Here is a 70780-nt window from a genome sequence, read left to right on the forward strand (position 1 = left end):
TATGTCCCACAATGCACCAGGTTGGTGATGTTAATTAATGAAAATATTGCGTGTTCCTAATATTCAGTATTAGCAAATGGACCGTTCACACTAACATATTGTTTCAGCAAGTAGTGCTCTCCTAGCAAGCCGAGTGATAAGACGATAATATGATGATGATGATAAGACGCACTCGTTTGCACTGCCATGTTGCTGAAACCTTCATCTCTGCTCTTTGGTGGAGCCTTATATTCAGAGTGTCTCATAAGGGGAATTCCTAACCCTGCAGGGTCAATGCTCAGATAGTTTTGCCTCTGTAATGCACTCATATTTCTGTTTAAGCACAGTAATGGGGCCGATGGCACAGGGAGAGCACAGATTTCCTGGCAGTCGATGTTGGTGTTGTTCAAAATAGATTCAAGCTGTGTGTGAGATGCTGTGTCATTTCTGGAGAGAAAGTTGTCGCACAAGGGGAACATTTCCCTTTTTCCCCTCGACATTGTGCCGTTGTTTGCTGGCTTATTTTGAATGTGCGCCTGCTAACTAGACCACTTAGGTTACAGACCCGGTTGGCTTTGCCTCGCAATGCGTGCGCACCGTGTATGCAAATCATTACAAACAAGCAGCAGCAAAAAAAAATCCATTTTATTGATTTATTCATTTGAATTGAGTTTTCTTATCCTTTTTTTCTACACGTTTATCCCTCTTCGCTCCTCTTGTTCGTACGCCATATCTCATTCGTGTTTTGTCTCATTTGTCTTCCATCAGCAGTTGCCCTCCACCCCGGGCTTTGTGGGATACAATCCTTACAGCCATCTGGCCTACAACAACCTCCGCCTGGGCGGGAGCTCGGCGGGCTCCAGCAGGGTAATGCACTGACCTGGACGCACTTATGGGGGCTGGGGTGGGCAGGTGGGCAGTGGGTGGGGAGGAAGTGGATGAGGAGGAGATAGTGGGTGGGGGTAGTGCTGGGACACTTTAGATAGGTGGCCCAATACCAGTGATTTTTATTTTATTTTATTTTTTGAAGGGTGAGTGGATTTGAATAACGCAATAAGAATCCACACAACTTAAACAAAAGGTTAACTTAAAACAAAACGGAATGGAGACCAGACATATAAACCAATGGAGACCAAACATAGAAGGTTGGTTTTATACGGGTGGGGGACGTTTGAATAGGAGTAAACAAATGGAGTTGTTTCTCCAAGGACAACACAACTTCTGCTTTACGGGAGCAAAACAAAGGGCTATCGGGCCTCCCCGCTAATGTTGTCATTTGGGTCTCCATACCCCCCCCCCACCCCCCCCCCCCCCCCCCCCCCCCCCCTTCGGCCCCCCCCCCCCCCCCCCCCCCCCCCCCCCCCCCCCCCCCCCCCACTGCCCGAGTCATGCTCAGCCCTTCATGCCACAGCTTGTTGTGCTCTGTGCATGATTGCATTATTGATATCATTTTGTTTATGATCACCTGCTGGTTGTGCTCCTTGTTGGTTGACTTCAGTAGCACCGCCGTGCCCCTGTTATCTCTTCTGACTTTTGTGTTCTCCCCCCTCTCTTCTTTTACCTGTTTAGGAGATCACACCAGTGAAGGTTATGAACTCAATTTGTCCTTTCTAGATATTTTTAGTCAGCCACTGGCCACTTCACTATTAATTTATTAAAACCACACGCCACTTGAATGGGGTTTGCTTATTGTACTTGAACATAACTCATCCCATAGATTGTATAGTCAGACGGCATTTAACCCAAAACACATAATCTGAGCTGGACCCTATTATTAAGTGTATTTTGAACACGCCAGGTGCTTTCTGATCCCCATTTATTGATTCGTAGACGTAAGCCAGCATCTCCACCCTGTTCACCAAGAGAGCCTGTAGTGTTGGCACCATGTGACTTAAATTCGATGCTTACTCACATCCTCTCTCCCTTCTCCCTTTAACTCCCCGTACTCTGGCGACCAAAACAACCCCTTGTTCACACCCTCCCCCCTCTCCTTCCCCTCTCTCTCTCTCTCCACAGAACTCCACGGGCATCACCGTGCCCAAGCCCCCTAAGCCGCCAGACAAGCCCCTGATGCCTTACATGCGGTACAGCCGGAAGGTAAGCAGGAAGGTAAGACACCCATCCACGGTGTCTGCTTTTACTGCTTGTCGGGTCTCCCCACTCCTCTCTCCTCCCCCGTCCCTCCCACCGTCGCCGCCCTCCTCGCCACACCTACAACATCATCCGCCCTCACCCAACCACCACCACCACCACCACCTCCTCCTCCTCCCGACCTCCCAGCACCCGAATGGAACATTGGGGTGGGGTGGGGGAAGGGGCACACTTGGTTGTGTCTCCCTCTCTTGGGGGGGGGGGGGGGGGGAGCCGGGGGTGGCAGAGGTGACGGGTGAGGGAGAGGCCCACAGCGACCCGACGACGAGGCCAGCTGTCATCAACACTGGCGTCGCGTTGCCGACACACTGGGGGCACGCCCCCCCCCCCCCCCCAATTCACCCATCCCATCATCTTGCTCCCTCGTCATGCTCGCTGGCGTCCATGGGTGCTAGTTTTGAAGAGCAACGGTCTTGTCGACATGTCTTGCCTGTTTGTGTGCTCTTCAACACACACACGTGTGTGTGTGTGTCATCCGTGATGCTGCTGTCCTTCCGTTCTCTCTGGTCGACCTCCCATCTTCTCCAGTGCTGTCTTTTAATTGGCTTAATGGGTTTCATGCCATGTAGCCATTTGTCGATAACACTAACACATTAATTATAGCTTGAATCTGCGTGCTCATAAGTAGTATGTTATGATGCTAATTATGTCAAAACTAAGTATTGCAAGTGTGTTTGCATAACTCTGGCTATGGCATGAGACCTTTAAGTGTATGTGCTGAGCCACGACGGGGGTTTACAGTGTGTGTGTGTGTGTGTGCGTGTGCGCGTGTCAGGTCTGGGACCAGGTGAAGGCGTCCAACCCCGACCTGAAGCTGTGGGAGATCGGTAAGATCATCGGGGGGATGTGGCGAGACCTGACGGACGAGGAGAAGCAGGACTACCTCAACGAGTACGAGGCAGAGAAGGTGGGTTTGATATAAAAAATAAAAGCGCATAAAATGACTTTATTGGGCCTTGAGGTAAAAGGATTCAGCAGTGACCAATGCTGCTTTGGTATTTGATGGCCCAAATAGCAACGTTTCAAATGTCAGAAAGCGTGGACTGATTTGAGGGTGTTCCCTGGTCCAGATCGAGTACAACGACTCCCTGAAGGCCTACCATAACTCCCCGGCCTACCTAGCTTACGTCAACGCCAAGAACCGCGCCGAGGCGGCCATGGAGGAGGAGAGCCGCCAGAGGCAGACCCGCATGGACAAGGGGGAGCCCTACATGAGCATCCAGCCCGCCGAGGACCCAGACGGTAAGAGACAACGGCACCACCACCTCCCGGTGTGACCCATCCTAATAGCTGGTGGTAGGGGTAGGAGTCCTACTACCACCACCACCACCACTTCCTCCCGGTGTGACCCATGAAGGAATGGATGTTGGGGTGGGAGTCCTACTACCACCACTGCCGTCACTCCCCCATGGTTCATACCGGGATCCGGCTACTAGGCTTAGCACTAGGCTATGTAGATGCCAGACCATGTGCACCACACTATATACACATAGTGTATTTACCAATACAAAGGTAATATTCAATTTTCAACCAAGTGAAGGTTAGTCATTAATGCCATGCAGATAATCTACCCTGATGACATTTAATGGTGTACACCTCAAGGGTTTCCGTTTGGTTAAAGTAAGAGAATGGTTAAGAACATGCTCTGTCTCTCCCCCGGACTCTCCCATCAGACTACGACGACGGCTTCTCGGTGAAGCACACAGCGGCCGCCCGCTTCCAGAGGAACCACCGCCTCATCAGTGACATCCTGAGCGAGGTGGTGGTGCCCGACGTGCGCTCGGTGGTCACCACCGCCCGCATGCAAGTGCTGAAGAGGCAGGTGCAGTCGCTCATGGTGCACCAGGTAGGAGCTCGCACCACACCGTCCTCCGTCACCACTCCTGTCACCGACTCTGCCCTTCTGTGGTTCACTCAATTCTTCCCACCATTTTTCGTAATCGATTAATCTGTCTATTTTGTCGATATTTGGTGACCAGTTTTCGTTCGAAGAATACCATTGAGCATTTCTCTAAGGTCTTTATTTTATTTGGATGACAAAGGCCATTATGTAATGCAACACAAAACATTTGGACAAAGGCCTACTTATTTAATTGCAAAAAAAAAAAAATTGCTTTAAAACTGACAAAGCAACTTATTTTAATTGTTTTATAAACAAATGTACAGTTTTTACATTAATGATCCATTTGTAAAAAATTGAAGTGAGGCCATTTAAATAATTACATTTTGAATATTCCACGTCAGCATAATTGATTGGGTGTCAGGCCAGGATTTGTTGTCAGGTAATTGTTATTGTGCCATTAGCGTAGCTCGGTGCTCTGCTAGTCTCACTCCCCTCACTCTCCCCCTCCCCCCCCGCAGAGGAAGCTGGAGGCGGAGCTGCTGCAGATCGAGGACCGCCACCAGGACAAGAAGAGGCGCTTCCTGGAGACCACCGACTCCTTCAACACCGAGCTGAAGAGGGTGAGTGAGGAGACCCAGGAGACCCCTAGCTCAGGACCCCCGTAGTGGTAGGCACAGGGACTGAGACCACCTAGCTGAGGGCACAGGGACTGAGACCACCTAGCTGAGGGCACAGGGACTGAGACCACCTAGCTGAGGGCACAGGGACTGAGACCACCTAGCTGAGGGCACAGGGACTGAGACCACCTAGCTATGGTCCACATCTGGACCAGCCTGCGGTATCCTCAACCCCTCCTGTCTCCTTCCCTCCAGCTGTGCAGTCAGAAGGTGGAGGTGGACATGGACAAGCTGGCAGCAGAGATGGCGGCGGCGGAGGAGGCGGCACGTCGCCGGGCGGAGGAGCGGGAGCGCGAGGCGGCGGAGCAGGCGGAAAAGGCGGCGCAGCAGGCCCAGGAGAGGCAGCAGCAGCAGGAGGCCGCGAGCAAGGCTGCCGCCGCCGCCGCCACAGCGGCAGCCAGCGCCGTCGAGCAGAGAGACACCGCCTCCGCCGGGCCCGGGGACGACACGCCCATGCCCATGGAGACAGGTGAGCTCAGGGGGAGGGAGAGGGAAGGAGGAGGAGGAGGAGGTACACCGGGAGGGAGAGAGCGACAGGTGAACACAGAGGGAGAGAGAGGCTTGTTTTGAGTGGGTGAGGCAGAGGCTGTTCTGCTGATCTGCTTGTGTGACTAATCATCACACCTCCCCACACAAAATAAACTCACTGCCTTCTTTGTGGTGATAAACAAGCACGCACGTGTAGGAACTTCTCCCCTCTCGTGCCTTTTACAATGAATTATAAATTCATTATATAATGTTCAAGTCAAAACAAAAAATAAAATATCGATGTCACAATCAAGGTCATCTCTGAACCTGTTGAAACCACACTAATGACGTCTCGTTCCCCTGTGTGTCCCCCCCCAGACGAGGCCCCGTCCTCCGCAGCGGAGGCCTCTCCCAGCCCCCAGTCTGCCGACCTCCCCCCCGCCGCCCCCACGGACAAGACCAGCCCCGCGTCCGCCGAGCCCCCCCGTGAGAGTGCTCCGCCCCTGGCCAACACCGCCGCCATCACCACAACGGCCGCCACCAACAGCGAGGAGAGCAGCAGCAGCATGAGCAGCGGGCCCCCCGCCTCCCCCGAGCGCTCCTCCGTCACGCCCGGCGCCGCCGGTGGCTCCGAGGGGCCCCGCACGCCACGGGAGCCCAGCCCGGGTGCCGCCTCCAACCCGCCGCAGTCCCCTCCGTCAGCCACACCCCCTGCCCAGGCCACACCTCCAGCTGCCGCCTCCGCCTCCTCCTCCTCCACCACCACTACCACTACTACTGCTACTTCAGCTGCTGCTGCTGCTGCAGAGGAACCGGCCCCCAGTCCGCGCCCCCCTTCTCTTCCACCACAGCCCGCGCCGGCCGGCAACCAGACGGGCCAGTAGAGCCCGGGCCAGCCTGGAAGGGTACTGCAGGGTCGAGTAGAGCCCGGGCCGGCCTGTCAGGGTACTGCAGGGTCTAGTAGAGCCCGGGCCGGCCTGTCAGGGTACTGCAGGGTCTACGAGTGGTCCTGTTTTTTTCTTGTATTTTTTTTTTTTATTATTCCTTCTCTGGCCGCATTTTGATGGATGAAAGTCGTCTTTCTTGTGAGACGCCACCACATAGTCACCTCCCCACACGAGGGCTCCAGGCAGTGCTTGCTTTTGGTTCCAATCCAAGGACTCTCCTGCGATCACTCGCCACACCAACACTTGTCTGACCGATCTGGCACGAGGCTGGCTGGCTGACCGACCGCCTCACTCGGTTGTTGACATCCTCGTCCCAGATTCCCCAGTATGTCCTGCATATACACATCTTGTCACCGTCGGCAACTACTCTTGCTTGTGTTCAGTGTGTGTGTGTCTGATCCTCACGGGTCAGTCCAGTGTGAACAGACCTCAATAGAAGCCAATATCCCTCTAGTTATGTTTTGCTTTTATATGATTATTTCTGTTCTCCCTTGGTTGATGATTGAGGAGGTGGAACAAGCTTTCTTTGAAAACCAACCAACGCAATCGTTGAATCAGGATAACGGAAAGCGTTTTGTAGAATCGTTTCTTGTTTGTTGACTTTGTTGTAGGCAGACATAAATGGTGTGTAGCGTTTGTCCAAATAAATCTGGGTCTGACTCCTGCCTGTTTTTAAGATTTAATGTCAACGTTTTTGTATTTCGGGTCTGATTCGCACAATGCTCCGAATAGACTCCCAATAGACTGCTAGTCTGATAATATATTCAAATTTGGTTTGTGAGTATTGGACTCTTGTTTGAAAGGTAAGCTTTTCACTCTGCTGATCTGGATTCAATTACAATTTTTTAAGATTTGGAATAGTCGTCTATTGAATATTATATTCAATAGATATTTTTTGGTATTATTACATTTTTTAGATCTAGCTATTCCATTCCCTCACAACATGACCTCGACAAACTACAGGACTCATTCCAATATCGACCTCTTTAGCATCAAAATGTAATTTTCCTTACTTGAATGGGGATGTTTAGTATTAAGGCTCTGAATTTTTTTATTCTTTATTTTGTACATTGTTATCTTATGCCTAATAAACGATGACCTCTTTCTTTTAGTGGTGTGTGGTTTTATTAAATGAATCATCTTACTCATTAATGCAGTTGTGTTGTCAAATAGAAAATAAATAAAAAACCGAACTTCGGTTGCTCATTAGACCTTTAATAATACTGTAGCTGGTGAGGTCATATCGGACTCGCAAATGATAGGTGGAAGTTTATTTTATTTAAAAATGCAACTGTTATTGTCCTATACGGCCATTTTCCATGATTGAGCCATATTGGGTTCGGCCACAGGAAGAGTCCCCAGAGGCGGCTATGTGCGCATCTTCGTCACCAGCCACACACGCCTGTGGAGGAAAGGCGCACTGATCCTCCGCGTATTGCACATACTTATCACAGTAGTAGACTTATAGTAATATAGTTATAACTTCTAGTCATAATAATGAGCTCCAGGAATTGCGCACAGTGCTTCACTGTCATGCTACTTTTCCAGAGTCTGCAGATCAGAGTCGCGGCGGAGTATTCTTCTTCCAAAAGCGACTCGGACTACGAGTTCGGGGACTACCGGGGGAAGTGGTGCATCGACGACCACGGCTACGTGTACGCCATCGGAGAAGTTTACTACCCGAGCCCGACGGCGTGCCCGTGCACCTGCACCGTGGACGGCCCCGTGTGCGTGCGTCCCAAGTGTCCCCGCGTGCACCCCCGGTGCACCCGCATCAGGTACAAGGCGTGCTGCCCCGTGTGCGAGGCGGTGGCCAAGGTGTGCGTGTACGGGGGCAAGACGTACCGGCTCCTGGAGGAGTTCAGGGTGAATATGAGCCGCTACCGCACTCATCTTCCCGGGGCAGGAAAACAACATGACTCGTATAGCCTAAGTTATACAATATGACATAAAACATTTTTTTTTTTACGATAATACATTTTTATTATTATATTATAGCCTTTTCCTGAAATATGTCCTGTTCTACAAGCAGGCCACGGTTGAATGTCTCCCCACTCACCCGATAGCCTTTGATGGAACAATACCAATGAGCCATTTGATGTGCGCACTTCAGTCGCGCGTTTATTTACGTGTTATTATTACGTGTCATTATATTACTTTAATGATCTATTATCTTACTTATCAATAAGTTATTAATTATTGGATTATGCCAAGTTAGAGTTATACAAAGGGAATTACCATATGCACGTTCATTAGTCCGTCATAGTGAGAGAGGTCGATTATTGATTAGATATGATGTAACCGATGATGTGTTGTTGACATGATAATAGGTAATCGATAATAGGCAACACAACGACCAACACTGGCATGCGTTGGGGACTCCGGGTCAGCAGATAGATGTGTGTGTGTATATGTGTGTCCCACAATAAGGGTTTTCCAGTTAAGTGCACGCAGGTGTTATAGGTGTAAATTGCGCTTCCAACAGCATATAGTCTATGAAAAAGTGTCATTATATACGGCTTCATTGCCCACGTGAGGAGGCATGTGCATTAATGCATGTGGACTGATCCGTATTTAAAAAAAAACTTTTAACAAATCTTTAATTGTATATTGGTATAGGGAAGTATACATGTTGATCCACCACAGTAAAATTGATTGAAAGTCCAAATTGAAGCCATACAGAAGGAGCCTAATTAATCGATCCATAGGCCCACATCGAGATGGCCCTTAATTGACTACGTGTGTGTTTCCGTCCCTCGTGCGCCAGTTGTCCCGCTGCGAGCGGTGTCGCTGCGAGGCCAACAGAGAGGTGTACTGCTCCATCTCCGACTGCCCCGCCCCCCACTGCGTCGACCCATCCTTCGAACCCAATCAATGCTGTCCGGTCTGCAAGTCCGGTAAATACCACTTCATGCCTTTAGCTTAGAGTTGTATTTCATGGATTGAACACGTTAGTGGTCATATAGGCTGTGTGTTGCTGTCACACATAATGCATGAACGAACGTTCGCACACACACACACACACGCAATATTTCCATTGGACCCCCCGTTGATCTGATGTCTAAAATTAGTCCCTTCTCAGTGGGATGTGTTTTAACTGGGCGGTGGTGGTGGTTACGTCACCTCATCCAGCGCTGTGGGACTGGCCCCATTATACTCACATGTGGACAGAGGAGGAGACATGATGAGGAGCACAGAAGATAAGATAAATAGACTACACGGCCGTCGTATTATTCCGTTATGTAAAATAATATATTTTAAATTGAACAAAATCTTAGTGTTATATTGGCAATTACTCACCATTTTATTTAAAAAAAATCATATTTAATATTTGTTTTAATATTAATGTTTTCAGTTTGGCTCATTTGGAGAAAGTTTTGGTAATCGATGCTTCGCATTGTTGGTCATCTTTCTCCGTTGAGTCTACATGGTTCTCGTGACTAGTGCAGGTGTGCTACATTTACTGTCCAGTAGACAGCGCTACTTCACCTCAAACTTTTTTAAACCCCTCAGACAACATCGATCATATCACATTTAAAAACATGTTTACTTTGAGGATTCAATGTCAAAATATGTTCAAATGAGAGTGCTCGACAAAACAGCCAATGCTTCCTGTTTGGGAATTGAGGATGAAATAAAGGGGCAGACTAACCATAAAGGTGAACGGTTGAAGCTGGCACTGGACAGACCCCCCACCGCCAGCAGCCTGTCTGTTTTCAAGAGACCTGGCATTGCGTGCGTCACCTCAGCTACATGGCAGGCATATGGTCAACATGGAACCATCACAATGCATTTCATGTATGAAATTCCCATCCTCATTACATTGAGAGATCTGTATGTTTGAGATGAACACCAACATTTGGCTTAACTAAAACCCTTACCATCCAAAAAGGTCCTAACTGTTACGCTGGGAGCCAGATAATCCCTGCAGGCGAGCGGGTGGACATGGACGACAGAACCGTGTGCTACTGCACCTACCGGGAAGGCTCCTGGCACATCCACCCCCAGGCCACCTGCGAGCACCAGCCCCAGGACAGCCCTCCTCCAGCCACTGAACAAGAGATCCCCAGGAGCAATGACGAGGAGTACAGAGGATTCAGCCCCAAATGGGACACGATACCGTGACCCACTGGTGACAGCCTCTTGCACCAATTACATAGGATTAGAAGTCACTTCCTTAATAAAGAGCCTCCCCACCTCAGTGTAGAATCGTTTCACTGAACAGTTAATCACTGCACTCCTTATATTATTTCTTGCCCATCAACATAATTTGATGAAGGCATCCTCTTTTTATTAGAGTTTAAATCACCACTTTATCCCAAACCACTGTACAGAACATTACTACTTTGAACCTGCCAAATGCCATTACCAACAATGTAATTATTTATGTGTACGTAATTAAGTCTGCAATAAAATCCCCCAAATACATTTTCCTCTGACTGCAAGAGACAAATCACACCATGAGACCGGGCCGACTTTACAACAGTTTTTATTGAAAACAAGACGTGTCGGGTCAACTCAGGCTATGCTTCCAGCGTTGGATGCGATCCTTGGCCACAGATCTGCACATTCCTTGGCCACAGGGCCTGTGATGGCAGAACCTGAAGAGAAATGAGAAGTCATTGTGAGGAGAGTGACACATTGGTCATATACTTTAACCACTTCAGAACTGCATGAAGGAAGTTCAACGTTTTATCTCACAGCAGTACACACAAATCTATAAACTATTTTAGGATGCATTTTGGAGAGCATCTATCCAAAATCTTCCATCTGGATATGAGGTCAAACCCTTTAAAGTTGCAATGTGCAACTATTACACTAGCTCAAAGCTTTAAATAACCTGAATGGTGGTTTCAATGTTATAAAAATCATTCTAGAACTGATATTCTCCAAATTAGAAATGCTGATCAGCCTTCATCTATTTGTTAACAAGAATGGTACCCTTAACACTCCCAAAAGTCCTTTCCCACTCATGAGCCAGCAGAGCTACACTAGGTATTGTCACACAGCTAGTTCAGTTGATTGAATGCTTTAAATACTGAAAGGCTCCTGCATACTAACTCAGAGTGGCTCAATGTACACATTCTGACTTTAAGGGCCGTTTTAAATAGCCATGCGAGCTAAATACCCAGCAACTTTTCATGATTGGTTAAAATGGAGATTGGAGGTTTGCTTTGTACCAACACTGATTGAGATTGGTCAGTCATGGAAATGCACCGCCATCTCACCCACAGTGAAGGGTTTAATATTCCCTTCTAACGACAACTCACCCAGCCACTAGAAAGACCAGGCAAGCGCTTTTTGGAAGGGGTGGGCATGCAAATACTGCATTACAGTTGAAACCAGTAGGGCAGAAAGCTCACCTTTCATTTCTCCTTTAACGTTTACTATGACCCCCGCATTGTCTTCAAAGTAGAGGAAAACGCCGTCTTTTCGTCGATACGACTTCCGCTGCCGTATCACCACCGCAGGATGCACTGTGGAGAGATCGGGATGTTTTGGTCAAAGCGTCAAAAGTCAAGATCCCCATGTTTTCTTCCTCCCAGCCTGATTTACACAACAAATGTTTTCGAGATAGGCAAAACAGACCTGGTCAAAGAGTGAAATTAGGTAAGGAAATGTTAGCCCCTGCACAATGATAATAGGAAGGGTTTGTCCCAACACTGATTGAGATTGGTCAGTCATGTTATCCACCGCCATCTCACCCACAGTGAAGGGTTTAATATTCCCTTCTAACGACAACTCACCCAGCCACTAGGCAGACCAGGCAAGCGCTTTTTGGAAGGGGTGGGCATACACAAGTTAGTCTTTACTAAAGGAGCTTTATTCTTTGTCAATAATGTCAATAATAATAGTCTTGCACCACAAAACATTTAAAGCACTTGTGGGCATTATCCCATTGAAAAAAGTATTTTATCATAGGAAAGTCATTCATGAGGACTGTAAACCACAGTGCATGTAAACACTAAAGTAAAAACTAAGGAGCTCCATTTTGGCACTTACCCTTTTTTCTGAGTTCTGGCTTGCCTTTCTTCACTGTTGCCATCACCATGTCACCCACTCCAGCAGCGGGCAGCCGGTTCAGACGACCCTTGATGCCCTTCACAGAGATGATGTACAGGTTTTTGGCCCCTTCAAGGAAAGGTGGAGGAGACAGAGCACAAGACCTGATGAAATCAACAGCAGAGCCCACACAAGAGAGTGATCATAGGAGCCTGCAAGCCACCCAGCTGACGGGTGCCCAGCTAAATTTAATACGTTAAACCACCAAGATAAACATGAAAAATGGGTTGCTACACAAAACATAACTCACAAGGCATTGAATTTAAGTGGAAACTACTCTTAACATATAGTTATGGTTTGTCCCGACACTGATTGAGATTAGTCAGTCACGACAATACACCGCCATCTCACCCACAGTGACAGACTTGATATTCCCTTCTTACGACAACTCACCCAGACACTGGACAGACCAGGCAAGCGCTTTTTGGAAGGGGTGGGGATACGAGAGCCCACCAGTGAACTATTCCAGTCAAGTTTCTTAAAAGTCAGAAGCCTCTCCTGGAGCTTGCACATGGGTTTAACCGTGCAATGCCACGCAAAGTCTGCCCTTACCTGTGTTGTCAGCGCAGTTAATAACCGCACCCACTGGGAGACCCAGTGAGATGCGGAACTTTGCTCCAGATGACCCACCACGTCCTGTTGAACAGAACAAAAACATACATGTCATTAACTTGCATTGTTTTCCATTGAGAGAAGCCTACCTGCAACAGCTAAGTCGATATAAATTGAAATGTCTTGCGTGTGCCAACTGAACCATTTGATGAGAGCTTTCAATGTATACAAATTGGAGGCCTTTCCACCAAGATTACAGCTGCTAGGATTTATACCAACACTGATTGAGATTGGTCAGTCATTGAAATACACCGCCATCTCACCCACAGTGAAGGGTTTAATATTCCCTTCTAACGACAACTCACCCAGCCACTAGACAGACCAGGCAAGCGCTTTTTGGAAGGGGTGGGGATACGAGACCCACCGGCAAACATGTAACCACAATGTACCAGAAGACTACGTCTTTGCACGTTCACAAATTCTTAGATAAACCATTTTTTTCAAAGCATGGTTATGACTTTTAGTATAGTAGTATCAAGTATAAATATACAAAAAGCTGGACGACATAAGAGAAGCAATAAACACTAGCCTCCATGCTTCACGGTTGTAATTCAAGTCAATTGAACAGGTTAGCATTAGCTTCAGTTGATGCACTTAAAGGCAGCATTAAGTTAGTTTGTCCATACCTTTCTCATATTAAAGTAAACAAAACGTATCAAAAAGCCTCATCCACGTCGTCCGAGGGCAAAGAACCAACATCCGAACCCATTTTCGCCTTATCGTTTAAAGGCTAGCTAGCTACATGGGCTTCTGTCGCTAGCCAACACTAATACATGTCATAACTATTAAATTGTTTTCTCAAATGAAACAATACACATATAGCTGTCAGCGCAGGATACATTACAAAAACAAGTATGATTTTCAGCTCGGATGAAGAAGTCTTATTGTCAGATGGATGTAGATATTGGAAGGCAATCTCACCGTACCTCTCTTAGACATTGCGGCCGAAGGGAAAGAGGACGACGGAAAAAGGAATTGTGGGATATAACGATGCACAGATCACCATCCGGGTCGCAGTTAAACCAGCTCGGGGAGCTTACAGCGCCATCCAGTGGCGACTGTGAGAACTAGCAGCACGTGTGTTGATTCGGAGAGGGTTGTTTCACGTGTTGCCCATGGGATCCACGATAATCAGTGATCAGTGCACGCAGTCGCGTAGGTTTCGTTAGAACATAGGGTTTTTGAACCAATATGTGCCTTTTCTGCATCAATTTATGATGGAAATGTCTTCATTTATTAAACTAATTGTTGTTTGTATTATTATTATTTATTTTTTTACAAAACACTTGGTTTTATTTATTATAATTTGTATGTATTGTATTGCACTGTATTGTTCAGTGAGTGTTATTAAAGAAGCGTTTTGGTTAAAAAGATAATTTGATCTTTAATATTTAAGGTATTTCAAGAGAATGTAAAACTAAAGGGGGCTGTCTCCTTCCCTGGTCGTATTACCGTTGTCTCCTCTGTCTTCACTACATGGTGGTCGTTGCTCTCTCGAACAAGGTCACTGATATATTGACCTAGGACACACACTCCCATAACCTTCATGATGTGTCGTGTGTCCCCAGGAACTATATGTGTCTAGTGTTATTATGCGTGTATCATGTCCGGGGAAGATGTATATATATTTATTAAGGGTCTAGTTTTCTATTCGTTTGAGGGCAGCTGCATATGTACTACAGCTGCATGTATCTCCTATAGCTACATGTATATGTACTACAGCTGTATGTATCTACTATAACTACATGTATTCCTAAATCAAAATTTATTTTGAACATGGAAAAAGTATTAACAGAACCGCAAATTTCTTTATTTTGAAAAAACTAAATTAGCAGTTTAACCTGCATATTCACACACACCTTTAAATGAATGTCAATATCAGAACAGACAAAATGATTATAAACAGGAACATATGAACAGCCTTGAAGAGCAGAGAGCCTCTCCGGGTGAACGTTGTTCTCCAGGGTCCGATACGGGAGGTTCATCTTGTCCTTCAAGGACAGGACTCGGTGCAGTGCGGTGCGGCGGTCTGCTCAGGAACCTCCGCCAGCAGGACCTCACTGTAGGGCCCGTAGCGTCTGAACACGTCCTTACCCACCACGGCGAAGCAGGCCTTGCAGCCTGGCTGGAACCTGGTGATCAGGACGCACATGGGCAGAGGGATGGCCTTGACGACGCCCAGCGTCCTCCACCTTGGGAACACGCCGCTGCCCTTCACCGCCTCCATCGCCATGTACACACTGCGGAGGACGAAGAGAGAGAGAGAGAGAGAGAGAGAGAGAGAGAGAGCGAGGGAGAGTGAGAGAGCAAGAGATGCTTTATAGGACACATCCAGAGGGGAGTGTTGCCCTGTTCAACTGGAAATAAAACACCAGCCAAAGTGAACCATTCATAAATCAGATCCGTCCATGAGAGCGAAGCCAATGTAACATTAATGCAATGTATATTGTGAAACTGAAAATTTTCTCACATGCTGTTTGGGATTTTCTCTGCATTTGCTGACTATATAACAATATGGCTATGCGACATGATCATTTGATATTCATTCAATCATCCATATTATCATTTGGTGCTGCTCATCAGTAACTTCAAGATAGTCAGGGGAACACACACACACACACACACACACACACACACACACACACACACACACACACACACACACACACACACACACACACACACACACACACACACACACACACACACACACACACACCTTGAAGCCTGGTTGGGTGGGCTTCCTCCCCTCACCTGTAGCTCTCCATAGGGGGTGCCGAGGGGTCCTCCACCTCCACGTTCCAGAGCACGGAGAGGCCCAGGGGCTTGAGGATCAGGGCCAGCTGGAGGCTCAGCCGCGGGGGGGCGCTGTAGGATGCGGCCGCCTTGTTGAGGACCGTGGGGGAAGGCGTGGCGGGTAACGGAGGATATGTGAAGGCCCCCTTTGGAAAAGAAGGAACACACAGGGAACGGGGAAGGAAGAATTAATACAAAGGATGAACTAATTCATGGAAAGTGGTCCCAATTGACTCAATATAAAAATCACATCTCAATATATGCAACATAATAGGCAGATGTTTTGAATCAACTAGCTAACTTTGTGTTAGGTGCATTTGAAAAAGATTTAAAAAAATCAATACCAATTCGCATAAAATTATTCTTGGTTTTTAAAGTTGGGCTCAAAAGTTCCAGTTATTTGGGCTTTTACTTTGAAATAAAATAAAATAAAATGAGATCAAGAGAAAGTGAGTTACCTGTTCTAGATGGTTTGGGGATCTTAGTTCCTCGTCCATCGGCTCCACTTTAGTCTTCACAGCTATGGTTTGCCCCAGAGGCTCCTCCTCCTTCACCTCATGATGGACATCCACTGGCATTTCCGTACTAATGCTCTCCTCCTTGACCGGCACAGCATCGGTCTTGTGAGTTGGAGATGAAGCCATACCATCGCTGTTACAGACGAATCAGCTGATAAAACAAATTAATCTGGGTTTCTTTATAAAAATAGCTAACTGACAATCTGTTAGATATGGCTCATTTGGTAGATATACATAATACATACAGAAAATGTAAACAGGTCAGCAATAGCTTTAGAATCATTTACTTTGGGTGGCACCAGACCACAACACCCAACACATTGTATTTATAGAGATTTTGTAGAAGGGGTGGCACCTGGTTTTGTGTGCAAGGTCATTCACCCAACATTTTGTATGAGCTATTAAACCACTAATGAAATTCTTCTTTCCGGACAGTATTTTACCATTTAAAAGGTTAGGTGGTACTCCTACCTCATGGAGAAAATGACCTTCAGCCATCGCTTTCATTGAAGTACCCTCCTCTAAATCCTCATAGGTGACCTTCAAAGCTGTGCATGGTACAGGTGCAGTAGCTTTAGCAAATAACCCAACAACCAATTACAAATAGGCAGTCGTAGCAGGTGTGAAGCCTTTGAGACTTCAAAATGCACTGAATGGCATATTGATTCATACCTTCAATTTCAACCTTCATCATCCTCGTTGCGTTTTTGGTGGCCTCCTGGAAGGGGAGCACAGTAACTTATATCAAATGTTACATTTCTGCTCACTTTTAATCCTCCTCAACTCAACCGTCTGACCACAGCTTAAGATTCAAGGGAAATGAAAAGGGTTTATAATTGTGGCTTCAAAAAGCTTAAAAATAATTGTAGCTTCAAAAAGGAACAATTATATTAGGATTAACATTGGAGTACCATTGCTTGAAGGAGCTTTCCGTTGACTTTCCCAGCGGTGCTGTCCTTGTTTACTGTAGACACAATGTTGCACAATTACAAAAACCCACAGGACAAGGAAGGCACCCATGCATGGAGAACACACTGTTCCAGAAGAGTGCTTACTGTGTGAAGCAGGCTGCTCTGAATCCTCCGCCGAGTTTGATCTGTAGAATGAACACCTCACATTAAGATTTATCTCTTAGTCTCTAGTTCAAAACCCATCCATCTTGGAGTCAATCCATGCAGGCAATTCTTCTCTATAAATTGTTTTGCTCAGTATACAACTGTATAATAAAATAAATTGACATAGGGCAGGTTTAAGTAACAATTACTGCAATGCATGGGCACAACGCTTATTATGTTCAAGATGTCTAGAAATCAATATTGGTTTGTTTAGTGAATTATACCTGGATATTTTTAACTTGGCTGTTCCAGTGGCAGGCAATAGCGGAATCTGCAAGATCAATATTGCCAAGTATTTAAACATAAACAATTGATATTTACTTCCGATGGAAATTTTTGAATTGTTTGGCTAATAATAAAGGCCTCATCATTATGTTCTCATCAGGATTTTCGGCAACTACAGAAAATGTCCTTTGGGCTCTCGACTTTGCAATTCAACTGGTATTCATTGTGCTTTTGTGTGTGTGCTTGTGTGTTTGTGTGTGCTTGCATGCGTGCCCGACCTTTGGCCGTGGGCCGTCTTGACTACTGTTCACATCCAGCTGCATAACATGGTCTATGGCTGCGTCCGCTCTCCTCTTCAGCTTCTCAATCTGAATCTAGAGAGAGACAGATGCACCATTAATGTTGACGCTTTCAGGTGAAGCCTCGGACAGACAGTGAAGAGGTTATTTCATGTTAATGAATTGTGATCTTGCTCAGTGTCAAGATGACTCCCTATTTCAACAAAAAACGGCATAGCCTATTCACCTCCATTTTGCCCATTGCACATTCATATTGCGTGTCATTTGCCAGCAGTTGAATCGTTTCCAGCAGGCCGTCCAGTTTGGACTGAGACTGTTTCTTTGCATTCTGGACCTCAGCCTTAACCATTTCTCGCAGCTGATTATGCAGAAAACACAAAAGTAAAATGAATAAACATAAACATGCCATATAACTGATTATGTATACACATAAAACACAAGGGGATTGTATGGAAAATAGGCATTTTCATAAGGTCTCACATGAAAAAAAATAAAGGCTTTAATCTATCTATCTATCTATCTATCTATCTATCTATCTATCTATGAAATATCACTGCCCTAAAATAGGACAACATAGAAACAATTTAAGGAATAACGTTAACAACACTGCCCTGTTGTTCAGAGATGTTTTTTTAAAAGTATGCTTTTAAAAAGTGATCAAAAAGTGGATTGGACATGTCCCCCAGTGTGAATGACGACTATGGTTAAACGTGTTTCCATGAACATCCATGCATGTTTGTTTTCAACACATATCTCACCTCTGCTTTGGAGTAGGTCATCGTGGTCTCATTTAGGTTGTAGTGAGCTGGGCTCGTTTTCCTCTTCTTCATCCTTAAACTTGATCAGACACAAGGAGGCTGGATTAGGACAAACAAGTGCTGCGATGCGTTGTTCCGCCGGTCAGCAACGGGATACACAAAAAACAAGTCGATTTCATTTCAATTTGGACCAATCCAATATGCAATTTCAGATCGGTCGAAATATGAGTGGGCCTTTAATAATTAGATCAACTCTTTTAAGTACAATTTAAACAAACAACATTCCCGAGACAAGGTGTAGTAGGCCTATACTTATTTTAAGCTTTACAGAAAGGTCAAAACAAAGCCACACACCTCTCTGTCAGCTAAGTCTTTTCGGTGCAAGTCGAGATCTTTTTTTCCCCCCAAACAATTTAAATGGGGGAAAATCACCAGTCTAGCGCACTGAACTTAATTTGTGCCCACGCATGCGCATTGCGGCTACTATGGAAGGCCCGGCCCCACCAAACACGTAGCCTCGAGTGTGGACCTTGAAAGTCCATCACTCGTCCCGCCTCGCACGAGTGGAGTAGGTTGTGTGTGTGATGGCACCTAGGTACCAAATCACACCATACAGGTGAGGTTTCTGGTTTGTTGTTTAAGGCATGCTTAACTTATTTAAGTGTCATATAAGCCATTTCTTACACAAAACAAATTACTTATTTTTGTGACAAATTATTTTGCGTGAATGAAATTATCTCCTACACTCAAGAGTCTTTATACATGTCATCTTCACAGCATCACTGTCCTGCAAAATATGCTTTTGTACTTCTTATAGTCGTCCAGCAGAGGGTGCTATGTCTCAATAAGATACCCATGCCTTAATGAGATAATACCCATCCGATGTCCAGCTCCACCTATTTCTGACCCCAACAAGTCGGAAAATTTGAAGCTCATGTATCAACCACAAAACTACAGATTACTAAACCTTAAGCAAATCAATTGTTTTAAATCATACAATTTTATAAATTGTAAATCATTTGCATTTTGCCTTCAAAATCCCACCCCTAATCACCAATTGTCTCACTCACTTCTCACCAGTTCAAACTCTCGATCAGTGTGGCTTTCTCTGTTTCTCGCTCCTCACACTGTGTACGGTTGCATTGCTTACTTTAATAACTCGGTGTGTAGCCATGGTAACGCTCCCTGCGCGGCAATTAATCTCCATTCACTCACAACTCATTTGGATGAACCGAGCACGTTGCACAACAGTGTTGCCAGGTCGGACCCGATCTGCAGCGCGCTGCAGCCAGGTTTGCCTGATTAGGAGGGAAATCTATCTCAATCTGGCAACGCTGTGCACAGGTGGCTCCTAACAATTTAGGAGAATTTATGCCTGGCGCTCCAGGGAGGAAGAAGAGACAATCGGAGATAGAACGAGAACACAGGATAGGCATGTGATGGTTTGTGATTGACTGAATCTGTAATTTTTCTTGCTACATTAAAGTCATAATTCGTTTTTGAACGAAATAAACTCAACATAGTAACACATTACTTGTAACCTGGCAAGCTGGCTAGAAATGAATGAATGTATTATTAATTTTACCCGAATTGATTGTCTATTTGCTTGATAGCTAATAGCCTACGAGTAGGATTGCAAGTGTTATTTATCATTTATAAGGGCTAGCTTTGCCTGTCAATAGCTCCAATGTTTCAATGTTTTCTTGCACCATAACATTTGTGTTGTTATTATTAATGCATAACATATTAATATCATTATAAACATTAATCACCACTAGGTGGCAATCGAAGCTAGTTAACAAAGTCAGCAGGCCAGACTTCCACGCAGCCAATCAGGTAAACAGAACACAAGTAGTTTAAATAAACCAAATGTTCAACTACTGATCTATACTGAAGTCTTGCAAAGTATTGTTCAGGGAGAAAGGAAACCCTTGGTCTAAAATGCACACTGCTACGATGGTCAGCAGACCGAACCACAAAGGTATGCTTGATTGCGACAGGTCTATAATCAAGGTTGCAAGGTTGTGTTTATGGTTTAGTGAGATTATATGAGCACGTCCACTTAGAGTGGGGGAATTTATATAGCCTCCACGTTCTGACGAGGAATGTGTAGTAACAAAGTTCTACCGCTGAGTGAGTGGGGTATCATCCTCTGGCATATTTGGCAGGCAAATTAGTTTGGTTACTGGGCCAGTATAATCTGCCCCTTTAATAGTCTATGTCCACTGAATGGATTCTACCATCAGCACTGGGGTAAACAAAGGATATGGTGCTGATAGGCCAGAGTCCTCTAGGCAGCTGCTAGTCAATCACCATGACTACTTGTCCCACCACGAGGCCTGTAGTAGATGAAAGCCACTTGGACCAGGGCTGAAGGCTGGTGGGTGAATTGCATCCAGAACTGGTCAGCCAACACTTGACTGTGCTTCCAGCATCGATGGCCAATGATACCACTGGGGCCGTACACAGCCTAGGGTAAAGGAGAGTCGAGCAACCCCATGGTTGCAGGGTTGGCGTTAAGGGGTCTGGGTCGTCACGGTCTGATGGTGATATGTAGCCGAGGGGTTTAGAAGTGAGTACGCCCTCCATCTCATCAGGTCATCAGCACGTCCTCCAAAGCAAGCTGATCTTTAAGCACTAGTGGAGTGAAGACTTTACGGATTTGATTTCCCTCTCCGACGCTCCACCTCAATGTGGTGCGTACGGTGGGTTGAATTTGAAGTAGATGCTCCACTCAGCTCCTCCCTCAGTGATTGTTCCATGGTGTCCTCCTGGGCCTCCTTAAGCTCTCACTCCTCTCCACGGAAGTAAGTGCCTCTGCTCTGTTACACAGGATCCCCCTTTCTAACAATGGAACGGTGAAGAGCAAGAAGAAAGGAGCCCGTTACCAAACTAGGCAGCAGGTCGAGGTGTGCACATCTGGTGGTCAGGCACAATCGCGACTGACCACCCACACTGTTGGATCAGTTGGATCAAGCTCGGGAGAGAGGGAATTGAGTCTGCTGTTTGGACTGACCTTGTGGTTCTCAATGGTCAGTCAAATAAACACAAGGACTCATAATACACATCTCAAGTCATTAACATGTGACGGAAGTCACAGAATGCAGTGGAAATTGTAATTAACGGATAATGTATGTATTTTGTGATGTTATAACATCCATCGTAACACAAAGAACAAATAACCTTCTACTCAATAGTTATTTTAAAGAACTATTTATTATATTAATGTTAATGATGCCATTGGATAACCTTTTTTGGTTGAAAGAGAACATCCTACTCAAAAGTTATTTAAATAATCATGTATTATAGTGTTCTTTGAAGAACCAACATGCTTAAAAAACATTTATCTCTGCAAAGGGGACAGAACTATAAGGCCACTTAAAAATCAGTTAAAAACCTTAGCACATTAGCATCTAGGGTAACTGTATTATGCTTACAGAGATAACAGAGATCAGCAGAGTCCAGGAATAAGGAGTAACCAAGAAAGAAAACCACAATAAATATGTACAGTCCCCCAAATTAAAAAGAAGAACCACATTGTAAATTATACTGATTTGTAAGACACGTAAAACCATTTTGTAAAATTAACAATCCTTTCTAAAGAGTGACCTCAGCTGATCCCGTGTCTCAAATGGATCAGCTGTTCCGGGAAGAAAGCATATTGATCCCTGCATAGGCTTTTGTCAGCCCCTTTTTATGCATGCACTCACGCACACACACTTAACCCTTTTATTAAACTAGACCTACTACTACTAACGGTAACCCTATTACCAAAACTAACCCGAACCCTAAATGACACTGATTGAGGAGACTGGCCATGGTTTGATTTTATGTTTTATATTAATTACATTACATTATATAATCTTATATTCTAGTATTTTAGGCTAATAATAGCCTACATTTTCTTTCAAATTGAATACAGATGCTGTCCTGAACGGATGCATACATTGTCGTCATGTTGTGAGAAGTTGAAAGACATGCTAAGCATTGGCCTACTTGATATTGTAGCGACATTGTTAGCTTACTTCTCCAGACACATTTATAACATCAAGCACCAGTTTGAAAGACTGATAGGACTGAGAGACCCTGACCAAGATTGATCTTGTGGCACATAGGCCACAATGAGAACTTTGCCTGTAAATACACATGGGAAATAAAATAAACTCACTTTGGGGGTGGCACTCAACCCTCCATACTGGCGTTATCAATCTCGGTGAGGACAGGGTGGAGTCATTTGCATCACTGTCAGCCTGTCTTCTACGTGACGCCACAGCCACAGCATACAAGTGGAGTGTCCAAATGCCAGGAACATCCACCACATCTCAGATGGGCTCACAACCTTTACCCAGTCTAACAGTGCCATTCCTGTGATTTGAGCATGTTACATGGAATTTCAGAGGCGTCCCATTGAACGGGTGTTCCTGAAAGAATTGTGTCCTATAGTTCCAACATACAGTTCAAGATGCCAAAACTTTTTTGGGCAGCTGTATCTCAATGAATCTGTGAGGCTCTTCAAAATAACAGAGGACATCCAAACAAATGGCAAATTAGTACCACCGTACCTGAAGGCAATACCTTGGACAATATCAATTTCTCAGGTGAGTCAGTTCAATACAAAATATTAAAACTAAATCCCAACTGGCTGAGGTAACTATACCTACTATACTTATTATAACTATACCTATTATACATTATACTACTACTTCTCAACCAACCACTACATCCTCCTTCAACTATCACTGCTTCTTCCCCTTCTTCTTCTTCTGTTTCCTCTCCTTCTGTCAGACCATTCCCGCTAATGACTGCTGACATTCCTATTTTTATTTCTGTCTCCTGTTTTTGATCCAACATTTCTTAGGTTTAAATTTAGCTCCTGAAAGTACACAGTTCAGCTATACAAAGTAAGGGCTTGATCAAAGGCTATAGTAGAGACTCAAAATAGCCAACAGAAGGAATGAGCAATAATAGGTTGAATAAAAAACACACACATACACAGACACACATAATACCACATAAATTATCACATTGTTATTCACAGGCATTGTGCTGCTGTCTTTCTGGTCCTGGAGTGATACAGATCCAGGAGGGACAGCAGGTTGCAGCCGATGACCTTCTCCACTGAATGATACTCTGCAGTCTGCCTTTGTCCATGGCAGTGAAGGCAGCGAACCAAAGATCGCAATGTAGAACTGGACCATCAATTTATGCAGAAGAACATCCTCTGCTGGCACTTATTGTTGGTTGAGATGATATTCCCCATCCACCTGAGTTCCTGTGGTATTATTCTCCCCAGTAATCTGAATGACAAGAGTGTTAATGATGGAGTCGGGCATGGCTCTTTCTGAAGGCTGCTACCATCTTTACAGTTTTCAAAGCCTTAAGGCCCCAGCCTGTTGGGCCGCCGGTGAGTGTCTGTCACCTTAGTTTCTGCGCTGTGTCCCGCACCGTTGCTAGTACTCTTGTCTGTGGTTTTTCGGCCGATTCAGCATGTTGAATCATACACAATCATCATAGAGGTAGGAGGAGAGAGCACACAGCCTTGTCTCCAGGGCTTATGGTCCACCACTCCGGAAAACAATCTTGCCCAGCCCATGTGCTGGTTCTGTCAGGGTCGGGGGCTGGCAGGGCAGCAGGAACAAGGATCTTCTGCTTTTTTGGAATGGGGACGAGGGTACATGTGTTAAATTAGACAGTAAACATGCATTCAACTACTGAGGTATTAAAGATGTCCGATAACACTGGAGACAGCTGTTCTGCTCAGTTATTCATTGTAGAGGGGGGACACAGCATCCCCTCCAGCTGTCTTGCAGGGGTCTGTCTCTTGAGAAGTTTGTTAACACCTCTCTCTAGGAGGGAGAGAAGTGTGATTGGAGGGGGGCTGGGTGTGTTGGTCACAAGTCATTTTTATTGAGAGCCAATTGGAACAGTAATCCCAACAGAAGCCACAGCAGCAAAACAGAAAGTGTGATGGATTTAAGAAATGGAGCCCAACTCACCCTGCAAAATGTACAGTCCATTTCACGTAGTGTCTAAATTTTGTCCATATTATTTAGTAATTCTTTAGGATGAAAAACAATCTAAATGTGCAAAAGCTATCACATTTCACATTTCACTGTATGAATTGTTTTGCCCACAAACACTAAGCTAGGAGTAGCATGGAAGACCACCTATTCGAAGGACAGTGTCCAAAATCTGCCTTGGTGCGATTAAAAATAATGTTGCTTTATTCAGTGCAATCTGTATCCTCGCCGCTAGTTGCTACTCAATTTTACACACTGTACCTTTAACTTAACTACATAATTTTTATATTATCTATGGTATTGTCTCTGGGCATACTCTTTTAGATAATTTGCTATGAGATCCAATTTCGAATTAGGTGGCATGAGAAACACGAGTCAAATATCCACACCTACTTGAGACAATACTTTGTATCTGTCACCCAACACACAGCAAGAACACATCGTTTGAATGGTTGGTGTAGCCTACTATTTGTATTCATCGCCATTTGTTGCTTTGTTTTGCCTCCAGCTAACACTGAAAAAGGTTATATATGCCACACTAGAAAGTCAACACTGTCGTGTGGCACGTCACGCCTCTGGTTCCTGAAGGCTGACATGCTATGTAAAATCACACACAGGGCAGCATAAAGTTGCATTTGTTTGGTTCTGTGTAAAAAAGTAGAGCCTCATGAATTGACTCATGAATGTCTTTAAGACAATAACGTGGGATCTTTTTTTAAAATGGATTGCATCTCCCTGATGTGTCCCCTACTACATAAAAATAAAACTTCAGTGACACAATGGACACTGAGTTATCTAAACGTTTGTCTATCGTCAGTAGTAATTGTGACTTTTGGAGAATCTACCTGAGAAACAACCACAGATGCACAAGCTAAATATTTGAAGAAACAAGCTTCAAGCAAACAGTTAATTTAACATGTCACATATTAGGGTTGCAAATAGGCCTACAGTAACCTAATGAAATTGTGACGCCACTGGTTACTAGCGTAAAATAATACGAGAAAAGTTGGAAGGATCGTTTACGGAAAAGAGATGGTCGTATGTCAGAAATACAAAACGAATACATCCCTTGCTGACTTAACAATACAGTTACAATTAATATTCAAAAAAATGTAAAGGTATACCCGAAAAAGAACGTGTGAGGTGAGCGAGAATGTCAAAACCCACGGAAGCGGTGGGGCGAAAGGGGGCGCGGCCTGAGCCAAAGGGGGCGCGGCGTGGGGTGGGCGTGGCCTGAGGTGCTGCAGGCCGCAGCCGGACCCTACTGCTGCAGCCAGAGATCCGTACTCCAAGACAGACCCGAGCAGTGGAGGACAGGGAGACGAGACACTCCGAGCAAGGGGAAAGGTGGTAAGAAAACCTAGGATCTTTTACATTGACTTCTAAGACGTGGAAACGAGGAGAGGGCTCTGTTGTTTGTGCCAACGGACTAGTAAGTAATTAGTAAAAAGCAATCCACATTGTTTTTTATTGGCTCCAGTGTTTTCCCAGCAAGACACATTTATGTGAGGAGCTAGCGGAATGTGTTGCTAGCAGGCTAGCTAACGTGAGCTGGCTAATTAGCTTTTCAGCCATCCCAAGATTTGGGGGTTTGTGTTCTTCGTTGAGATATACCTCCGTTAAAAAAAGGAAAAAACAAAGGAAAATGTCCACGGAGTTACTGGGTCCTGCTTAGACGTCCGACCCGGCCAAGATGTCATACTATAGGGTGCACACTCATATCTAAGTAATTTAGAGCTTAATGAGCAGCTTCAAGACCCGCACCACATCATAAGAACAGCGGGCTCTATTGTTGCTGCCGAGCCGGGATACCTTCCAGTCCGAACGGATAAAACCAAGAGTTTTCGGTGGAGAGACTGTCTGCCGTCCGATGTTAATGTCGACCGACGTTGCATCTATCATACTGCCCGTTACCCGGGGGATAATGGACCTGGAAAGGGACATTGACACCACAACCGGACCGCATGCGATCGCGCCTGGGGGTCCAGCGACAGTGCGGGGGATGAAGAGAGGAGACCCCGAACCCGACGCCCAGACCGCCGGAGTTCTGGTGGACCTCGCCGCGGCGGACTGCAAACGACCGCGGATAGACGGGACCGGGGTCGGTGACGTTGGCCAGGTAAGGGACGAGCATGGACACACACGGGGGAGTCTTTGTTACCGATTCGGGGTTCGTAGCCCGAAGTGTACCGTTAGAATATAATACAACCGGGGTGTTTTTTTGAGAGTGAAATGGAGTTTCGTCTGTAGCTTAATGGGAGCTTTCTTACTGTCCATCATAAATGGACAGCCCTGCACATTAGTGCAGCACATGAATTATAAAAATCATAACCTAAATTGGGGCATTTGTTTTTTGCCATGGCTTTGTGCCAGGGCATGTTGAGTAGTGGGGCCGTGGTAGACAAAGGTAACCTGATCCAGGCAGCTTTATGACAGACGCTCCGCAGACCGACCGGCTGCTTGGGAACGGTTTTATAAAACAGTAGAGGGTTATTTTAATATGCACGTAGAAGAGCGTTTCTAGTAATGATAATGACTGAAGGTGTTACATCGGACATAAGGGGAACCCCCTCCCCCCCGTGTGGCTAGGTGTTGGTGGGGTGGGGGTTACAGGGAAGACAAAGAATAGTCTGAGGGTGGCCCCCATCGACACACGCAGATCTCACATGTCTCACCGCGACAGCAACCCTGTCTGCAGCTTATGACTGACTCCTCTCGATCTTCTTTTGTTGGGCTGCACACCCCTCCTCTTCCATATACACACACACACACACACACACACACACACACACACACACACACACACACACACACACACACACACACACACACACACACACACACACACACACACTCTCTCTCTCTCTCATCCCCCCCCGGCTATGTATCTGGGGGCTAATTGACTCCCAGTTCACATGTTTCCAGACATCACCCCCCCTCCCTCTCCCCCATCCCTCTCTCTCTCTGTATATCCCTGCCCCCCCCCATATCAGTGGCAGTAAAGAGGCTTTGTGTTGTGTTAAGCAGATCCCAGATCATTTAGTGGAGGGCATTAGGCTGATCGCTTTAACGGGCCTGAGAGGGTGTAGCGTGCTGGTCAGCGCACTGCAGGGTGGTTACCTCAACTGCCAGTCTGTGTTGGGTAGCCACCGTGGGTCTGCCATGGGGTCTCTACGCTGGAGGAGCTGGCGTTCATGGTTTGCATCTGTGTTTGAGAGCGCTCCTCCAAACGTCCCAGAATGTAGTAATTCAGTGACATCAGGGGATATCTATTAGATCTGTGATACACACACAGTGGTGCTTAACTAGTCCAGCGGTGAGCGTAAACTACAGCGACTGTAAGGCACAGAAGTGTGTTACTGTTTAAAGTTTGTGGCAGACTGGAACAGGTGCTGTAGGTCAATAAACCAAACGTAAGTAGACATGTTCTGCAGAGTTGTAGCCCTGCAGTTTAGGGTTTCGGTGGTTGAGGGTCCTGGGGTTGTAAGGATGATGCTACTAAAACATATTTTTGGTTATATGTTGAATGGGTTGGTGACAGTAGGTAGAGGGATGATGAATATGTTACATTTTGTGATCAGGATCGAGATTTATAATCATTCCACTCTCTACATGAACACTAAGGACTCAGGATAGTTTATAACACAACATTCATAACACCTAATTATTGTAATATATTAACATACGATTTATATAGATTGAGAAATATGTATAGATTAAATATGTATAGATTATATATTGTGTGTGCATGTATGGATTAGGCCCATATGGTGTGTCTGTGTAGCTTCTAGTATGTGCATTGTGTGACGATAAATTAAATAATGGGTGTGGGTGTGTGTGTGTGTACACACAGATTAGTGCTGTTCAATGATTTCTTTCCAGAGAAGCGTAGTGACCTTGACCTTTGAACTTACCGTGATTAGCTCAACCCACTGCTGCTGTTACCAAACCTCTCTCTACCACTCGTCCTCTCTCTCTCTCTCCCTGCTGCTGTTACCCAACCTCTCTCCAATACTTTCTCTCTCTCTCTCCCGGCTGTTTCCCAACCCCTCTCTCTCTCTCCCCAATGTTCACTCTGTCCCCTGTTTGATGATGTCATCCTACCCCCCCTGTTTAATTTGCTTAGCCCCTCCCCCACGGTTGCCCCCAAACTGTCGCATGTACTCCATCACACAAACACACACACAGCTAATGTCAATTGATCCTGTCTTCAGCTCTCCCTCCGCCTCTCTCGCCATCTGTTGACCTCATGTCTCTTACCCCAGAGAGAGAGGGGGGAGGGGAGAGAGAAAAGGGTTAAAGCAAGAGAAAGGGGGGAGAGTTAGAGGGTTAAAGAAAGAGAGGGGGGAGATCAAAGAAAGAAGGGGATAGGAAGGTTTTAATGGATAGAAATGATCTAAGTGCAGTATGGATCAACTACAGAGAATTCAAAGTCGTGCGTGTCAGCAGGACGGTTGGAAAGAGAGGGATCAGGTTCAGCTCTCTGCTTCAGACCCCTTAAGAAAATAATCACATGAAATTCTTAAAGTCTGACTCATTGCCTCCATCTTCTCGGTCTCTCTTTCTGTGTGTCTTTCTCTCCCTCTCTCTCACTCTCTCTCTCTCGTCCCCTCCCCTCTCTCTCTCTGTCTCTCTCTTTTTCTGTCTCTCTCGCTCTGTGCTTATATTCGCTCTGTTCTTTTTCCCCCATTTGCTCTCCTTCCAACCCCCCTTCTCGCTCGCCCAGACAGATTGAATCCAGATGTTGCTAAATTCCTCTCTCTCTCTCTCTGTCTCTTGCTCTCTCACTCTCATTCTTTCTCTCTCTCCTTCTTTTTCTAGAATAGAATATTCTTATACTTATTCTATTCCTCTTTCTCGCTCTCTTGCTCTTTCTTTCTTTCCTGTTATCTTTCTTTCTTTCCTCCCCCCCTCCCCTCCACAGTCTGTCATTTCTGTGCTCTGTGGTGTAATTTGGGGTTAAGATTCCCCTCTGGTCTCTGTAGCTGCGGTGGAGCCGGAGGTGGAGTCCCACGGCCTAACGATGGGGTTAACCCTACAACTATCCCTGCCCTCTCCCTCACAGCTAGCTCTGCCCTAGCTCTCCCTCACAGCTAACCCGGCACTAATCTCCCTCCCTAGCTCTGCCCTATGCCTGGAAGGCAACTAAGGCTTCGCTTTGGCACCATCACACCCCACCTCCGTTGTACATTCACTCCCAATACGGGACAGCCTGGAGTGGTTTAACTCCGTCCATATAGTGTACGTATAAGTATGTTCCATGTGAGCGTCGAGTAGAGCGGCCCCTCTGGGAACAAGGCACGGGGGGGAGATTGGTTCCAGATGAGACAGGAAGTGGACGGAGACAAAGAGAGGGCTGTTTTTACACACACACACACACACACACACACACACACACACACACACACACACACACACACACACACACACACACACACACACACACACACACACACACACACACACACACACACACACACAAAATGGTAGTTCCAGTATTCATACCATATTCTTCTGCTTGTATTTTTTGTATTTTTTGTCTACTTCTCGATGAGCTCCCTCCTCACGTCCCAGGAGTATGTGGATGTGACGAAGAAGAGGAGTATCACATCCAAATATTCCTGGGGTCCCCCATTTTATTTGGCGTTTGTGTGTGTGTCAGAGCCGATGCCATTCCTCTCTCCTCTCTCTCTCTCCACGCTCTACTCCTCCTCCTCTATCCTCTCCTCCCTGGCAGACAATGGGCTGCTGGAGGGACGCGTGTGTGGGAGGGGGCACGCAGAGAGACAGATATAATCAAATTAAACTCAATTACCAAGCAATTAACCACAACACTGGTTTCTAGAGAGAGTGTGTGTGTGTGTGTGTGTGTGTGTGTGTGTGTGTGTGTGTGTGTGTGTGTGTGTGTGTGTGTGTGTGTGTGTGTGTGTGTGTGTGTGTGTGTGTGTGTGTGTGTGTGTGTGTGTGTGTGTGTGTGTGTGTGGGCTTGTGTTTGCATCAACGTGTGTGATTCCTTTTGTGTGGGTTACAGGTCCAATGCTTGACTCTTGACCCAGAGACAGGGGTGAAAATTGGCTTAGTACTCTCGCACAAGTACCAAAGTACTTTATTTAACTATCTTAACGTTAGTACTTTTTAAGGGACCCTAACCCTGCATGAGGAGTTTAATGGGTGTGTGTGTCAAAACTCTGACTAGTTTGGCTGAATAGCCTGCACACACAGTGAAGAGATCAGAGCCCATTGCCGTGCCTCAAAACCTGCTATTTTGTCTGAGCGGATACGCCGATTTAGATTTAGTTTTATAGGATTTGGCCAGTTGGTTCAGACCCCGGGATAATTGTGTACCTTGTGGTTGAAACTGGGCAGTTGTCGAGCCAGTGACAGCCATTATATTCAAAGAGTGTTAAGCAACTCTCATTGCTGTACCGTGGTTTGTCCAACCACGGAGCGCCTAAGAACTGCCTTGGTTTCTGTAGTATTCTCCGATATTGCACACAATCGAACAAATCCACAGAATTAGATTCTGTGTTTACAGGCCACTGGGCATGCTCACACACCACAGCTCATAGCTCACATACTTCGATCTGAGGGGCGTAGTGAGAATTCTGTGCGAAGGCAGAGGCTGCGTTGTGGAGAGCGTGATAATTCACTATTTATTAGTGCAGAGCAACATTCAATAAATAACGAGGGTGTGTGTACGAGGGGGTGTTTTTAACAGATTTGGAACGCAGCCTAAACATTCACTTCTGAATCAATATGAGGGCTCAGTTCCGGGTTGTAAGAATGTACGTAGTATTAGACAACTACATTGTCAACTACACACACACTTCCCCAGTGAGCCACTTCAGTGCAAATCCAGTTAAATCAAAAATTCACCACCACATTTAACATACAAGAAAATTCTAACTGCTAGCAACTCTGTTTCTCGAAGTCGGTGAGCCCACACAGTGGTATGTAAACAGAATGCTTATGCTGTGTTCAAATCAAATAAAAATATGCTATGCTTCTACTGTGCATTAAGATATCACAATTATCACATTTTTTTTATTTTTTGCATTCTTTTATTCATGACTAATACAGTGAGAGTTCGACAGGAAGGTATGGGAGAGAGAGAGAGGGGAAGACATACAGCAAATTACCAAGGGCAGGAATCAAACCAAGGGTTGCTGCCTTAAGGACTATTAATGGTATGCACTCTGGCCGGAGAGCCACTTGGTTGGTGAGCTAGTATCTGGGGGGCTTATCTAACTGTGGGCCACAGTCCGTGACCATGCACTGTTGCAGGTAAACACAAAATCCAAACCCTGGGCATATTTTTGTTTGCGGGCAATATCGAAGAAGCTACCTAGCCAAGGCAGCTTGTACGTGCGTACCTGGGTTGGTCGAAGCGAAGATACAGCGGAGTGGCTAAACGCTCTTTTGGAGTAGGATGGATGTCAACAGATCTACATCTGCCCAATTGCAGTACACGTCTACTCTGTGACAAGGGAGTTAGCTGAACAAAAATCATAGCTTATTTGCTTCCTACCATGGACAATGTTACCAATTTACCTCTGGTCTTAACGAACTGGCAAAATTCCTGAAGTTTAGTGGGGGCACTTTACGATGTCTGTCATTATTATCTGTCGTGACCTGACCTCTGTCTCTGTTTTGTCTCTTTCTTAGAACAACGAGCCTTTGAACCCTGGTCTCCATGGTTACCCTCCTCAGAGTCAGGTAAGAGTATGAAAAAGAATCCCTCACCCTTTGCAGAGCTGGCTTTCAAAGTAAAGTTACGTCCAGAAACCCTTCAGTGTTCAGAATCAAGAATGTAGAATGTACCAGAGCAGGCTAAATTTGCGTGTGCACAGTGAGAGCTAGCACTAGGCATGCTAAACATGTCGCCAGCATGGTGTGTAGTAAATCTGTGTGTGAAGTCCCGCTCTCTGTACCACAGCAGGGCTGAACCACAGGAGGGGGTCGCAACACACACACACACACACACACACACACACACACACACACACACACACACACACACACACACACACACACACACACACACACACACACACACACACACACACAAGCGCACACGCGCACGCAGGGGGGGTGGGCTCATGTCAACACCAGTGTGTTTACCGCGTGGGTCCCAGTAGTTCACCTTCAGTGTGTGTATGAGACCTAAATAGCAGTTGCTGTTCGGACCACATAAATGTGCGGGGCAAAAAACACGTGCACGCACACAAGTGCTACACGTGCAGCGCACTTAGCCTTACTGCTGCTGTCTCAGCAATGCGTGCAGGGAGAATATGCAGTGCCTTCTCTCAGTCACTCGGTCATTCTCTCACTCGAGAGAAACGAGTAGGTCATGGTTTCCATGTGTCCTGGAAATAACGGGAACATATAAATTGTTGAGCGGCTGGCTGCCACTGCAATGCAGCAGCAGTAAACCTTCATGTTGCAGACAGACGGAGTGAAATGGGGGTGGGGAGGTGGTGGAGAGAGGTGGAGAGAGGGAGGCGTCGGACAGGAGGAACGTGGGAGGGAGGGACACTTGGGATAAGGAGCAGGAGGACAGGAAACGACCGAGGTAGAGGTTATCTGTCGATCTGTTTTGGGGCATGGTGTTTGCTTTGCCCTCCTGGGCTATGCTTGTAAGAAAACTACTGAAGTCTTAACATTCCATCGATGGACATGGATGGGATGTCCCCCCCCCCCCTCCTGCCCCATCATGTCCCTGGATACACACCCTCCTACTAGGGCTGTTCGATTTCTCGATGTATGTAAAGGGACAAGAGAATTAGGGGTGTAACGATACACAAAAGTCACGATTCGGTGCGTACCTCGGTTTTGAAGTCACGGTTCGGTATGTTTTTCGGTACAGCAGTTTTTTTCTATTAAACAATTTGATTTTGATTTGATTTATTCAATTGTATCAAACAAATGCCTTACACAAATGAAAAGACATCAAATACAATTGAGGATAAAAACACAATAAAGTCCAGGACTTATTTCCATTGTGGTCCTCATCACAAAACATCAGGACAAGACAAGACACTCACAGAGTGTGTGATGATCAATAAAAACTATTCTTAAAAAAAAAAGATTACTGAAAAATTAAAAAAACCTTTTAGTATGTACCGAAATTAAACGTGCATCGAACCGTTAGACCCGTACCGAAAAATGTTGGTACGAATACGTGTATCGTTACACCCCTACTATCAATAGATATTTTGTTTATTGGGTGCACTGTTGGATTTTCCTGAAACTTGACAGTGTTGTTTACTTTAATATTTCTAAAAAAAGACGCTTAATATCCAATTTATTTAAAGTTTTCTCATGTGTGACAGTTCTGCTGGTCTCTTCACAATAAAAGGAGGAAAAATAAAATGTCTTTCATTTGTATTTGGTTGACAGGATTATCAAAGAGTAGTCATGAGGCCTGTGGTTATTCTGGGTAGACATTTCTTTCATTAACCGAAAAAGTACAAAAAAAACTACATCAACATATTTACATAACGTTATCAAGATAGGAAATGACCAATATAGTGATAAAGGATCTCTTCCCAGCCTCATATCCGATAGAGAGGTCACTTCCTGCCCTGCAGAAATAAACAACAACAAACCTAACAACAATATTAATGACAACAATAATATAATTTCATGAGGTGTTATCCCCATCTCAAGGTGTACTAAGTTGAGCGCAGCAAGGAGAGGATATCATTGGAGGAAATTTAGTGATAAGACAGCCAGTTCTTCTCTAAAACAGCATTATTTCCTATAATGCCCCTCTGCTCCTCACCCGTCCTATTCAGCTTGTTGTCTAATTTACTCCCCCCTCTCCTACATCTCCCCCTTCCCTATTTTACCCCTCTTTCTCCCCTTCCTTTCCCCCCCCTCATCTAGTTCCACCCTCCTCTCTTCTCCCCCCCTTCTCTTCTACTCTCTCCCTCCTCTCTATTTTCAATCGGACACTTTAATCGTCACATCTGCGCACATCGGGAACTGTAATTAGGCATTTCGGATTACAGCAGTCCTATGGAAATCATAGAGCCCTGAGTAGGACAACATGCCCGTTTGTGGGTGTGTGTGGGAGGGAAAACCCCTGCTATGTGTGGCCGCATGCTGCTTCATGTTGGTGGCCTGCAGGTCCCTGCGAGCAGGCCCTGCCCACTATAACAGCAGCAAGCCTCCAGGCAGACATTCCTTACTTCATTCATAATCACTGTCTCCCACCCTCTCTCTCGCACTCTCTCTCTCTCTCTCGCTCTACCTGGCTTAAAGGTCTCTCACGATCAATTACATTTAAGGGCTTCACTATTATTGGCACGGTGAAGGCATTTCTTATTCACAGCACAAAACAGAAAGGCTGACAGGGTTCATGCCTCTGATGGTATTACATGGTACTAGTATTGCACAATAACAGTCTTCTTGCTGCATGCTACCGCTGCTACTGTTCAGTTTTCCTCATAGCATGCAGCACTTCTAGGCTTTCATACGTCGCTACATTTCATTTGTGAGTGGCTTTGGATATCATCGTCTGCGAGATGACTAACGTGGATGACTAACGTAAAATGTAAATGTGCTGGTTGTACCAGGCACTGCATCTAAAAAATTGGCGGTTACTTCTCTCTTCACCACTTTCTTTCTCTGTCCTCCTTCTATCTGTCATATTCTCATGCCTTTATCTGACTCTCGCTCGCTCTCAATCATTCTCCCCAAACATCTTCCCACTCATATGTGTATCCGATTTTTCAGGGTGAATTATTAATGTGTTTGCTGTAAATATTTAATGGTTGGTTGACTGAAAACACACTGCTGCCAGTAGATATGGAGGGAGAGGGATTAAGGGAGGGATTGATTCAGGGATGAAGGCGTAGGAGGCTAGGCGGTGAAAACTTGTTTTTCTTGTATATTGGATTCTTTTGGCTCAAAATCGATGTCACAACCGAACATATTCTTTAATTATCGACACTAAACGTCATCCTCCCTCCCTCAGGACTCCACGGCAGCAGATAGCTTGGTAGCCGCCGCACCCTTTTTGGCGTTCCCCCCTCCGCCCCCACCCCAGAACGGCGTGGCGGGGCCCGAGTTTGGCTCCGGGGCCATGTTCGTTGCCGGAGGACCGGCCGAGGCGGGAGGGGCCGTCCCCGGCACACCCATCGCCGCCGGAACCATCTGCATCAACAACAACGTAAGCAACGCACAAATCACAACGTATGAAACCGGCATGTGGCTCAGGAGGTAGAGCGGGTTGGCTGGTAACCGGAAGGTTGCTAGTTCGATCCCCGGCTCCTGTTGGCTGCTCCCGACATGCATGGCTGACTCCGCCGTCAGTGTGTGAATGTTCGGCAGTCTTGTAAAGCGCTTTGAGTGGCCACTGGTTAGAAAGAGCTATATATAAATGCCGTCCAAACCGTTACCCAATCAAAGAGCAGAAACGGAAGAATTTGGAGCGATGAATCCTGACCCTTCCTGACCCCCCCCCCCTGCCCAGGTGAAGCCAGACGAGGCGTCCCAGGCCGAGCAGCCGGGGGCCCCGTGCGAGGAGGTGGGAGCGGGGGCGTTGGCGCTGGTGGCGCTGTCCGACGGGGACTCCGAGCCCAAGGGAACCCCCAAACGCCTGCACGTCTCCAACATCCCCTTCCGCTTCCGAGACCCCGACCTGCGACAGATGTTTGGGGTGAGCAGCCAGAGGGCCCACACTGTTCCTCCTCCTCCCTCTAGGGGTCTCCTTAGGGACCCGACTGTCATCCCTAGGGGCCGATACTGATCAGATGTTTTCTACAGTTCAATATAGGCGAGAATTGTCCAGTTTTGGAATTTCCCAAATTCCTTTAGACCTGGGCAGCCAAGTTTATAAACCTAGTGCTGCCACAAACCCTATGATGGACCTAGTAATTTATTATGGAAGATAGTGAAGATAATTGTATATAACAATATGAAACATAATTTTTAATTATTTAATGATTTATTGGCCTATAGGCTTTTGACATCGTTTTCATTGGCATTCTAGGAACAAAATGTTGTTTAATGAAAGATTCTGGCCGGTTAGTTAAGAACCCTGGTCTTACATCTGGACAGCTCTTACATCTGGACATGAGGTCATTGTCTAATGTCCTGATGTAAATCAGCCATGATATTTGTTCAACTAACCCCCTCTTGCGGTGTAGACGTGTCCTGAAACTAGGCAGTTTGCGATAAATTTGCATCCATTTTATTCCAACCGAGGGGTTCAGCAACTCCCAAAGCTATGTATTTATTTGGTCCAACCAAGATACACACATGGCTGGACAACTGCCTGGCTAGGTAGCTATCTCCAATAGAGCCCATGATGAACAAATCCACAATCAGTTCAACTGATCAGTTCTCAATCGGTTACCAAACGCCCCCTCCTGAACTTACCCTAGCAACTTACTGAAATGTTGCTCTGCGCTCAGAATGATGAATGATGAGACGGCCTACAGAGCCTTCTTCACTCAATAGTCCTACTGGCTCAGAGTTGGTGAGCATGCGCAGTAGCGTGTCAAAAGAACATCGAGTCTTGTGGATTGGGATGGATCCTCGTGGTTTCAGCCAGTGACGATTTTCTTCTCCTGTCGTTCATGCTCAGCAATATGGGAAGATCCTGGACGTGGAGATTATCTTCAACGAGAGAGGATCCAAGGTGAGAGCCTCAATGTTCACAATCTCCCAAACTCCAACACTCACCACCTCCACTTCATAACCACATCCTCCTCATCCACACACAGCCTTGCTTTCTTCTGTGATTGTTTACTATAAGTTTTCCCGGCGAATCCTTAACCTTTTCAACCCAACCCTTGCCCGGCCGTAACCGGTCCGTACTCCATAACTCAATAAACCACTACTTAAACCTACACCATCTCCCAGATGAAACCCTAACTACCTCCAATGTATGGTGGGTTCACTAGAGGGGTACTTAGAGGGGTAAAGGGGGTGAACCCTCCCTCTGTCCAGCATGTATGGTGGGTTCACTAGAGGGGTACACTAGAGGGGTACACTAGAGGGGGGTACACTTAAGGGGTACACTAGAGGGGCACAGGGGTTGATTCCTCCCTATGTCCACCATGTACTTGATTCACTAGAGGGATAAACAAGAGGGAGTTAGGGGTTGTACCCTCCCTCTGTCCATGTCGTCTAACCGCTCTGTGTGCCGTAGGGCTTTGGTTTTGTGACGTTTGAGACCAGTGCCGATGCGGAGAAGGCCAGGGAGCGGCTCCACGGGACCCTGGTGGAGGGTCGCAAGGTCGAGGTAATATATCCCTCTCTCTCTATCTTTATCTCTCACCCTCTCTCTCCGTCTCTGTCTCTATGTCCCCCCCCCCCCCACCCCCACCCTCCTCCTTCCCTCCCCCCACACACGCAATAGAAGCACGGCCTGGCTGCTGATTGTGCTATCTTCCATCCTGACCGTGTTTCCAGCTACCTCCACCCGCTCCCATCACTCACATGCTTTGATCTCTCCTGCTGGGTTTTCTGTCTCTTTGAGGGGCTTTAGAACATAACGCATGCTGGGGTGCCTTCTGGAATACGTTTCATCGAGCTCAATCTCAGCATGCATGCAGTCTTCCTCTCTTCCCTCATTTTCCTGTTCCTGTCGGGACGTTCCTCCATTTGGACGGGTGTTCCCTGCACCCCTGTGATCTTGCTAAGCACTCGAGGCCAGCTCCTGGCCCGTAGCTCCGGGTGCGACTGCAGCACCCAGCATGGCTCTTCTCTTCAAACCGCCCACTTTGGTTTTCCCTTTCATTCTTTATCTGTGATGTCATCAGGACGTGTGGAGGGAGCAGGTGCATGGCATTTTTTTTAAATTTTGTTTGGATTTTATGTTTAAATGTTTGTGACTGGGCGAGGAGGTGGAGCGCATGGCCTGTCCTGGTCGGGTCATCGTCATGGGAGAGACAACATCTTGCATGACAGACTAGGCTGGCTGGCTACACTTTTGGTGTAGCTGTGTGACCGAATGACCTCCACCTGCATCCATCACCCCCACTTCTGGCCAATCAGCAAGCTGAATGTAGACTTGTAGATTCTGTCTAGCCAATCAGCAAGCTGAATGTATAACCTGCACCTCCCCAACAACCTGAAGGGGGGCATCCCCCTAGGTGTCATCTTAGCTTCAAACTATTCTTCACTACCTCCTGTCTCCATCTCTCTCACTCTATCCTCTCTCTCCCCCTATCTCCCCCAATCCCCTATCTTCTACCTCTCTCGCTCCTGTCCCTCTCTTCTCCCACTTTCCTCTCCCTCTTCCTCTTTCCTCCCCTCTCTCCCCCCTCTCCCTCTTCATCTTTCCTCCCACTCTCCTCTCAGTCCATCTCCTCCCTTCTCCCTCTCTCTCCCTTCCTCTCTCCTTCCTCTCCCACTCTTCTCCCTCTCCCTCCCCCTCTCTCCTCTCCTTCCCTCCCCTGTCCCATGTCTCTCTATCTCTCTCTCCTGTCCCTCTCCTCTCCTGCCCCCTCTCTCCCTCTTCCTCTCTCCTCCCACTCTCGTCTCTCCATTCTCTCTCCCGTTCCTCTCCTCTCCCCCTCTCTCCCTCTCCCACTCTCCTTTCTCTCTCCTCCCACGCTCCTCTCTCTCTCTCTCTCTCTCTCTCTCTCTCTCTCTCTCTTCTCTCTCTCTCTCTCTCTCTCTCTCTCTCTCTCTCTCTCTCTCTCTCTCTCTCTCTCTCTCTCTCTCTCTCTCTCTCGTTGGTTGTGTTGCTCCTGTTGTTCTGCATGCTGTGGAGACGTTGAGTCACGGACCGGTGGCGCGGTGTGGTCCGCTGCATGCAAGCTGCCCTCCAGATGTGGGTTTGGGTTCTAGTCACGTGACCACTGCATGGGTGTGCGTGTGTGTGCGCGTGCACATCTGTGCGCGTGCGTGCGTGTGTGTGTGTGTGCAGTGCATGGAACAAAAGGGCTAACATCGGCCGAGCGATGGGTCTATTTTTACCCCGGTCTTCTCCCGGGGGAGGAGGGGAGAAGGGGACTGCGTCTGAGCGGACATGTTGTTGCTGTTGTTCCTTCTCGCTTGGTTTGGTCAATGATTTCAGAGTTTGTTGAACTACAGTTTCAGGCGGAGCGGGAGAAATCTTCCGGTACTTTCATAAACTCTGAAATACGAGCCGACTCTGATGGGTGCGGCTTCTGATTTAACATTCTGTCCTAGAGTGTGGAAATCACGCCAGTGCTTTTGTCTGTGGTCTCTGTCCACCAGCATGCTGTGTAGCGGGGGTTGCATGCCTGGTCGGTATCTAGTCTGCTTCCACATGCTGGGACTAACACAGATGGACACTCAGTCCTGCATGTCCATTGTTTTTGACTGGTTCTTGGTGAAGATGGGCTTTTGGTGACGGGTCTCGTTGGGTTTTTTCAGTTGTTTCGGCATGAAGTCTTCTGGAACTGTGTTTCAAAGCCCTTCTCCGACACGGAGTCGAGAAGCTCAGCTTGTACTCCTTCACAAAGAGTCTGCCAGTGTTTACGTTGCATTCATTGGCTGTTGTTATTTCTTAACTCGAGCCAATACGGGGTTTGGAAGGGCTTTTTCCTTGTAGTTTGCATGTTTGTAGATCACTGTATCGGTGTGCATAATCACCCCAGGGGTTTAAGTGTCTCGTTGTAACATGATGTATAGAAAAATGTGTTGTTCCTGTTAAGTGAAAATGTATTTCTCTTTGTCTGGAATAAAACTCTGCGCTTTGAAGAAGTCAGTTTCCTGTGCGCTTCCGATATATCCATGTAAGTGGCCCAACTCCAATTCACTCCAATTCCTCCTGTGTGTCTATATGCTGTGTCTATATATATATATTTATATATACTCTCATTTCATCTGCACCACTGTATGTACAGCCCCCAGGCTCCTGGAGGCCTAGACACAGAGAGGCCTGCTCTGTGTACTGCATCCTTCTCCACCCTGGACTGCTCTCATGCATGTGTCCCCCCCAGGGCAGAGCTACTGGGTACCCCCCCCCCCACCCCCCTACATGTCTGTTAGCATTAGCATGTAGTCCGGGATGGTAGCGTTAGCATGGAGTCCGGTACGGTAGAATTAGCATGTAGTACGGTAGCGTTAGCATGTAGTCTGGTAAAGTAGCATTAGCATGTAGTCCGGTAGTGTAGCATTAGCATGTAGTCTGGTAGAGTAGCATTAGCATGTAGTCTGGTAGAGTAGCATTAGCATGTAGTCCGGTAAGGTAGCATTAGCATGTAGTCCGGTTTGGTAGGATAACATTCACTTTACTAAAGCCAGATAGGGAGTTGGTCTTAAGTCTGTACCGAGTCATTTATTCTGGTAAGGACTCATTTGGTTTGAGCGTGTGAGTGTGTGCGTGTGGTTGGTGGGTTATGGAACGGCCAGGCTCCTCCACGGCGCAGAGTTTTGGTCCGATGGGTAACCCAGGGGGTGGAGAGCGACGTGCAAACATCTCTCAAACTGGCACGCATGCGTCTGGTTAGCTGGTGGGCTTCTGTAGACCCTCACGATGATCACTTCTGGAGCGCCTTACCACCTGCTGCATGGGAGGTCTGTGGTCGTGGGGGACGAGGTGGCGAGGTGTGTCTGAAGGTAACCTGGTCTTGCATGAACCACTTCAACAGCAATCTGGTCTGGAGGAATCCAGTGCTATGGCTGCTGCACATCACGACCGCAGCAATCCTTTTGTCACGAACGGGACACTATCCACGATTGTGTGTCCTTTTTTGTGCGATGATAAGTCAACACAACATGCTGAGCTGACAGGCTGGTCATTGCTTTTATCCCGGTCTCTCAGAGCAACGCTTTCCTGGTGGGGTCTGGGTCGGGGTCTGGGGCTTGCTGTCCGCGGGACCCTGGCAGTGGTCTTGTGTAGTAGCTTGCATGCTTCGTCACCTAAGATGCTATCTTACTACATGTGTGCGTCCGTCTGGAGAAAATGTCCCTTTCCACCCTTCTGTCATTGTCTCCTAATTTGTGGTCTGTCTCTCTGTCTGTCTTTACCCCCTCCACCCTCCATGCGCATCCTGTCTAGTTTGTCCCGGTGAACTTCCATTGTGTTGTTTTTCTGTATGTGAGCCTGGTGTCTTCATTTGCCTTCCTTAACCCGACTCTTAAGACCTACTTCACTTGAGAAACACGCTCGCTTGGACTAGTGACACCATGACACCACTCCTCCTACGAAGCCAAGGGGTTTAGCCCTGCCTCCTAGGAACACACCGCTTTTTTACACAGCGGATAGCGTACATCGCTGTTGATTGGTCGAGGGTTAGGCTGCCGGAACTAGGCGGTGATGTGTGGAGGGCGAGGTTGGTAGGGCGAGGTTGGGGTAGCTTCAGATTCCCTCTAAAGTGGTCCACAGAAGCCAGATGAGGTAGGCATGAAACAGCTCCATCTCTCCCCGTAACCACAGCGGACTTAGGGAACCTTGGGGGAACCTCTCTTAATAGCTCGGAACCCTTGTTTATCTGCCTAGCCCCCACTGGTTCAGGGTTTTGATCATTAGCCATAGCCGAGAGAGCTAGCATCCCGCTGTGCGGCCTCCTAATGGGGCGTTCAGAAGACGGTTTGGTGGAAATGTTTTCAACTTTAATTTTGTTGGTTTGGTTCCATCATTTATTATATGTTTTTGTTTCCCTGATGACTTCTTTGTGTTGTTGTCAGTCTCCACGGTAACCCCTCGCTGTTCCTACGGTAACGGTAAGTTGTGTACAAACATCAGTTACTGAAAAGCCCCCCACCCCCTTCCGACCTGACCCCCCCCCCCATTATTGATTGTGATTAATATCATTAATACAAAATAGAATGATTGCACCCATTTATGTCCCTACCTTATGACGTCATTGTTGAATATTTTATATTTATATATATATTATATATATATTATTTTATTATTTTATATTTTATTTTATACTAATCTATAGTACACACACACACACACACACACACACACACACACACACACACACACACACACACACACACACACACACACACACACACACACACACACACACACACACACACACACCTCCGCTCAAATCCCTCAAAATCTGTCTGTCGTATGAAGCTGAAGACACAGGAAATCTAACTAAATGTAATCTAACTCAGCCTTTAATAAGGTATGCTCTCCTCTGCTAGCCCCCACCCACCTCTCCTTAACACCTGACTGGGACTGGCAAATCACCCTCCTGCACACACCTCAACTAGCGGCCACTAACTAACGGAATTCCGCATTCAGTCCCCCCCCCCCCCCCCCCCGCCTGCTAGCATTTAAAAACATGATGAAACAAAGATGGCCGCTAGGTGAATCAGGCATAATAACCCTCCTCTGGAGACAATCCGTGGGGTTTCTCTGATTAATAATACTATCGATAATGAATTAATCAGGCACATGGCGAAGATGTCCGAATGCTAGTGGCATGTTCATATATCAACAGTGGACCGGTTCCTAATGTCCTGCTGCAATTCTTCAGCAAGTTTAACCTGTTTCATGTGCACATAAGCGTACGCGTAGAAGTAATGAACAGCACAGTAGTCAGCCTTAAAAAGCTGCCGCAAAGCTTTCTACGCAAGGCCGCTAATCTGCACATTGCACTTGCTTTTCTCGACAAGAAAGAGTACTGATTCATGCGCGTGTTGGGGAAAAAAAAACTGCAGTCGGCAACATCAACAGCCACTTGAACTCTGCTTCTGCGGAAAGAACAACACGCGAATGAGGCAGTGCTCTCTTAACGGTAGAACATAGCTGAGCATGCGGTCCCCCTACTTGTTGACAGGATCCAAAGCATACCGTTTGGATCCTTGGAAGAACGATGGAAGTGGTGTGACTGCCCCTGGGTTCACCTCGCTGCTGGCTGGGTCCGCTGCCGACATGTCCTCCTCCTTTTGGTTTGGTTCGGCTGTAGTAGTACCAGTCATCGTAGTACCTAGTCCTGTCTTGACCATGCTCATCGCCTGACACCGTCTTTGTCGTTTGTTTTCATTCGTTCTTGTTTGGGAATGAGGACCGCTCTCTACCTCTCCTCTGCCCCTCCCTTCCCCCCTCCCCCTTTATCACTCTTCTTCGTCCCCCACCAATCCACTTCACATCCAGTCTGGTTTTCAGGAGAATGGTCACCAAATCTAATCTCTTGTGTTGAATGATGTCACACACCGTGGTCTATTAACATAGCAGTCTGTGTTCTTTTGTACAAAATACTTTTTTCGGTGTTGCTTTGTGTGAGATGATTCTCCCCCCCCTCTCTTTCTCTCTCTCTCCATTCAGTCTTAATGTCCCTCCACCATGTAACATATTTTTAAGGTTGACTCTGTTATCATCCCTCCCTCCCCCCTGCACTCCCTCCTTTCCCCCTCGCCCATCCCTCCTCTGTGTTTGAAATCAGAGTGCTGCCTTTTGATTGGTCTCTGCACTGCACCCGACGCTTGCTGATTGGCTAAGATTGTTTATTTTTTTTAATTGTTTATTTATTTGTTCTCTCACACCCGGTGATGTGATGCTCAGTATTTGGCTGTGTGTGTGTTTATTTATTTTCTTTCCCGATTGTGTGTGTGTACTCGGTTTATTTGTGGTTTATTTTCTGAGTAGTTTGGGCTCGTTGGTTGGTGAACACCCTGCTACTCCGGATCACATAGAGGTGGTGGTCAGGGCGGGGGGGGAGTGGAGTCCAAATGGATTGATTCTATATGGACTATTACACCTGGAACCTTTATTAATCCTTTTCAGATTTACCCTCCATGCTGGTTTCCTCATTTGCATGTTCCCTTGTCAGAGGAATGATTAATACACAAACACGCACACACTATCCACACATCTGATAACATGCTAACAGTACACGTGCATGACCAAAGACAGAATCCTCCTAATTCTCTCTCTCTCTCTCTCTCTCTCTCTCTCTCTCTCTCTCTCTCTCTCATCTCTCTCTCTCTCTCTCTCTCTCTCTCTCTCTCTCTCTCTCTCTCTCTCTCTCTCTCTCTCTCTCTCTCTCTCTCCTCGGCAGCTGGCTTTTTCTAATGACACCCAATTCCCCACTAACACACACAATCACACACAGACACACACTGCCCTGTCTTTGCGATAAAGGTCACACCTACACAAACAATCACACCTACCACCCACCACCAAATGTCTGACTCCTGAGGTACATCTAATCAACCTTTGACCTGTTGTGTGTGTGTGTGTGTGTGCGCGCCTGTGCTCTCAGCGTTGTCTACCCCCTCCGTGTTGGGTTTTCTGCACTGACGTGGCGTCCGTTTGTCCGCAGGTGAACAACGCCACGGCCAGGGTGATGACCAACAAGAAAACAGTCTCCCCGTACCCTAACGGAGAGGCGCTCAGCACTTTGCCCTATGGTGAGCAGCTGAACCTAGGTAGCTAAACAGAACGCACACCATGCTAACCCTAGCTAGCTACACACTACATGCACCTTATTAGAACACACAGCATGCTAACCCTAGCTAGTTCAATGGAACCTGCACCATGCTAACCCTAGCACCTTTACAGAACATGCACCATGCTAACCCTAGCTAGCTAAACAGAACATGCACCGTGCCAATCCTAGCTGGCTAAACATGTATTGTACAGATATATAAATATAGTATAGTAAATTATATATAGATTGTAACATAAGGAACACAGGAAGTTAATTTAATAAATATTAATTATTGTGCTGTGGAAAAGGGGTAGGATTAGTGTTTTATACTTCTTCCTACTCCTCTTCAGGCATATCAATTGAATGTGTAATGCTTTTATTTTATTTTCTTATTTAGGAAATAATTTGTTAAAACATTTGTTAATTGATTTATTGTGCTTTTATTTTTGGTATGCATTTTTGATATGATTTGTATTGATATGTCTGAAATAAATGTTATCAATCAATCAATCAAGAAAGAAAATGCTCTCAACAATGTAGTGTGCAGAATGCACAACATGAAACTCTGTATAGCCGTATTGCCAGTCCTACTAACTCTGTTTTCTCTCTTGTTCTGTCTCTCTGTCTGTGTGTCTGTCTCTGTCTGTGTTGGTCTCTGTGTCTGTCTGTCTCTGTCGTTGTAGCAGCTGCAGCTGCTGCTGGTTGGAAGCTGAGTCCTATGATGGGGGCGATGTATGGACCAGAGATCTACGCAGGTACGCCCACACGCCTTGTCAGCTCACTTCACCAGGCAGCCATTCCTGACCTCTCCGTCGTGTGTATCCTATATTCTTCTCTCCTGACCTTCGACCCCCTTCTCCTCCAGTTCCCGGTCTGTCGTATTCGTCAGCGGCGGCTGCTGCCTCCACCGCCGCCGCCTTCCGCGGGGCCCTCAGGGGCCGTCCCCGCCCCGTCTACAGTGCCGTGCGGACCGCCATGCCCCAGCCTGCCATCCCCACCTACCCTGGGTAAGCCTAAGTACCTAGCATTGTGTAGCATCTTATCCTAGCTAGCTTTGTTGTCTACGGGGAAATGGGTTAACCTACCGATTGTTAGTGCTTGGCACTTGGTTCTATGAACATCCTTTCAGTACCGACAGCGATATATTATTGTCTCTTTCTTCTGACAAATGTACTTATTGTCAGTCACTTTGGATAAAAAAAGCATCTGCTAAATGTAAGAGCTACCCTGGGTAGGATCTACCGACCCTTGAGAAGACTCGCCCAGCCTGGTGGTGGACTAACCTCTCCCTTTGTCTGTTCCTTTCACTTTCTCGCTCTTCCTCTCACTCTCTCGCTCTGTTTCTCGCTCGCTCTCAGTGGCCTGGTCTACCAGGACGGTAATTTCTACGGCGCAGCTGAATTATACGTGAGTACCCTTTCTGCCTCTCTCTCCCCTCTCGCTGGGGGGGGGGTGGGCGGGCGGGCTGTGTGTGGTATGATGTGTTCAGTGCAGGCATGACCATGGCTGTGTGTGTTCTCTCTATAGACTAGTGTTTCAGGGGTCTGTCTTTAGCTCCCCAGGCTCAGGTAGGGAACCCCCCCCCCTCCCCCTTACCGACCTAACCCCCCCGTGACCTCACCCTACTGGCATACCTTAACCCCCACGGCCTCTACAAGGACGACCTCCCCCCCCCCCACTGGCCCGCCCCCTGCCCGGTGTGACGTGCATGGTGTTGTTTAACTAACAGCAGCTCGTGGTTGGGGTTGCAGCACTAACCAGCTCACTGAGGTATGCCTCCGCTAACCAGCTTGTTCGGTGTGGTTTGACCCCATGTAGTCCTCTCAGACGGTCCTCTGTCTCCCCGTATCTCAGGCTTCCGTGTAGTGGCTTTGACTTCCGCTAGACTGACTAAACACGTAACAGGGATGAGTGTGTTTAAGATCCACATACTAGCAGACCCACCCACCCTGATCCCCCCCCCCCACCCCCCCAGACTCGAAGCTGCTCAGCAGGATGTCATGCATGGCAACACACACCCCGGTGCCTCAGGGACACACACACTGTGTGTGTGTGTGTGTGTGTGTGTGTGTGTGTGTGTGTGTGTGTGTGTGTGTGTGTGTGTGTGTGTGTGTGTGTGTGTGTGTGTGTGTGTGTGTGTGTGTGTGTGTGTGTGTGAGTGAGAGAGAGACACCACTAGGGGTGTCCTCGGATACGATTCTGTTCAGTCAAATCTCATTCCTAATCGATTGGCTCTATGGTTTACCACGGCTGTACCAAGGCGTGGCTCGGCGCCTCAGCTTAATGACCCACATCTACAAAGCAAATGACCTTTTCACAATACGACGACGACATTGTGCACGTCTGTTCATGTCAGCATATATAGGCTATATATGATAGGCTACTATTAGCATAATATACAATGTACAGACGTATGTATAGACTGTGCATACAATGTAATACTCCCTAATGAATATAAGCCATGAGACAGATCTGTCGTATTCACATCCGATCGTGACTAAACCTGTGTAGATGAAGAGAATGTAGAAGCATTTTACGGATGATTTAAGATGCGTGTTAATGCACCGTGTCCGCAGCACCGATCAATTTAGAAGAAGAGAGAAATGCACTTTAGGGCCGACGGAGTGAATCATTTTCAACAGCCCGTGCGGTATGACTCAACACCTGCTGTTGAAACGGTTTGCATTTGACTTTTTTTCCGCATCGTCTTAAATGGTTACGAAATGAAGAAAAAATGATTAAATCCAGCCTTGCTGTGGGATAAATCATTTAGCTCCCACCCTCCCCCTAATCACACGTCCCGCTTTTACACACGCCCTGTTCTCCCGACATGATGATTAGACTATTAGAGACGCCCCCAGAATTCCAAGGAATTGTCGAAGACCTGAGGTCATCCCCGGTAACGGCATATGGAAGTGTGTGTGTGTGTGTGTGTGTGTGTGTGTGAGTGTGAGTGTGTGACGTGATGGACATGTGCTGGCGTGAGTAACAACATGGATGTGTGTTGGTGTGAGTGTGTTTGTGCGAGTAACGACATGGGTGTGTGTCGGTGTGAGTGACGACGTGGGTGTGTGTTCTGGTGTGTCTCGCTCCATCACCTCCTGTAGAGTGAGCAGTCCCTCTCCCTCCCGCCATCTCATCCTCCTACGTGTGTGTTTAATTCGTCTGTATATCGTGTTCCACCACGCTACCTGGTCTGGGACTTCACCAGTCCTACACCATTAGCTTCTGCGGCGCTGTCGTCAACCAGCTAAAGTGTGTGTGTGTGTGTGTGTGTGTGTGTGTGTGTGTGTGTGTGTGTGTGTGTGTGTGTGTGTGTGTGTGTGTGTGTGTGTGTGTGTGTGTGTGTGTGTGTGTGTGTGTGTGTGTGTGTGTGTGTGTGTGTGTGTGTGTCTTCAGGGAGGGTATCCAGCCGCCGCCGCAGCGGCCGCCGCTGCGTACCGCTACGCCCAGCCGGCTGCGGTTGCCGGGGCGACGCCCGCGGCCTACAGTGACAGGTGAGGGTCCCTTGGGGCAATCCCGTCCATCTTGTCGTCACTCTTCGTCTCTGCGGGAACCCCCCCCCCCCCGGCACCACTCGTTCAGCGCGGATAATGGTCATCTGTTTGTTTGTCTATTAGTTACGGCCGGGTGTACACGACGGACCCCTACCACGCACTCGGCCCCGCCGCCGCCGCCGCATACGGAGTGGGAGCCATGGTGAGACGCACATGTACACGCGCAAATATGGACATACACACACAAAACACACAAAGTACACTCATACACAGAGTACACGCACGCACACACATGCATACTATGGTACTATTTGGGGGTGCTCTTGGTTGTAACGGAGTCTTGTTTTTTTGTGTTCTAGGCCAGCTTATACCGGGCCGGATACAGCCGCTTCGCTCCGTACTAAAGCCCCACCCCCCCACACACACCCATCCAACCACCTACCCCCCGCCCTCCCTCCTGCTCCGCCTCCTCCACCCACCAACCCCCCTCCTCCCCCGAGGAAGGAGCCCCCCCTCCCTCCCCCCCTCCACTGGACCGATACTCCGCGTCTTTGTTTAAAAAAATTTTTTTTATCTTGTTTTTTTGTTGTGTCCCCGGGGCACCATGACAACACCCGACGGTGCTGCGCTGCTCCCCCTTGCTCGCCCACAACTGCCGAAAAACTGAACAGAGAAAGGAACAATCGAAAGACAGAACGAAAGACGTGGTTCCCAGCGTGACGAGGAGCACTACGAGACAGGAGGAGGAGGGAGGGCTATGAACTGAACTCTACTACCCCCCCCCCCCCCCCCCCCTCAATAGTACACTACACCTCCCCCTTACCTCCTAATGGGGGGCCCGTCAAGGAGGAGCCACAGACACACTACGGTCCCCCCACCCCCCCAACACCCCCACCATACAAGACCAGAAGCTAAAGACTGATCTGCACTACCTCCGCTCCTCCTCCTCCCGGCTCCTCCTCCTCCTCCTCTATATAGACTATATTTACTACACTTAGTATTACAAGTATTACTCCACTACAACACTACGATCAGACCTGTCGATCGTCCCAGGGAAACCAGACGCTCCCTCTCTCTCTATTCTCCACCGGAGCCAGCCGATTGGCTTAGGAGAGATGGACAGGTTGCACTAAGTAACACACAGACTAGAACCCGCCCACCTGGGGAAGAAATCAGCCAATGAGAGCCCGGCGGGCTGATAAACGCTGTTTTAGCGCCATGTTACGCACAAGGCCACGTTACAGCTGTGTGTGTGTGTGTGTGTGTGTGTGTGTGTGTGTGTGTGTGTGTGTGTGTGTGTGTGTGTGTGTGTGTGTGTGTGTGTGTGTGTGTGTGTGTGTGTGTGTGTGTGTGTGTGTGTGTGTGTGTGTCGGCCAGCCCAGTGGACCACACTACACCCGTTTCCTCATGTATCCTCATTACCATGACGATGGTCTTTTGGCTTCCAAAGACTACCAGGGAAAGAAGCACATTAGCTTGTTTCTGTAAGGTTTTTTTTAATTTCCTTTGTTCATTTTGTTTTGTTGCCTCTCTGCGGGTCTCTACATTTCACCTCAGCGGAGGGTTAGACCTCCAAACCTCCAAATGCATCTTGTGATGAACTAGACCTTTTCTTCATCAGTAGATCTTGTGCTACATCAGCCCCATGCCTCCCATAGAGGTCTTTAGACTGCCCAGGTCCCTGAGTAGGACTCTGTAAGACTAGGGACCAGGACTTCAATCATGGAACACAAACATCCACACCTAACGTCCAGAGGGATCTAGACTCTTTCTGAAACCACAGAACTGCGCACGTGTGTGTGTGCGAGGTGGCTAGTGCTCTAGGGAGCATTTAAGAAGTCAAAGACTATAAACCGTTTATTTTGGGTTTCCTGCATACATTTCTTTTTTTATTTAGGAGTATTATCACGAGTGATCTCAATGCATGCATGTGTGTGTGTGAGGAGGAGAAGAGCTTTGCATGAACTTAAATCCTAGTGCTGAATCAAAGAGGGGTGGAGGGGGTGTCAGGGCAGAGAGAGAAGGGGGTTGTTAAGGTACGCCGGGGTATCTCGTAGAGCTATTGACCTCTTTGGGGTAGTCCCATAGAGATGGCGACCTTTATCAGTACTCCCAGCCACCTGGCCTGACTCTCTTCCACCCTCTCTTCATCCCAGTAGATGTTTGTCTACGGGGATCTTCTAAAAGGGTTTCAACTGCATGTGGGATGTTTTTTTAATTGTTTCACATGGTCATCATGTCTATACCAATATATTGAGGTGCGTTTTTGTCTTTTCAATAAGTGACTTGTGTATTTGTCACCATGTTATTTCTGCCATTATTGTATCTGCCTTTATTTTTTCCATGTCATTGTTATTTGAATGTACATAGCCTAATAAACTGTTTGGTTTTTAATGCGGTCTGGTTACTCCTGCATTAATTGTTCTTTGCAAATGGGAAATTTACCTTGAGTAACTATAGGAGTATATCAGTGTAAAGATTTAAACGTCTTTCTTAGCTTGTCAACGAAAGACCTGTGAACGAATATATTGAATATATATCTTTGCTGTTACGGTTTTATCTTTTCATTTTTGTAAGCACCGAGTCCTTAAAGGGGTAGTTCAGGATTTTGGACATCAGGTCTCATTTCTAAGTGAGCCATTGTGTTATTTATCATTGGAGACCGTTTTCAACATTTTTCATTCAGTCCTTCTAATTGCTTAAATCGCTGGTGCTAGGCTAGCGCAAGTCGAGGGGAACTGCTAGCCTGCCACTAAAAACAGTTTTACCCACTCCCGAGGCAAACCAATTATAATGCCCGACTATCGATGTGAATGTCTGTGTTGATAGAATATTGTTAGAAATAAACTTACCCTTACATCGCATTGCATTTAGTTTATAATCCCTGTAGTTGGAAGCAAGCTACGGCAGCGGCGGACTGATATTACCTGGAGTGCGCTTCTGTTTACCTTCTGCTGTAGTGAATTCGTTGCTACACCGGAGCAAAGTGAAATTCCGCCGCTGCTGAGAAAGTAGTCCCCCTACCCCTTTAAGTTATCCCACAGGAAGCTAGAATTTTCAAACAAATGGTAGTTAACATGTTTCCCATTCATTACCATTACAACGACAGAGCGTTATGAACTGGAAACATTAATGTCAGAAGAGTTTCCTGACGATATGAGGGGAAAGGACAGTAGGTGGACTATGTATCATTATTGCAGCAGGGCTAAACACTTAACTGTTCCTCCATATTAAACACTAGGCCTCGTTTAGAGAGATATGATCTTCTAGACTGGAGAACCCTCACTGGAGTCATCATGAGCGTGAACAGGGGGTGTGTGGTAATTGTCTTAATGCACAGGGGGGGTATTGGCAATTTGTAGGCATGAGCTCTCTGAGTAATTGAAGAGGGACTAATTGAAAGAATAGATTAGAGGCGGTTGGCTGAACGGGAACATACATGAAAATTGCTTTGCACTAGTTGGAAACATTTGACCTTTCTGACAGCCACTCCCCCTGGCCTGAAACATATTCACACACGTGACGTCATCGTTGACAGCTGAATGCCATTTTGGAATATGCGATTGAGAGTATTTTTTTTTTTTCTCCAATATGTGTCACACTGATCACACAACATCACACTTCCGTTCAAAATCATGCTCATCATTACATTAAGACTAAGAGCACATAAATTGAATGGGTTTGGTGTGGCTAAACAGTGCCCCCTTGTGGATCATGTTGGGAACTATATCGGTAGATGCTAGAGAGGTGGGAATGAAAGGCTCAGTGTAAGATCCAAAAGTCGACTTTTATTAAAGATTATTAGAAATACCTGTTACAATACTAATAATTGTAACAGGTGGAGAATGTAAATATGTACACAAGTAGTCTCTTCCTCTGGGACAGCCTGTCACCATCTCCTCTCTTCTGTTTTCTCTCTCTTTTCATCGTCTGTTCTCTCGACTCGTTCCCCCGGTTCGCAGCAGTTTCATCTGGAGTTTGTTTTCATCCAATGAATCCCCATCCCCCAAAACATCCAGAGTGTGAGTTTGATTTAAAAGTCTGTTGGGAATAAATATATATATATATATATAGAGAGAGTGATGAGAGCAGGAGAGAGAGAGAGAGAGAGAGAGAGAGAGAGAGAGAGAGAGAGACACAAAGTCAGCCTTAGTTGTTGAAGCTGTGTGTGTAGTACTGGTCATACGGCTGGTTGGTGTTGGTTGTCTGAGGTCTAGGGATGGTGTAGTCTCTCTCCGGATCTATTTCCTGAAATGCAGAAATAACACCTGTTACCTGTACTATCAACCACAAGCAGATAGGGGTTCCACAGTACACATACAGGTCATTAACGGGTAGGTAGGTGTTAGTCAGTGTAGACAGGGGTGGGTCATTAAGGAGGAGTCAGGGGTTCCGTTGGGCGGTGAATACAGACACAGGTCATTAAGTAGTAGGTAGGGGTTAGACAGTTAATACAGGCACAGGTAATTAAGTGGCAGGGAGGGGTTGGGCAGTGAAAACATGGGTAGGTCATTAAGGAGGAGTTAGGGGTTGGGCAGTGAATACAGACACAGGTCATAAAGTAGCAGGAAGGGGTTGGGCAGTTAACATAGACCCAGGTCATTAAGGAGCAGGGAAGGGGTTGGGCAGTGAATACAGTAGCTAGGACTTAGGCATCTTGCTGAAGGTAGACCAGATATACTTCCACACTAGTGCCATATGTTTTCATGAACCTATCAGTATGACTTGGCCAGACGTAGAACAGGCCTAAACAGTGAAATCAGACGTGTACCAAGTGCTTGAGACTCACCGTCATGGAGAAGCCAGACTCGTATGGGGACTGCAATGTCGGCTCCCTCCCCGGTCTCCTCCCTGGAGGGTGGAGGACACACAGTACAGTTTATTCAATCATTATTCCCTATTATGATTGCCCAGGCAGCCTGACTCATAGGGAGACTGGCCCTGGCATCCATTTAAAGATTAAGCTGGACAGGTTTTCATCGAGCACTGGGGAAACGCCTCTAGGCCATTGGTTGAATCACAAGTTTCATGCAGGCAGGAGTGGGAAAGCCCCACAAAATTCAAAACATCTTGTACTTCTGAAGCAGCATGTACATTAGTACATTACTAAGTGATGCAGAATTTCACGATAATGTGCATCAAGATAGGATGGAATGATCTGGTCTACCTTCAGCAAGTTGCCTAAACCCGAGCTACTGTATTCATTGTCCATCCCCTACCTGCTCCTAAATGACCTGGGTCTATATTAACTGCCCAACCCCTACCTGCTACTTAATGACCTGTGTCTGTATTCACCGCCCAATGGAACCCCTGACTTGGTGTCTTTCCAAACAAGGACGAAGGTGATTCTCATGCTCACCTTTCCCAACACCGCCGTCGTTCTCGAAGCTGCCGTTCTCCCGCCCTTCCTTCACACTGCTCAGCCCCGGGATCTCCGCGTTGGGGCTGGTCCAGCCCGCGAAGCTCAGCGGCCCCTCCTTGGCCTGAGCCTCCTCCTGGCAGAACAGGGTGACCCGGGCCAGGCCATGGCCCAGCAGGAACACCCCTCCGTTGGCCACCAGCGCCACGCTCAGCACGGGGTCGTCCCAGTGCGGCCGCCGGCCTATCCTGTCGTTCCCCCAGGTCACCATGATGATCCACACCACCCAGACGGCGGCAGAGAGGAGCAGGGTGACGAACAGCATGGCGGCCTCGTTCCGGCCTTGCCAGCGGCCGTTGCCACCGGTGTAACCGTAGGAACGACAGGAGCGGCAGACGGCGTGGAGCGACAGCAGCAGCCCCGCGGCCAAGAGACACAGCACGTAGATCTGCAGCATCACAAACTCCTCCTGGCTGTACTCGCAGGGCTGCCTGTCCCTAACCAGCACCACCAGGAGCCACTCGGCCCCGATGACCACCTGCACCGTGAAGAGCCCCAGGGCCAGCGCCGGCTCCCCCCACCCCCGGGCCGCCGCGAAGCCCAGCAGGGCCATGCTGCGGGCCAGCAGGCAGCTGAACGCCAAGGCGAACAGCACCCCGAACAGGAAGAGCCGCACGGGGCAGGTCTGGGGCCCGAGGCAGACGATGAAGGCGAAGGTGAGCGCGAAGAGGCCGGCGGTGGCGAGCAGGAAGAGGGTCATTGAGGCCAGCGTGCCGCCCAGGCCGCTGCGCTTGCTGCGTCTGCGGCAGGTGCACAGTGCCCAGAGGAGCAGGCCCAGCATTAGGCCGGTGCTCAGCAGGAAGCCTAGAGAGGCCAGGGCCTCCAGGACCACGCCCCACACCGCATGGCGGTCACACAGGTAGTGGTAGGCCGGGTCTAGCCCCGGCCGGCAGCCCCACACCGCATCCGGGAAGGTGGAGTTTATAACGATGCTGTCAGGGGTTGCGGAAGTGGTGTTTGAGGTGGCGGTGGTGGGAGGGTTTGAGGTGGTGCTGTTGGATATCTCTGTCCACTGGCTCAGGAAAAGGATGAGGAGGAGTAGAGGGGATGGGGGCTTCCAAGATGAAAAGATCATCCTTGTTTGGCTATTCCCTGCGGGGTTAAAGGTCCTTCTGCGGTATGTGTTCTGGACTGAGCCTCGGGTCTGTAAATCCTGAAAGACGAGACACATTGGTCAAAATATTTACCATGATCACCATGTTAAAGAGCAAAGTTCACCGTATGTTAACACAACGAAACATTGACGTGGGGTCATGACAACGCCCTGGCTGCATCAGTGTCACCATGATGTCTGACATGGTGAAGACCATGTCAGACAACGTAGCGCCTTAAGAACGCCTTAAGTCCAAGCCCAGTGCCTTATTATGCAGAATAATGGAGCAAGAGAGAGGGTTGGGTGAGGCCTGAGACATGCCAGAACAAGGGAGAGAGCTATGAGAGAGAACTGAATCCAGAGAAAAACTAACTTGCGTAGGCCGAAAGAGGTGGAGAGGAAGGGGGTTACAGAGAAAAGGCAAATTAAGGGAGTAAGGTTTATTTGAATATTACAGAACAATGAAGCTGAGTATCTTGTGATGTCGGTCTCTGATAGCTGATTTTCACTTCCTGCCGTTCACACAGAGCCCTTGCAGTAGCCTGGCACTAAACTTAGCCCTGCTCTCCGCCTTGCCTAGCACTAAGAGGTTACATTATAGGATAAAACATATATACCTTTTTGGAGTGAACCATTTGATTGATGAACTCAGAATATTTGTATCACAGCAAAGGCGGCTTAAACAACTCAAAATCTCCCTCAAATCTCTTCAAGATCTTCAAGGTCTTCAAGATGAAACGACTGATCTAACCATCTCCCTGTGTCAGGTTACTTACGATACAGAACATCTCATACATACATTCATATATGCCCCGTAAGATTTGCAACATTAAAGGACATGAAAATCAAAAGGAATCAACCACTGCTCTCAACATCCACTGCTATCTGTGCTGGTCTCGAGTCAAACTTCAAAGGGAACATCTCTCACCCCAAGATCAAAAGAGCCCACATTGGAGTATAGAGTGCATTAAAGTTATCCTACCCTGCTCTTGGACCTCGGAAGCTCTGCTAGATGAAGTGTGTGTGTCTCTGAGGAGCGTTGAATCTCCAAGCTCAACCTCACCTGAGGACGTTCCTGTACCACTGACACACACACACACACACACACACACACACACACACACACACCCACACACACACACACACACACATACACACCACACACACACACACACACACACACACACACACACTCACTCGCACACACACACACACACACACCACGCAAACATACAGGTAAGAGGAAGAAACCCTGGGGGCCAATGAGAGTTGAGGCCAGAGAAGAGCTTTTTTTTTTTTCTTCCGACCTCTCCTAGAAATACATCAACACACAAGCATAAGGCTTCTCCTGCTTAGAAATCAGTAGGTGGGGCTCTATCACACACAGACACACCCACACACAGACACACACTTAAGTCTTATTCTTGTAACTTTAATGTATGTCTTGTAATAGTACCACGTGAATATGTAGTTGTAGTATAGTAAGAACGGAGGGTTTCCAGCCCAGTGAGTGTTCTTGTCGCAACAGTTACCAGCAACAGTCTGTAAACACTGCTGAAGGAAAGTGCTCAGGGCAAGTCTCCACACAGTACCTCACTTCAAGTCTGCACAGGTATAGTTGGGGCCAGGCTGGGTGTGGTCTGCCCTGATGGAAGGCAGGGTGCACACTGACTAGCTAGACCCAGCTGGCTTGGCTTGCTCTTTACTCCTTTAATGTCTCTAATATCGATGACGATGGGGTTTGGCTGGTTCAGGACAGAGTATTGCATGTCAATTAATGTTTTATGACGTCTTTTGACTGGTCTGTGTTTAAAGATGCTCGACCTTACTATCCTTAGGTTGGAAAGTGTGGTCTGGTTGTGATGATTCGTAACGTTGGACGGATTTGGTATGGCTCAGATGAGACTGATGACATCCACGCTGGGTGTGGGTTTGTCTTTATTTGACAAAGATCTCCATGACAACCAGTTTCAGTTGGCAGCCTGGTGGGTTGAAATATGGGGCAATGTTTGATGAGGTCATCAATGCACTTCAAGTGTTTGTTTGATTTGTAAATTCGTTCTATATATTTGACATACTGTGTGTGTTTCAGTTGCTAGTATTATAGTAATATATTCATAGTTTTAAGTATTTCAAAAGGGGTATAAGAGGCTAGAGGAGTTCGAACCCCAGCAGACCCTGGCATCACGTCTGGGGTTGAAATATGTTTCTTCCTGTCTTAATTATGTGTTCATGAAGAAACACATAACAGATATTACAGGCCGAATCCTTTCATAGAAGAAACTAATTATTGTTCACCAAACCGTGACCAATAATTAGTTGTACAGCATTCAAATAACCAGACGTGACTTGCATGCTGTAAACTTGTTTTGTTTGATTTTGTCAGAACAAAGGAAGATTTTTTTAATGATCAATATCTCTAATGCTCCCATTTGGTAGAGCATCAGAAATTATGACCCACAGGTGGAAAATAATTTTCAGAAAATACAGAAAGTACTGAAAATATACACTTTTTATTGCAGCTATAGAGACAAAGCAGTTGACAGGCAGTTTGGGGAACATTCTGTCAATGAATCTGTACGGGTAGAGCTACTCAGTACAGGGTTGTTTGTGGTTCCAGTGGGGGGGCAAGGGGTGGACGGTTCCCTCCACCTTCGTGATCAATGCATAGCTCTAGTCATATCACGCGCTGCACTCCTCCTCTTATTGTGACTTACAGGAGCAGAATACACAATGCACACGGGAGAACCGTATAAAAGGTAGGCATGAAAGTCACAGTTTTCACACCAAAACAAAGTCATATTTACACTTTTTCTTAGACAGCTAGAGGCAAATACGAGCTAGTCGCTGCTAGTGTTTAGCTTGTGTCATAGAGCAGGAGGGGGTCAGGGGTCGAAGGTCGTGTCACTGGTTGATAAAGGGGTTGTTTTTTTTCCCTCATTTAAAATATATACAATATAGTGTGAAGTATCTTATGTAATAATGACAATATAAAATAATCATATGTATATATATATATATATATATATATATAAATATATATATAACTATAAATATAAAAGCGATCACTCTCTCACACTACATCTGCCAAATGGCAGAGGAAACCAGGAGGTAGTCGAGAGGAGGGGGGCGGCCAGCAGGGGGCAGCCTTATGGAGCCCTGCTGGGTGGGAGGTGAGAGGGATGGAGATGGGAGGGGGTGGGGCAGGTTTGAGAGGGTTAGGGGAGACGGTAGAGGAGAGGGGGGTTTGAGACGGTTAGGGGAGATGGTAGAGGTGAGCGTGTTAGAGAGGGTAGAGGAGAGGGACTAGAGGGAGTACATGAGAGGCAGGGGAGGGGATTAGGATGTGGAGGCTGGAGGAGGAGGAGGAGGGCAGAGTCGGGGTGGGATGACGGTGAGCGTCAGGGTTAGGCGGTGACCATCCAGGGGTTGGACGGTGAGCATCAGCAGGGTTAGATGATGTGGGCATCTGGGTGAGATGTTGAGCATCAGGGTTAGATCATGGGGAGCATCGGGGTTAGATGATGCCGTATTTGGCCAGGTCACTGAGCTCCATGTCACCGAAGGCTTCCCAGGGGCAGACCACTGTGATGTCGGTACCAAGACCCTCCATGCCCGGGATGTCGTCACCAAACCTGCAGCAACACACACAGCAGGTCAGCACAGTTCTGGGTGTACGTGTGTCTATGTGTGTGTCTTGGATAGTGGGGGGGGGGGGGGGGGGGGTCTCACCCTTTCTGTCCAGGCTTCGGGGCCTTACTCTTGAAGGTCCTGGTCTGCCTCTGTTTGAACTTGGGGGGTCCCTTCTTGGGGGTGGTGGGGCCCGTTGTGGTGTTGGTGGCCAGGGCACTTCCTGCAGGGGGTGCCGTGTTCATCTCTGCTCCGCGTCTCTGCAGGAGAAACCAACCAATCAAAATGTGCTCCTAGCCTGCCTGGTCAAATGATGACCAGGCAATGGGCACTCCACTAATGACCATGTTCAACATACTTAAATATTTTAATTTAGGAGCATTGTTCTATTAAAGTGACCCTTCTGGAATGGTTTATGGATTTTGTCCTGTCAATCTTGCTCTTTCTCACTTGCCTTCTCTGTCACTCTCTCTCTTAATCCCCACCCCCGCCTGATGCTGATCAGGGAGGATGATGCAGACTGGATTTAACATTGAGAGATTACGACTAATCTGATTCTAATCCCCAATCAGATAAATGTCCTTCCTAAAGGGCTGCAAGGCCACTTTGCCTCTCTGGGACTATACTGACTCATGCCCAGATCACCAAAACAGCCCATTTTCATCTCCAATGGAGGAGCAGTAACCTGGGTATAAGGCGTATGATTTGAAGGACTTTAGGAGGACAACGCTTAGCAAGATGGCAGTAGAACTATAAATGCCAGCAGCCACGGTGGACCTATGGCCATACTTCAAGCTTAAGCTGTCACAAGGGTCTCAAGTCCTTTGCTCTGCATATCTGTCAATCTCCTTAGTGGCTCAGACAGTTCAACAGATAAGCTGTCAATCACACCTCATCTTCATGTCTTTAAGCAGCAGGGCCCTAAAATAGATCTGCCACTCACTCCATTCCTCTTCCCGTTCCCTGCTCTCCTATCACTTTATCCCTCAGCCTCCCTCCCTTTGTCCCTTTCTTCGGAAAGCCAGTTAGGGTATTGGAAGGTAATCCTGTTAGGAATTAGTCCAGGATAAGTTAGTAATGTAATCGTTGATGTATTAAAGATTGAACGCTCACCGGGACATCTCCTTATGCAACTCACTGACATGACCACTTTTTACACACCTTTAATGTATTGAATGTCCCCCACCTCTCTCTCTCTCTCTCTCTCTCTCTCTCTCTCTCTCTCTCTCTCTCTCTCTCTCTCTCTCTCTCTCTCTCTCTCTCTCTCTCTCTCTCTCTCTCTCTCTCTCTCTCTCTCTCTCTCTCTCTCTCTCTCTCTCTCTCTCTCTCTCTCTCTCTCTCTCCCACCAGTGGCAGTGCCAGAGATTTTTTCTTGCTGGTGCTATGGTGGGTCGGAATGATTCAGTGATGGTGCTGAGGATTGGGGGGGGGGGGGGGGGGGGGGACGGGGTGTATGGGTTTGCGGGTTGCGGGCGGACGGGATTGTTGGAAGCTATACAGGGAAAGCAGAAGATTTGTATGTCAAATTTTTGATTTTTGTTAATTTCTTGGTGGTGCTATGGTGGTGCTATTGTAATTTCTGATGGTGCTATAGCACCAGCAAGCACCACCCCAGCACCACCACTGTCTCCCACACACAATTTACATTTAGCTTATCACTAAGGTCACGACCATGGGATGAGAAGCAAGCTGTTGACCATCTGTGGCTTGCCTTATTTGTTCTGCTTCACTATAAGACTCACCTGCACATCACTACGAGACACACCTGTTGCCTCCCTAACGAGATACACCTGTGGCACCACTAAAGAGAAACCACCTTTTGCATCACTAACAGATACACCTGTGGCATCACTAACAAGACACACCTGTCGCATCACGAACAAGACACACCTGTCGCATCACTAACGAGACACACCTGTCTCATTACCAATGACCCACATCCCAACAGTGCCACAGACAGGGAATAACATCTACACAATTATCCAATCAAGCTTGACAGAAACAAAATTGGATTAAAAATATAAAATCCATCACCTGTGCTGAGGATAAGAAAACACGATCTATGATCTACCTTGAGATAGCCCTTAAATCCATATCCTTCTTTTACCAGTTCTCTCATCGCCTCATCATCCTCATGAAAGACGGACCCTCAGTTATTGTCAGTGATCTTTAATTAAATTATTTTGCTGATGATTTAATATACTGATCCAATGAGGAACCAGAAGTTTGTATTGACCATGGAGAACCACATGCAGATTGATTACATTCGATCATTAGATTACATTATAATCCACCACAGTCGTCACAATAAATCCAATGGGTTCTTCTGTACGTCTGTCCTGTCCATCATATCTTTACATTCGCCTTCCCAGTGTTGCCCAACATATTTATGCTGCGGAAATGATGTCCCTTGTGGCTGTTAAATGTCCACAAAGAGTGACTTAAGTCATGGCTAGAATTGGTTAGTTGGACAGGGTTGGTTAGTGGTAGTGTCGGTGCAGGCGGCTCACCTGTCGCAGGTGTGTGTTGAATGTGGTGTGTCCTCCGGTTGCGTAGCTTCGGTCTGATGACGGCTGCTCTGTGTGGGGCTTAAATACCCTCCCCTAACCACACCCCCCTCACCGGTCATTCTCACCCAGATGGTCAAATAATATCTGCTCAAGCCAGCCTCTTTCTCTGTCTCTCTCTCACCCTCTCTCTCTCTCGTCTCTACCTCTCTCTCTTGTCCCTACCTCTCTCTACCTCTCGTCTCTACTGCTCTCTCTTGTTCTCTCTCTCTCTCTCTCTCTCGCTCTCCTTCTCTCTCTCTATCTAGCCACATCACTCTACCTTTATCCATAGCAGGATAGGGAACTTAGCTGGAAACTAAATTAATTTTAACTGCCACATGATTATTATGCTCAATCATTTAGTAGGTATATTTTATGTGTTTTGTGTCATTGTAGGGGAAAATGCAGATCCTCTCCCCTCCTACGAGACCAGGGGAGGGTCTTGCAGTTGTAGCTGGTAATTGAAGCTGGATTGTGGGCTTTGAAGGGCCTAAAAGGGACAGGGTGAAGCCCCTATCTCTCCTTTTCTTTCTATCCCTTCATTTTCCTTTTTAGGTGCTTTGCTGTACCCAAAAGCGTACCGAAAGCGGCTAACGTTAGCCTTTATGTCGCTACTGCTAACATACCAGCTTGGGCTCCACTGAACCGGAAATACCTTTTACGGCACATTGCCGCTAACATTGTCTGTGTTTGAAAAAAGGAAATTCATTAAAAATGATTTACTCGTTAAAAATGATTTACTGAAGGCAGTTGATGTTCTTTTCCTCTCATTCTAGGAACCCTGGAGGCAAGGAGGCCCTAGGCATGTGCCTTGAATGCCTTTATGCATAGATCCTGGCCTCCTGCTTTCTCCTTGTCTCAATACATAACTTTCCATCTCTCTCTCCACATCTATCTATCTATCCTTCCTATCTTCCTCTCTATATCTTTTTTGTATCATCCAATCATTCTCTCACTCTCCATCTTCTTCCCATGTCTAGCTCTCTTCACCCTCTCTCTTTCATCCTCAGATTCTCTCCGTTTGTCCCCCTGGTTGCAAGTGTATTACCATGCATCTCAGCACCTTAGTATGCCTTTGTTATAAACAGGCCTGGCAGGGAGGGCAGGCCTCTACGTGGATGGATTATTCTGGAAGGTTTTAATGGAGCTTGTTGCTAAGCCTCGGCAGGCTCCTGCCTAGCTTAGCTAAGCTTAGCTAACTAGCTCAGCTGGGATTCAGCCGCCTGCTGTCTGGTTTCCCTAATGACAGAAGTCTCGTTGGGCGTATTTAAATGACAAGCACAAAGCACGAAAACAAAGCACAAAACCACATCATACCAGATGTAGTAAGGTGATTGTTACAATATCATATTGTTACAATATCCTCTTATCTCACCCAGTGTCCCATTGGCCAACTCTGTTGCAATGGTTTCAGCACCACCACAATCAATTCTATGGCCAGTAATTAAATCTTTTTACCATCACGTATAGTTACGAGGCCCTATTGTGAATTGGAAAAGTCCCTTTGACATGACAAAAATAATACAATTTGAGTTCAGAGTACAGGGGTCAAACAGGATTTGACATCCGTTTCTCTACGTTCAATCTCCTTGAGCAATTCTCTCTTGATTAAATTCTCACTTTCTAGTTAAGTTAACCGGGTGAATATTAGGCCTTGTTAACACTTGCAACCAATGCAGATTCTGTCATCAAATCTGACAGATCATCATTTGATCATGGACCACAAATCCCATTTGAATGTCAAATTAGACGTATTATCTGACCTCTATTATCCCGCTAATTGTTTTAAATAATTCCTGGTAAAATGCTGTTGATTTCAGTTGTAGTAATCCTACCTGCACTGTCTCTAAGTGTGAGAGTAAGAGACTAACCAGAGTATAGGAGGTAGCGATACTGTTTCTGCTATAGGCTCTAAAAATAGCAACATAATGTGTGTATATTACAAGAACCTACACATAACCATAATAGCCATAATATCCCAATAATGACATTGTTTAGGTATATTTAGTATATTTATCCACATTAAAGAGCACATGTAAGCTATGACGTGGCTTCTTAGAACCTTCAGCTAGAATCAGAACAGCTAACCAGATTAACTCCACTGACCTGATTTCCATTTAAAGACAAGCTAGCCTGTTCCACGGTAGTGTTACAGTAATGCAATCTACTAAGCATCATGATGCTAGCACAATCTACAAAAAATCACGCTTCAAACGCATTCTAGCTAGCATCACATTGCTAGCGCAATCTAGCTATTTTTTAACTGCTAGCACAATCCACCTAGCGTCCCAATGCTAATAATAGTTGGTGCCATTTTGTGCTAATTAGCTTTTACCACCATGCTAGGGCTATCATCCATCACTGCGATGCTAGTGCTAGTTATTAACCTTTCTAGTAGGCTACACCTGTACTCCGGACCATTGGTAGAAAGCCATCATATTTTATTAGGCCAGGCATGAGGGGCCCGCAACCTGGTACTGCCCAGGAGAGAAGAATTGATGGATGTGATGTATGTGTGTGTTTGTGTGTCTTGTGTGCATCTGTGTGTGTGTTTGTGTGTGTGTGTGTGTGTGTGTGTATGTGTGTGTGTGTGTGTGTGTGTGTGTGTGTGTGTGTGTGTGTGTTTGCTTGTGTGTGTAACTGCCAAGTTTTCGGGAACTTCTGATTTCAGAGAGTGCCTGTGTTTTGAGTGTGTGTGTGTGTGTGTGTGCGTGCGTGCGTGCGAGGTGTGCGTGTTTGTATTGAGCGTACAGTAAAGCCTTGTAGAGTTAAACCTATCAGAGGGGGGCTGTAACAGGAAGAGGCACTGGAACACACAACCCTCTGTCCAGTAGGGTCTCAACGGGGTCTACACCGCAATCTGGTCAACACTGAAAATGTATAAACGCCAGTCTTCAAAATAAGAGCGTGTCAGAGCCGTCCTTGTTTAATGTTGTTCAGGTGCCTATAGGAAAGATGAACCCTACAGAGAGGGCTGGAGCTGCCTGTACTCGCAGCTTAAAGAGTTCATCCCCTCATGTTCGCCGTGCCAGACAGGAAGTACATCACACATGATCCACCAAGGTGACCTCTGACCCCAGGGCTTCAGACTGACTCAGCGAAATATACCTCACACATACATACACACAGACATAGAACACACACATACACACGCATAGAACACACACACACACACACACACACACACACACACACACACACACACACACACACACACACACACACACACACACACACACACAAAGAACAGACACACATAGACACACACAAAAATAGAACACACACAGATATGATGATGGCGACGATGGAGAGAGAGCAGCATTTGGGTGGGGATGGAGAGACAGAGAGAGAGAGAGATATATCTGATTCTTTAATAGACAATTAGAATAAACAACACAAATAGCAGAGACCCAGAAGTGTGAGGGGAGGGGGGAGGAGGGGGGGGGGTTCCGGTTTCGATCACCAATGTTGCTCTCGGAACCTGTATTCGTTAACAAAAATGCAATGTAAAACCTGTATTTACTGCAATTACCGGGATAAAAGTCCCTACTAAACAGTGAATAGATAGCCGGGTGGAGGAGGCTGTAGTAGGCAACAGTAGGTTTAATCTGGGATTGAAGGTTAGGTGGATATTCATGGAAGCTGTTTAGCAGATTAAAAAGAGTGGCTAATAGGATGCTGGCAAACCCCAGGGACTCACCACGTGCTCACACAGTCCGCAACCGCAGGGCTAGGGAAAGGTAGGGCAGTTAGGCCATGCTGGTTCGTATTAAAGAGTGGAGTAGAGCTTAAAACAACACTAACCACCAACACACGCACACACGCACATGCGCGCACACACACACACACACACACACACACACACACACACACACACACACACACACACACACACACACACACACACCCTCACAAACTCACACACACACATACACACCCTGACAAATACACACACACACACACACGTCATTAAGACGTGTAATGTTTCAACGCTAATGCAATTTAGTATTTGACTGATTTGTTGTTGACGTATGCACTCTCTCTCTCTCTCTCTCTCTCTCTCTCTCTCTCTCTCTCTCTCTCTATGTCTCTCTCTCTATGTCTCTCACTCTCTCTCACTCCCTATCTCTGTCACCTGATCCCTCCTGTTTTATTGGTTCAGTGATAACATGAACTGTACTGAGTCTATGCCAGATGAATACTATAATAGTGCACTATAGGTACTTATTTAGTGCCTCTATTGTCAAAGCTAAACCATGTCAGGCAATGGCCAGCTACCTGGACATCTGTGTTTTCTTACTAGCCCAGAGCGTAGCACATATCAGTAGGATAAGGATCTATATTCTCCCTGAGTGATGACCACCAGATGTCTGTGTCTGTCCTGCACTACTGAGCAAGTAGCAGAAGCAGACCTACGAGACACAAGGAGAGCTGAGAACCTGGAGCAAAGACAATGTGTTAAGGCCCTGACACACCAACCAGATTATCGGTGGTCGGACAGTCTGGCGAGGAAAGGCAGTCGGACCGATATGGTCATGGCCGATTCAACATGTGCAATTGGCTGAAAAGTACACAGATGGCTTGAAAAAGATCACGGCTTTGACGACAGCCGATCGCACAGCGCACACTGAACAGACTCAGGTCACCGAGACAGACTGTCTCGGTGTCTCGACTGTCTCCCAGACTGTCTGACGACCGATAATGTGGTTGGTGTGTCAGGGCCTTTAGGAACTGATTGGGGGCGGGGGGGGGGGGGGGGGGGGGGGAGCGAGGGAGAGAGTGAGAGATAGTGGGAGGGAGAGATTGGGAAGGAGGGAGAGTGGGACTGATCAATCTCACGTAACAGGGGGTGTGGAAATCAACCAAAGCATACAAAACATCTTACCCAACTTAACACATTCCAGTGTGAGCTCGCTGTCTCTCATTTGTGTCAGTATCGTATTTTACCAGCAGAGGGCAGAACAGGGTCAGGGTAATCCCCTCCACCCACCCCCACTCTAGATGCTCCTGGCTGGAGGTTGAATTATGCTTCTGCATCGGATAGCGGCCGTAGGTACAGCCTCGGTCTCCACCCCCAATAGGACTCTACACCCTGGGTCTCTTCCCCCTGGGTCTCTACCCCCATGGGTCTCTACCCCCTGGGTCTCTACCCCCCTGGGTCTCTACCCCCGGTCGGTCTCTACTCCCCCCTGGGTCTCTACCCCCTGGGTCTCTATCCTCCTGGGTCTCTACCCCCTCTGTCTCTACCCCCCTGGGTCTCTACTCCCCCCATGGTCTCTACACTCTGGGTCTCTACCCCCCTGGGTCTCTACTCCCCCCTGGGTCTCTACACCCTGGGTCTCTATCCTCCTGGGTCTCTACACCCTGGGTCTCTATCCTCCTGGGTCTCTACACCCTGGATCTCTACACCCTGGGTCTCTACCCCCCCTGGGTCTCTACACCCTGGGTCTCTGCACCCTGGGTCTCTACCCCCCCTGGGTCTCTACACCCTAGGTCTCTACACCCCTGGGTCTCTACCCCCCCTGGGTCTGGACAACTTTGGACACATTGATGGTTCTGTGTATGTTATTCTCAGATTCTACTCCAAAGGTCCCTAGATGTCCCTTCTGTGACATCTGCTGATCTTTATAACGATGAAAAGATGAAATTCCTTACAATTTACCATTTATGTGAACCTCCCCAACCACTATACCATCCATCATGATCATGACGCTGGAGAGCATCGCAGGGTGCGTCATGTATCGCCCTGTCATGTGGTTGAACATTTCTAGAGAGGTGCAGTACTGCGATGGCCTCTGGGGGGCTACCCCAGATGACCCACGGCAGGTCTGAGACGATGAGATTAGAATCAGAGTGAGTGTGAAGTGTTGTGTCTGAAGAATCCTAAAAAGAGAATAATTACTGAGAATAAGAGCCAACACTTCAGAGGAATGTTCCATGTTCCAGAGAGAGTGTGCGTGCGGGTGTGTTTGTGTCTGTGTGCCGTGGCTTTATTTATACACAGTTGTTGTTGCCATGTGGTTGTCGTGTGTAGTTGTGTAGTTGTGTAGCTGTGTATAGTCGTGTGGTGAGTATACTTGTGGTGTTGTAATTTTCCTTTAAAACAGAACCTGGGTCCACATCAATGAACTCCTTGGCCTGTCCTTGATAGTGACTGGGTGAGGGGATGAGTATAGTGAGAGGGTGAGTACTTCAGTCAAGGTATCAAGATGTGTGTGTGTGTGTGTGTGTGTGTGTGTGTTTGTGTGTGTGGTGTATTGTATAGATAGTGATTGTGGATATGAGTGTGTATTTTGCCCTAATATTTGCGTTTATGCGGGTGTTTGGGTGGGTGGGTGCTGTGTGTTGGGTGCTTGATGCTTGGTGCTGGGTAGCTGCTGGGTGTTAGGTGCTTGGTGCCGGATGTTGGGTGCTAGGTGCTAGGGATTGAGGCTTGATTCTGGGGGTTGGGTGCTGGATGCTTGATGCTTGGCGCTGAGGAGTTGATGGGTGCTTGATGCTTGGTGCTGGATGTTGGGTGCTAGATGCTTGGTGCTGAGGAGTTGATGGGTGCTTGATGCTTGGTGCTGGATGTTGGGTGCTAGATGCTTGGTGCTGGATGTTGGGTGCTTGAGGCTTGGTTCTGGGGGTTGGGTGCTTGATGCTTGGTGCTGGATGGCTTATGGGTGCTTAATGCTTGGTGTTGGGGAGTTGATGGGTGCTTGGTGCTCGGTGCTGGGTGCTGGGTGGCTGATGGGTGTCTGATGGGTGTGTCCTTGCTGGGTTCTAAATCTTGGCTCATACTGTGCTGTTTCACACACTTCCCAGCAAGCCGGACTAACTAGATTTAGAACCCAGCAAGGACACACCCAGCATCAGACACCCATTAGCCACACAGCACACATGCTCCCTGCACTGTGTGTGTGTGTGTGTGTGTGTGTGTGTGTGTGTTTGTGTGTGTGTGTGTGTGTGTGTGTGTGTGTGTCATAATGATTTTAAGTATCTGATTGACAGTGTAAATGACAAATTATCTGTTATTTCTAAATGGTTTCAACTTAATAAGTTAACGTTAAATGTGAAGAAATGTAACTTTGTGATCTTTTGCAGGACAAATAAGTCGTACCCCAAAGAGTTAGCTAAAATATTTATCAGTGGAGCAGAAATCATGCAAGTAAAAGCAACAAAATTCTTGGGAGTACTAGACCTAGTAGATGAAAGACTTAAATGGACAAACCATATAGACCTTGTCTGCAAAAGGTCCACAAAGATGATGGGTATATTAAGAAAAGTCTGTCCTCTAATTCATCCCTCTGCTCATTTAACTCTTTACTACAGCTTTTTGTTTCCATATTTAAACTACTGTAGTCTGGGCAGCTTCACATCCAAGCCATCTCAAGAAATTATGCATTATTCAAAAAAGGTTCCAAAGATTCATTTCACATTCAAACAGATATGCTCCGTCAGCACCACTTTTTATTAATTTATCTATTCTACCTATTCACAAACTGAATACTTACCAGATTTGTTTGTTCATTCACAAGTTAATTTACAGTACCCAAGATCTTCCTGCCTCCCTTCAATCTTTCTTTACCCGGTCATCAGACATACATTCTCATCGCACTAGACACAGCCACAATAATAATTTATTTGTACCCTTCACTCGCTCATCTCATCACCAATTTAATATGCCATACAGAGGCCCCATACTATGGAATGGATTACCTCCCCCAAGAGAGCCACAGCTTCCCACTCTGTCTTTAAAAAAACAGCTTAAAAAACATATTCTCCTGTCATGAATCATCTAGTTACTTCCTGCCTGCTTCAATTCTTCTCATCAGTAGCCTATCTAACATTTCTACTGTATCTTTCAAATCCATAGATCTGCCACATCTTCTTCCATCCATTTTGGATGACTTTTGTATGTTGTCTCCTGATTTTTTCTTTTTCCTTATTTGACATTGATTATTTTTGTACCTTATCTCCTCTTTTGGTTATTTGTCAGCCTTAAACGATTAAGTGTGATTATTGAAAACGGTACAAGCCCATTGGGCTTTGTTCCCTCCTTGCACCATTTAATGTTAATGTGTGCTAAATAAATAAACAAAACGAAACACACACACACACACACACACACACACACACACACACACACACACACACACACACACACACACACACACACACACACACACACACACACGCACACACACACACACACACACCCAGTGCAGGGAGCATGTGTGTTGTATGCATGTGTCTATTAGCAGCTTGTCTATACCCTATGTAGGGGAGTTTATTGGTGCTTGGTGCTCGGGTGGCTGATGGGTGTCTGATGCTGGGTGTGTCCTTGCTGCGTTCTAAATCTAGTTAGAAGCCGTGTTAGTCCGGCTTGCAGGGAAGTGTGTGAAACAGCACAGTATGAGCCAACTTCCACACACATAATCCCTGTAATAATCCCTATTGTAATCAACGTTATGAGTCCTGAATTCAGAATATAATCCTGTAACTGACTGTGAATCATAGTGCGATCATCTCTGTAATCCAGCTCCACTTGTGGGCGTCCCAGCAGGCGACATGGAACTCCATGTCCCAGAGACATCTGGTGTTTTCAATACCAAGTTAGAAAACATGACATCATGGGCAACATCATAGCACTGTTCCACAAGTCTGGCTGCAGCCACAGACTGACCTGAGGTTCACCTGTTGGTCGTAACATCATCAGACTGGGAACACTCTGAAAACACCAAGCTGCTCCGTCTCTCTTCATCCTCTCTCTCTCTCTCTCTCTCTCTCTCTATCTCTCATCCCTGCTCTCTCTCTCTCTCTCTCTCTCTCTCTCTCTCTCTCCCCCTCTCTTCCTTTCCCTTTCTATCTTTCTCTCTGTCTCTCTGTCTCTCTGTCTCTCTCTCTCTCTCTATCTCTCATCCCTGCTCTCTCTCTCTCTCGCTCTCTCGCTCTCTCTCTCCCTTTCTCTCTGTCTCTCTCTCTTAACTTAAATTTTCACAAACACCACCAAATAAAATACAATAAAAATGCTCTAAAATACAATATAAGTGTAAATGTGTATACACTGTGCAACAAAGAGTATAATATTAAATAATAGATAATCATTTTTGATAGGTGATAGGGTTGAGTTACTGTTATCAAACCAGGTCATAGAAGGACTCTCTCTCTCTCTCTCTCTCTCTCTCTCTCTCTCTCTCTCTCTCTCTCTCTCTCTCTGTCTCTCTCTCTCTCCCTCGCTCTCTCGCTCTCTCTCTCTCTCTCCCTCACTTAGCCCTCCCCTTGTGGTCCAGATTCTTGTGGAACTATGTTACCCTGCAATGCTCTGTCTGTTTGTTTGTCTGCCAGTCTGTCTGGCGGTCTGTCTACCTGTCTGCATGTCTGACTGACAATCTTCCTGTTCAGTGTATATAGTATTGTAAAATATGTATATATATATATATATATATATATATATATATATATATATATATATATATATATATATATATATATAGAATATATAGTCTGTTATGTTAGACAAACCAGGAACACAAGAAGTAAATAAACATCCATGAACAATAGATCATTGGAATATAATGTTGCTGCTTTCATCCAAAGAGAGCAGAAACAGTCTGAGGAAGTCAGCATGGTGGCTTCCATAGCCTACCACACCCTGAATATTTCCCTGTGGGTGAAACGTAGTCAGAATGTGTGCAGTTTGGCAAGACCACAAACGGGGGTTGGTAGGTAATGGGGCGCTGGGGGCGGGGGTGTGGTGTTGGGGCTGGCACAACAGGAAATGATCTCAATCAGGACCAGTGCATCTCTGG

The 70780-nt window shown here is 46.8% G+C and overlaps 7 protein-coding genes across 15 annotated transcripts in view; 3 read left to right on the plus strand and 4 right to left on the minus strand.

The window, feature by feature from the left end:
* LOC311333520 (SWI/SNF-related matrix-associated actin-dependent regulator of chromatin subfamily E member 1-like) overlaps positions 1 to 7164 on the plus strand; it is a 9106-nt gene extending 1942 nt beyond the window's left edge. For 2 of the 8 annotated variants that reach the window (XM_084463393.1, XM_084463391.1), the window contains exons 4-12: positions 748 to 846; positions 1549 to 1566; positions 1996 to 2088; positions 2906 to 3037; positions 3201 to 3372; positions 3804 to 3976; positions 4492 to 4593; positions 4846 to 5119; positions 5497 to 7164. In XM_084463393.1, the coding sequence (XP_084319519.1) occupies positions 748 to 846; positions 1549 to 1566; positions 1996 to 2088; positions 2906 to 3037; positions 3201 to 3372; positions 3804 to 3976; positions 4492 to 4593; positions 4846 to 5119; positions 5497 to 6002 (1569 nt within the window). In that variant the 3' untranslated portion in view covers positions 6003 to 7164. The remainder of the gene's footprint in view (positions 1 to 747; positions 847 to 1548; positions 1567 to 1995; positions 2089 to 2905; positions 3038 to 3200; positions 3373 to 3803; positions 3977 to 4491; positions 4594 to 4845; positions 5120 to 5496) is intronic. The other 6 variants (XM_084463395.1, XM_084463392.1, XM_084463394.1 and 3 more) reach the window with 5 other exon arrangements.
* Positions 7165 to 7598: 434 nt separating this feature from the next.
* On the plus strand, positions 7599 to 10190 carry LOC311391402 (brorin; the record flags this gene model as incomplete). Its single annotated transcript, XM_084488757.1, has 3 exons — positions 7599 to 7931; positions 8833 to 8962; positions 9958 to 10190. 3 exons carry the CDS (start codon positions 7599 to 7601, stop codon positions 10188 to 10190), a joined length of 696 nt encoding a protein of 231 aa, XP_084344883.1.
* A 346-nt stretch (positions 10191 to 10536) lies between these two features.
* Positions 10537 to 13723, minus strand: rpl23 (ribosomal protein L23). The gene is made up of 5 exons (XM_084488354.1): positions 13667 to 13723; positions 12681 to 12764; positions 12069 to 12197; positions 11429 to 11542; positions 10537 to 10666 (listed from the first exon to the last, which is right to left on the minus strand). Exons 1-5 carry the CDS (start codon positions 13677 to 13679, stop codon positions 10584 to 10586), a joined length of 423 nt encoding a protein of 140 aa, XP_084344480.1. The 5' UTR covers positions 13680 to 13723; the 3' UTR covers positions 10537 to 10583.
* Positions 13724 to 14733: 1010 nt separating this feature from the next.
* atf7ip2 (activating transcription factor 7 interacting protein 2) lies at positions 14734 to 16180 on the minus strand (the record flags this gene model as incomplete). Its single annotated transcript, XM_084488758.1, has 3 exons — positions 14734 to 14980; positions 15495 to 15682; positions 15995 to 16180. 3 exons carry the CDS (start codon positions 16178 to 16180, stop codon positions 14734 to 14736), a joined length of 621 nt encoding a protein of 206 aa, XP_084344884.1.
* A 9607-nt stretch (positions 16181 to 25787) lies between these two features.
* On the plus strand, positions 25788 to 50682 carry LOC311380812 (RNA binding protein fox-1 homolog 2-like). Of its 2 annotated transcripts, none has more exons than XM_084488414.1 (13): positions 25788 to 26590; positions 32137 to 32187; positions 35453 to 35647; positions 35951 to 36136; positions 37067 to 37120; positions 37634 to 37726; positions 44691 to 44796; positions 45482 to 45553; positions 45664 to 45805; positions 46157 to 46205; positions 48198 to 48295; positions 48419 to 48497; positions 48655 to 50682. In XM_084488414.1, exons 1-13 carry the CDS (start codon positions 26342 to 26344, stop codon positions 48697 to 48699), a joined length of 1419 nt encoding a protein of 472 aa, XP_084344540.1. In that variant the 5' UTR covers positions 25788 to 26341; the 3' UTR covers positions 48700 to 50682. The 2 variants fall into 2 exon arrangements, with proteins under 2 accessions (XP_084344540.1, XP_084344541.1); XM_084488415.1 differs by having other exon boundaries at positions 44691 to 44778.
* A 1536-nt stretch (positions 50683 to 52218) lies between these two features.
* On the minus strand, positions 52219 to 54789 carry LOC311380152 (G-protein coupled receptor family C group 5 member D; the record flags this gene model as incomplete). The annotated part of the gene is made up of 4 exons (XM_084488370.1): positions 52219 to 52336; positions 52482 to 52543; positions 53085 to 53146; positions 53655 to 54789. 4 exons carry the CDS (start codon positions 54787 to 54789, stop codon positions 52219 to 52221), a joined length of 1377 nt encoding a protein of 458 aa, XP_084344496.1.
* A 3528-nt stretch (positions 54790 to 58317) lies between these two features.
* Positions 58318 to 58682, minus strand: LOC311383707 (retinal rod rhodopsin-sensitive cGMP 3',5'-cyclic phosphodiesterase subunit gamma-like; the record flags this gene model as incomplete). Its single annotated transcript, XM_084488605.1, has 2 exons — positions 58318 to 58442; positions 58540 to 58682. The coding sequence occupies 2 exons, from the start codon at positions 58680 to 58682 to the stop codon at positions 58325 to 58327; spliced, it is 261 nt and encodes an 86-aa protein (XP_084344731.1). The 3' UTR covers positions 58318 to 58324.
* Positions 58683 to 70780: the final 12098 nt, after the last annotated feature.

Source organism: Micromesistius poutassou, assembly GCF_964030765.1.
Source record: "Micromesistius poutassou genome assembly, chromosome: 1".
In the NCBI taxonomy this organism is placed as follows: Eukaryota; Metazoa; Chordata; class Actinopteri; order Gadiformes; family Gadidae; genus Micromesistius; species Micromesistius poutassou.

Bases quoted from the DNA above. Each gene is read 5' to 3' on its own strand.
- LOC311380812 (XM_084488414.1), top strand. From the start codon at position 26,342: ATGTTAATGTCGACCGACGTTGCATCTATCATACTGCCCGTTACCCGG. The intron at 45,554-45,663 runs GTACGCCCACAC...CTTCTCCTCCAG, and splicing joins TGGACCAGAGATCTACGCAG to TTCCCGGTCTGTCGTATTCG. The intron at 48,498-48,654 runs GTGAGACGCACA...TTTGTGTTCTAG, and splicing joins CATACGGAGTGGGAGCCATG to GCCAGCTTATACCGGGCCGG.
- rpl23 (XM_084488354.1), bottom strand. The intron at 12,198-12,680 runs GTAAGGGCAGAC...CTTTCCTTGAAG, and splicing joins TAACTGCGCTGACAACACAG to GGGCCAAAAACCTGTACATC. The intron at 11,543-12,068 runs GTAAGTGCCAAA...ATCTCTCCACAG, and splicing joins GCCAGAACTCAGAAAAAAGG to TGCATCCTGCGGTGGTGATA.